At 37.7% G+C, this 71,135-nt stretch overlaps 5 protein-coding genes, 3 long non-coding RNA genes and 1 pseudogene across 10 annotated transcripts; 7 read left to right on the forward strand and 2 right to left on the reverse strand.

Moving 5' to 3' along the window:
- The first annotated feature begins 5,877 nt into the window (after positions 1–5,877).
- LOC131323518 (uncharacterized) lies at positions 5,878–10,083 on the forward strand. 2 transcript variants are annotated; one of them, XR_009199195.1, is made up of 6 exons: positions 5,878–6,448; positions 6,912–6,979; positions 7,343–7,430; positions 8,576–8,700; positions 9,194–9,455; positions 9,596–10,083. It is a non-coding gene; the product is annotated as an uncharacterized LOC131323518 (long non-coding RNA). The 2 variants fall into 2 exon arrangements; XR_009199194.1 differs by having other exon boundaries at positions 8,576–9,455.
- Positions 10,084–10,206: 123 nt separating this feature from the next.
- On the forward strand, positions 10,207–11,119 carry LOC131323788 (WD40 repeat-containing protein HOS15-like; annotated as a pseudogene).
- A 510-nt stretch (positions 11,120–11,629) lies between these two features.
- On the forward strand, positions 11,630–18,515 carry LOC131323521 (uncharacterized). The gene is made up of 5 exons (XR_009199196.1): positions 11,630–13,116; positions 13,322–13,373; positions 13,522–13,584; positions 16,347–16,643; positions 16,744–18,515. It is a non-coding gene; the product is annotated as an uncharacterized LOC131323521 (long non-coding RNA).
- A 1,376-nt stretch (positions 18,516–19,891) lies between these two features.
- LOC131323520 (uncharacterized) lies at positions 19,892–21,245 on the forward strand. The gene is made up of 2 exons (XM_058355360.1): positions 19,892–20,145; positions 20,444–21,245. The coding sequence occupies exons 1-2, from the start codon at positions 19,901–19,903 to the stop codon at positions 20,505–20,507; spliced, it is 309 nt and encodes a 102-aa protein (XP_058211343.1). The 5' UTR covers positions 19,892–19,900; the 3' UTR covers positions 20,508–21,245.
- LOC131323790 (uncharacterized) lies at positions 20,999–23,056 on the forward strand. The gene is made up of 7 exons (XM_058355630.1): positions 20,999–21,010; positions 21,053–21,112; positions 21,393–21,530; positions 21,795–21,853; positions 21,962–22,057; positions 22,956–22,980; positions 23,030–23,056. Exons 1-7 carry the CDS (start codon positions 20,999–21,001, stop codon positions 23,054–23,056), a joined length of 417 nt encoding a protein of 138 aa, XP_058211613.1.
- Positions 23,057–24,853: 1,797 nt separating this feature from the next.
- LOC131322648 (uncharacterized) lies at positions 24,854–25,856 on the reverse strand. 2 transcript variants are annotated; one of them, XM_058354044.1, is made up of 2 exons: positions 25,128–25,856; positions 24,854–25,018 (listed from the first exon to the last, which is right to left on the reverse strand). In XM_058354044.1, exons 1-2 carry the CDS (start codon positions 25,567–25,569, stop codon positions 24,990–24,992), a joined length of 471 nt encoding a protein of 156 aa, XP_058210027.1. In that variant the 5' UTR covers positions 25,570–25,856; the 3' UTR covers positions 24,854–24,989. The 2 variants fall into 2 exon arrangements, with proteins under 2 accessions (XP_058210027.1, XP_058210028.1); XM_058354045.1 differs by having other exon boundaries at positions 24,941–25,009.
- A 25,568-nt stretch (positions 25,857–51,424) lies between these two features.
- Positions 51,425–52,083, forward strand: LOC131322833 (uncharacterized). Its single transcript, XR_009198972.1, has 2 exons — positions 51,425–51,565; positions 51,860–52,083. It is a non-coding gene; the product is annotated as an uncharacterized LOC131322833 (long non-coding RNA).
- Positions 52,084–53,721: 1,638 nt separating this feature from the next.
- On the forward strand, positions 53,722–57,192 carry LOC131323257 (uncharacterized). Its single transcript, XM_058354957.1, has 2 exons — positions 53,722–53,910; positions 55,193–57,192. The coding sequence occupies exon 2, from the start codon at positions 55,299–55,301 to the stop codon at positions 57,063–57,065; it is 1,767 nt and encodes a 588-aa protein (XP_058210940.1). The 5' UTR covers positions 53,722–53,910; positions 55,193–55,298; the 3' UTR covers positions 57,066–57,192.
- A 9,945-nt stretch (positions 57,193–67,137) lies between these two features.
- LOC131322489 (short-chain dehydrogenase reductase 2a) lies at positions 67,138–68,653 on the reverse strand. The gene is made up of 2 exons (XM_058353822.1): positions 68,492–68,653; positions 67,138–68,071 (listed from the first exon to the last, which is right to left on the reverse strand). The coding sequence occupies exons 1-2, from the start codon at positions 68,572–68,574 to the stop codon at positions 67,237–67,239; spliced, it is 918 nt and encodes a 305-aa protein (XP_058209805.1). The 5' UTR covers positions 68,575–68,653; the 3' UTR covers positions 67,138–67,236.
- Positions 68,654–71,135: the final 2,482 nt, after the last annotated feature.

The raw sequence follows: 71,135 nt of genomic DNA on the forward strand, positions 1-71,135 counted from the left end.
GGAGCGTTTTGTGCAGTTCACTATTGCAGTGGCTAAAGTTTCGAAAAAATCCAAATATTCTGGTTAGTTGACTGCATGTTGGGAATCCTTTGAGTCGGATTTATTTTTGCTTTCCATCTATCATGCTTAAAGTCGATTACGTTATGCGATCTTTGTATGTTTCAAGTCATGGGAAGATTACTTGAACTCTAGAATTTTTTTTTTTGTATTCTTAACCAAGGTTTGACCATTGTCGATTTCAATAAATCTTGTCATATTTAGTAGTTCAAACTTCCATTTTGATATTCTTATCGATAACTTTGATGTTTGCAGAAGGCTAGTGTTGATTGAAGCCAAACAAAGATTGTTTTCCTCTACTTAAAAAAGGTTTTTCTATGTCAACTGCCACAGCCATTCGTAATAAACTACTAAAAAAAAGTTTTTGGTGAACTACTCAAATTTTTCGGTAAAGCTCAACCATTTGGAATGTTCTATAAATCGCTAGGTGTTACTTGGGCGGAAGAGGGGCACCTAGCGCCTAGGGCTGACTAGTTGGCGCTTAGAGTTTAGTTGGTTTTTTTATTTTTCTTTGTGTCATTTATAAATTTTGTTAGCTGAATAAGGGCTTTGACATGCGTTTTGTGTGTGTGTGTGTGTCTATATATATATATATATATATTGTTTGAAGAACACGTAATATTGTTACACATTTTACCCTAGATACTTTTATAAAAATCGCCGCCTACACGATTAATTGGTGATACGGATTACCGTAATAATACCTAATTACCTCCTAGACCCTAAAATCTAGGTATTGGGGCTCCACTTAAGTCAACTTGTTGAACACTAACCTTTAGTGGAGTTTAGGTGGATTTAAATGTAACAATACCTAATTACCTCCAAGACCAAAAAATCCTTGCGTTGGGGGTCCCCCTAAAATCTAGAAGTTTGGGCTCCACTTAGGTCAACTTGTAGAAAACTGACCTTTAGTGGAGTTTAAGTGGATTTAAATGGGTAATATAGTCTTCGTAACGATCCTTTATGCATCTCACTTTTTCTAAAAGTTTTGTTTCTGAATATGGGGTAATGGTATCATTTTGTTATCTATCTTTTACTTACTTGGAAAAGGTATTAATTATACTAGTGGGTAGAGTTATTTTTATTTAGACTACTCTATCTAGTTTCCTATGGTCTCGTTGTTTTCTCCATCTGTGGTGAGAGAGGTTATTCAAGAATGGTTGGGGCTATAGTGGGCAAACCACGACGGTAGCGCTAGATTTGGTCCCCCTTTGCTTGATGTGGCTAATTAGAAGTGACTGGAATAGTAGATATTTAGATGGGGTGGAGGGGACTATGTTTAGCGTTAAGAGTCTTTTTCTTAGTTTGCATGGTTGGGAGTTAAGGGTGTGTAATCCGATCGTCGACCTATTCCTTGATATGGGTTTTTTTTTTTTTGCCTTTTATGATTTGTTTTTAGGCTATTGATGTAGTGGGCCTTTTTGTCCTTGGCCTTTTTTTATGAAAATGCTAGGCATCCCCTTGTTGCATTTTCTACAAATTTATTGGTTATCAAATAGGCAAAAAATGTCTCTAGTATGAGGCTGGAAAAATTTACTTGTATTTTGCTTCAGGAGGCATCGAAGAGGTGTTAGCTGACACTAATTTGATTGGGACTTAAGGCTCAATTTTATTTGGTTAGGCACAGGAGAGGTATCGGTGAATTGTGATCATGTGCGAACTGATGCACTTTGTCTATTCTTTTGTAAGCTTCTTGCAGATATATTCTAATTTATCCTCATAGATGTGTTGTCCGCAATCATCTCTTTTTGTTTCTTTGTGTGGTTAATCACAACAAACTTCTTCCATGTATGGTTGTATGTTGTTTTTATTGAACTGCAATGGTCGTTGATGATCTATTTACTTGGTTTTTAGGTGATCTCATTTTCTTTTCTCTTGGGTTGATACAGGATGGAGCATTTTGCACAGTTCACAATTGCTGTGGCTAAAGATCCGAAAAAATCCAAATATTCTGGTTAGTTGGCTACATGCTGGGAATCCTTTTAGTCAGGTTTATTTTCGGTTTTCTTCTATCATGCTTTAAGACGATTACGTTATGCGATCTTTGTATGTTTTCAAATCATGGCAAGATTACTTGAACTCTAGAAATTTTTGTTTGTATTGTTAACCAAGGTTTGACCATCGTTGATTTCAACAAATCTTGTCATATTTAGCAGTTCAAACTTCCCTTTTGATATTCTTACTGATAACTTTGATGTTTGCAGAAGGCTGGTGCTGATGGAAGCCGAACAAAGATTGTTTTCATCTACTTAAAAAAGGTGTTTCTATATCAACCGCCACAGCCATTCATAATCAACTACTAAAAAAAAGTTGATGGTGAACTACTCAAATTTTCTGGTAAAGCTCAACCAATTTAAATGTTCTATAAATTGCTGGGTGCAACTTGGGCGGAAGAGGGGCACCTAGCGCCAAGGGCCTTTTAGTTGGCGCTTGGAGTTTAGCTCGTTTTTCTATTTTTTGTTATGTGTCATTTATATATTTTGTTAGCTGACTAAGGGCTTTGACATGTGTTATGTATATATATTTTGTTTGAAGAACACATAATATTATTACACATTTTACCCTAGATACTTGTAGAAAATTGCCGCCTGGACTAATGTAAGAATACCTAATTACCTCCTAGACCATAAAATATAAGAATTAGGGCTCCACTTAGGTCAACTTTAGAACACTTGCCTTTAGTGGAGTTTAGGTGGATTTAAATGTAAGAATACCTAATTACCTCCTAGAGCAAAAAATCCTTGCATTGGGGGTCCCCTAAAAATCTGGGAGTTGGGGCTCAACTTAGATCAACTTGCAGAACACTGACCTTTAATGGAGTTTAGGTGGATTTAAATGGGTAATATAGTCTTCGTAATGATCTTATGTGCACCTCACTTTTTCTAATAGCTTTGTTTTTGAATTTAGGGTAATGGTGTCAATTTTTTATTTACCTTTTACTTGCTTGGAAAAGGCATTAATTGTACAAATGGGTAGAGTTATTTTTTATTTAGACTACTCTATTTAGTTCCCTATGGTCTCGTTGTTTTCTCCATCTGTGGTGAGAGAGCTTATTCAAGAGTGGTTTGGGGCTACAGTGGGCAGATCACGACGGCAGTGCTAGATTTTGTCCCTATTTGCTTTGATGTGCCTAATTAGAAGAGAGTGGAATACAAGATATTTAGATGGGGTGGAGAGAACTATGTTTAGCCTTAATAGTGTTTTTCTTAGTTTGCATGGTTGGGAGTTAAGGGTATATAATCCTATCCTCGATCTATTCCTTGACTTGATCAGGTTTTTTTTTTTTGCATTCGGAATGAAGTATATAGAGTACAATTTTTTTTCCCTATAGTGATTTGTTTTTAGGCTATTGATGTAGTGGGCCTTTTTTTGAAAATGGTGGGCATCCCCTTCATGCATTTTCTACAAATTCATTAGTTATTAAAAAGGCAAAAAATGTATATAGTTAGTTGCTGGAAAAATTTACTTGTGTTTTTCTTCAGGAGGCATCGGAGAGGTGTTAGTGGACTGCAATTTAATTGGGACTTAAGGCTCGATTTCATTTGGTTAGGTACAGGAGAGGTGTCGGTTAATTGTTATCTTGTGCGAACTGTTGCACTTTGTCTGTTCTAGTGTAAGCTTCTTGCTGTGGCAGGTATATTCTAATTTATCCTCAAGGATGTGACGTCTCCAATCATCTCTCTTTATTTCTTTGTGTGGTTAATCACTAAAAACTTCTTCCAAGTACGGTTGTAAGTTATTTTTATTGAATTGCAATGTTCGTTGATGATCCATTTTCTTGCTTTCTTGGTTATATCTTTTTCTTTTCTTTTGGATTCAAACAAGATGGAGCGTTCTGCACAGTTCACAATTATAGTGGTTAAAGATCCGAAAAAAAATCCAAATATCCTGGTTAGTAGGCAACATGCTGGGAGTCCTTTTAGTCGGATTTATTTTTGCTTTTCTTTTATCATGCTTAAAGTCAATTACGTTATGCGATCTTTGTATGTTTTCAAATCATGGCAAGATTACTCGAACTCTAGAAATTTTTGTTTGTAATCTTAGCCTAGGTTTGACCATCGTCGATTTCGATAAATTTTGTCATATTTAGTAGTTCAAACTTCCCTTTTGATATTCTTACTGATAACTTTGATGTTTGCAAAAGGCTAATGCTGATGGAAGCCAAACAAAGATGCATTTCCTCTACTTAAAAAAGGTGTTTCTATATCAACCGGCATAGCCATTCGTAATCAACTACTAAACAAACGTTGTTCGTGAACTACTCAAAATTTTCGGTAAAGCTCAACCAATTGAAATGTTCTATAAATCGCTAGGTGCTACTTGGGCGAAAGAGGGGCACCTAGCGCCATGGGCCGACTAGTTGGCGCTTAAACTTTAGTTGGTTTTTCTATTTTTTTTATGTGTCATTTATATATTTTGTTAGCTGAATAAGGGCTTTGACATGTGTTATGAATATATATATATTTTGAAGAACACGTAATATTGTTACACATTTGACCCTCGATACTTTTAGAAAATCGCCGCCTACATGATTAATTGGTGATGCAGACTAATGTAAGAATACCTAATTACCTCATAGACCCTAAAATCTAGGCATTGGGGCTCCACTTAGGTCAACTTCTAGAACACTGACCTATAGTGGAGTTTAGGTGGATTTAAATGTAAGAATACTTAATTACCTCATAGACCGTAAAATCCTTGCGTTGGGGGTCCCCCTAAAATTTAGGAGTTGGGGCTCCACTTAGGTCAACTTGTAGAACACTGACCTTTAGTGGAGTTTAGGTAGATTTAAATGGGTAATATAGTCTTCGTAACGATCCTATTTGCACCTCACTTTGTTCTGCCTATAATCTCTTGGTATATGTAGTCATACTTTCCTACATATATTATCCTTACCAGATAATGACTAGGGCTACCTTAAGGTAGCAACCTCTAGGAAGAGAGAGTAAATTCATCAATGGTCCACCCTTGAGATTCGGACCATAGAACTCTATGAGGTGTTCCATGTCCTTGTCATTTGAGCGAGCCCCAAGTGGTTATGTATCTAATTATGTAAGCTAATAAGAGTTTCCACTTTTTATACTGCTATCACAGGACAAGGGAATGGTAAAATGTAAAATCACAGGATGTTAGCTTGAGTCCAATCTTTTGGTACACTTCCAAAGGTTTAGGTTCATAATTCGAGTCCTCAAGTTTTTTCCTACACCAAAAGCTATATGAATTGAAATAAGTCTGGTTTCATATTTTGATCAAGATTAAACTTCTAAAGCTGGATAAATTCACTCTCACCAGTTTTGAAAATTGCAACTACAGCCTCGCTCTCACCAGTTTCGAAAATTGGAACTCTAGCCTTGTGGGTTCTTGTAGTTAGTGTTTGTCACCTCAAATCTAGTTTTTGTTGATATTGTTTCTTTACTTATCTTATTTTTTGAACTGTGTTTGTTAATATAGAGACATTATTTTCTAAATTTGTGGTTTGAGAAATTTAGGTTGCAATGATGATAATAAAAGGCCCGTCCTTCGCCTCCAATGTGGAGGAGAGGACTTTGGAGGCACAACTAAATCTATGACATCATATGCCACCACTAAATTGATTATAGGGCTAAAGTTTAATTAGGTGATCCTAAAGTTGTGCTTCTAAATCATTTATTCTAAATTCTTGACCAAGATTTCATTCTTCTAATAGAATCGAAGATATGCATCTTAACAATAATAGTAAACAATAATAATTTTGTTCATTCTCAATTTAGATTTTGTAGTGTGCTTAAGAACTTTGTTTAAGAGCTTAGTCATGATGACTTTGAAATAACAATTTTGTGGTTAGAGTATTTCCAGTCCTTATAGTTTTACTCCAATTTGAGTACAAACTTCATTTGCTATGAAGCACTCCGATGGACAAACTCAAATCTTGGCACAAACATGAGCCAAAAGATACATTAATGACATGGTTGGTCTCTGTTCTATAGCCGTGGGTTCGATATGGTCTTGGTTTTAGTATTCAACAACAATAGTTCTAGTCAAGATTTGGTTGTATACATAAGAATATACTTTGAGAGCTTAGTCACGATGAACTTGAAATATCAATTCAGTTCGAGTGACTTCATGAACTGATGAAACGATTGTAGTTATACACAATTAATAACTAGACTTCTATGTCTTTGTTGGATTTGAACATCGGGTCCATATGTTTGAAATCTACATCTATCTAGATGGAGCCTTTGGGTTTTTTTTCTAGATTTTCAGTTTATTGTTTTTTTTTTATGTAGGTGCTTGGATTGGAGAGGTGAAAAGGGTTACAAAAGAGACCAATGTAGCAATGAGAATAAACTTGGATGGTTCGGGCATAGCTGATAGCAGCACTGGGATCCCTTTTCTTGACCACATGTTTGATGTTAGTATCTCTCTCATGAATGACTATTTTCAATTTCTATGGTTATGTCTATTTGGATGATATATTTTTTCCTGAGAGTTTTTAACTTTTGACTCTATTTTAGCAGCATGATGCATTCTTTAGGCAATTTAAGTTAGTTGCAGACATAGTTGGCAAAGGCGCGCGCCTAGGCCCAAGGTGAGGTGACTTGAAAATTGCAAGCAAAAAGTGCAAAAAAGTGAGATTTTTCCCAAAAAAAATGCACATAACACAATTATTTTTAGAAATAATTACTTTTTCGCATAGGGGGCCTTGCGCCTGTTGCCTCAAGCCAAACAGAACTTTGTGCTTTGGTGCCTTTCGCCATTGACAACTATGGTTGCAGATATTAATTTCCAAAGAATAAGTGAAGGATATTGGTCTATTTGGTTGCTTAGAAAGTTTAGGAGGGAGCTAACAGAAGATACATTTCCATTCAATGAAGCTGTATTCAAAGGTTTGGTCTAAAATGTCTCCAACCCAGTCGTGTCCCAGTTGCCGAGGATTTAGATTGTGAGAATTTTAAAACTACTGAGGATTTACTTGGTGTAACACTTGTCTATTGTGAGTTTTATGTTATTTTCTCTGTTTTCTTTAGGTATATTAGCAACTTGCTTCGTATGGGTTATTTGACGTTCATGTAAAGGCTACTGGTGACATTCATATTATGAGTAGGGGATACAGTTTTGCCCTTGTTCGAATTACTTTGTTATCTTGTATGTGTGCACCATTTGAACAGCCTGATTACCCTTTAGAGCTCTTGTGTAGTCCTGTTTTAAACTTAATTTGCTGCTGGAACTTTAGTTTCAAACTATGGTATTCTTGTATTATGATGAGTTTTCTCACTTTTTTAATTGTACTGGACTATCCATTTAGGTGATTAATATGGGAACTTCAATTGGAAAAGTTGGCTTTCTTGGAGGGGCAAGCCAAAAGCTCGTTTGACACACATTGAAACCTTAAGGTATTATTGTGAAGTTCTCTGCATAGTAGCTATTTCAATGCTTGATGAAGATAAGAGGATGCTTTCTCATTGTCACTAGCCTTTTTAGGTCTTAAAAATAAGCATAACACATTGTTTTGCATTACTGAAACACAACATATGAGTTCAGAATTTTGTGTGCTGGAATCACTTGCTACAGCTGTTCCGGCTATACAAGAACTCTTTTTGCGGTTCTTATGAAATATCCTCTTCGTATAACTGCTCTCATTCAGTTACTTACTCTGAGGACTTGTTTTTATCAGTTTGTACCTTATTCATTAATATTTTCTGGGCAAAGGTTAGTTTTCCTCTAGCTTCTATTTTCATGACTTCACAAGTTAGTTTTGCTTACCCACATTTGAATTTGTTCCATACATAATGTATGCTAAAACACCTAATCAATCTTCAGTTAGAGGGGTAGTTTTAATCGATTGGGAGTTAAGGCTCGGTTTGGTTTGGTTATTGGATTTCATGGAAAGGTAAGTTTTTTTGTTGCATATTAATGACATTATGTCAAAGCTCATTTGTATGCATTTTATATCCTATGTTGCATTTTGTTTATGGGAGAAAACAATTGATTGGTAGAATTAGAAACAAACACCTTCTTGGAATAATAGGTGCAGTACCAATAGAAGATAAGATGTGGAAAAATGTATTACGGCAATTTGGACATGTTATTATGGATAGGCTGACAATATAGTTTGGAAGAGTGATATGGTTAAGGTAGTGGGTAACACTTAGAGAGATATACCGGTATTGACTTTAGATGTGTAGTTTTAATTGATTGGAAGTAGAGGCTTGGTTTGCTTTGGTTATTCGATATCAAGGAAATGAAAGTTTATGTTACATATTACCAACGTTATGTGAAAGCTCATTTGTATGCATTTTATGTCCTATGTTGCATTTTGTTTTTGGGAGAAAATAATTGATTGATTTGTTATATTCATGGTGATAGATTCCTGTTAACTGATTCTTAATTCACATAGAAACTTTGAGCTTATTTGGTTTTGCAATAGCTTTGGGGCCTATTGTGTTTCAAAGAAGCCTTTAATGTGCAATGTCCACCTTATTTGTGTTGTGGAAAGATGACATTTAACTGAATTGGTTTTTGCCCTTGAAATTATCAGGAGATGGTATCTGATATTGCTATGAAATGGTAAAAACTGTCAAGAACTGGCGCTATCGAGACGAAGTATATGGGTTTTGAAGCACAATTATGTTCACTATGGAGAAAGACCAAGACTCTCTGGAGGTATGTTTTATGTCACCAAATCTGAATTCTTCTATCTTTTTTAAGCTAATAAGCAAATCCGAGTTCTTATCCTTGACTCGAAGATATATGAATGTCCCACTGAGAAGTTGCACCTATTTTTCAATTTTAGAGGACGATGAATTGGCGTGCGAAATTGGATACTCACAGGTTGCAGTATGGTTCTTATGCCAATTCCATTATTTTTATTAAGCGACGGATATTACCGATCATTATCAGCCATATATGCTTTTCATCCGTTTGTCTTCTATTTAAGCTAGAAATGCTTTTTAGAAATGTCATGAACAAATATTTCTCCTGAATTTTCATAAGCTCAAAAGACCGTGTTTTAATTCCTAGGCAAGAATCATCGGGCATATAACTACAAATATAGTAGCCAATTCCATGGTTTAGTAGTCGATTTGTTTGCTTAATTATAGGTGTGAATCTGTGTATCTAAGTATTGTTGGCTTGGGTGTGTTCTGGTTGGAGTAAGATTACAAGCCTCCTTCAAGTTTGAGCAGTCATCGTTGCCGATGGAGGAGGGAACGGAGCTACTGCTGTGACTGTACCAAAAGTGGCTCAGAAAAAAGTGACTGTGAAACTAGATCCCAAAATTGTGATTGAGATAAGCCCTGATACATTAGAAGAGATCAAGATCAAGATCAAGATCAAGAATGATAAAAAAAGCTAGTGATGGGTCGTCGAGAAAGAAGTCACATACAACCCTCACTTCAATCCTCACTACCAGAAGCAAGGTAGCATTTTTTATATCCATTTGTTTGATAATTCCTTTTCTATAAAGTTTGGGATTGAATCCACAAAATGCAGGCTGTTGTTTGTGACCTTTCATATGCATTTTGTTTGGGGTATTGGTATGTAAGGATGTTCAATCCAGGTGGCCTATGTTTTCTTCTGTATGAAAACATCATTGAAGTGACTGAGGACTTTAGTGCCAAACGCTGTGTTAGTGAAGGAGGATATGGTTCTGTTTATAGAGCTTCTTTGCCCAATGGTCAAGTAGTTATTGTGAAGAAACTTCATACATCATTCGATGGTGAATTGGTTGATCCCAAAAGCTTCACGAGTGAGATCAATGCATTAACCAAAATACGACATCGCAACATCGTAAAGCTTTATGGGTATTGCTCACATCTGAGGCACTCGTTTTTGGTTTATGAATTTTTGCAAGAGGAAGCTTGGAAAATATACTGTGCTCAGAGGAACAAGCATTAGAGTTTGATTGGATTAAGCGAGTGAATGTTGTTAAAGTGGTGGCAGATGCTTTCTCTTATATGCACCATGGTTGTTCGCCTCCAATCATCCATCGGGACATATCAAACAAGAATGTCTTGTTTGATTCAGAGACGTGGCTCATGTCTCTGATTTTGGCACAAGCCTCATGCATAGTTGTGGTTGTAACTATTTGCTGATGTAATTTTGTTTATGGGTTTTCCCATTTTAGCTCTTGCTTAATTAAATTAGGCAGGAATCAATCTTTGTTTTCAGATGCTTGACCTTCTGCCTTTTATACTGTGTCATATATTGGTCAGAGATTGGTATATGCTAATGGTGCTTCTTTCAAGGTTTTAATTTGAGTGTGGGTTGGAAGCCAGATTTATGGACTTTATGTAGGTCTGTGTCTCCGTGCATCATGTTCTAAAAGACTCCTTTGTCATTGATCTGATGGTTCTCAATTTCTTGCAGGGTTTTACTCATGCAGCTTTTGCATTAGGATACAAGGCAGGGATTAACAAAAGCATAGTTGATGGAAACTTAGTTCCACCTGGTGCTCTTGTTACATTTGTGCAAAAATGAATCTTGTATCTTGAGCTGGAAGCATACTTGAGCTGTGTAAGTAGATTACCACTTCTAATTTTTCTCTTAAAATTGCAATTTGAGAATTGTCAATTGATTAAGGTTTGTTAAGGTTTTCTGATACAGAAACGGAAGACGATTTCTTATTCCTCCAACCTTAGGATCTTTTATAACAAAGGATGTTTATGAACTGAGGAAGATAACAAAAGAGAAAAAGGAAAACCTTCAGATAGAGAGACATTGCCAAAGATACTAATGAACCTGACCGTGAACATGAAAAAGAATATGCACACACAAATGAGAAGGAAAAACCACAAAGGGAGAAAGAAAGAGAACAAGATAGAGGATGGGTGGAGAAACATAAAGAGCAAAAGGGAAAAGGAAAGGAAAAGGCGCATGAGAATCATATTGATTCCAAACAAGGAGATAAGGTCATCATTCGACATGAAGGAAGTGGACACAATGAAAGTTAACTTATGCATATTATTAACTTTCTGTGTGTTATTGGGGCGAGATATTTTCAAATTCCAACCGAAAGTATCTAACTATGGTCATTTAGTACTTACGTTTCAACGTATTTATTATATCCCCAAATTTGGCATTATATTTGAAACTTAGTTACACGAAACGGGAGCGGGGACGGGAGAGGGGACGGGAGCGGAAGCGGGGGTGGGGACGGGGGAGCGGATGATCATAGAAGTGTGGTTTGCACGACCAAGAAGATCAACCAGACAGTCTTTGATACGTTAGTTACTTTACAACCCCAAACTGCAAGCTGTATGTTCACTTCCATTTGATGAAGCTAAACTGTGGCAAGGCCAAAGCGGACCTGAGCTAAAGCAGCAGATTCAAAAGCAATTTTAAAATATTAGGGTTCTCTCTGATAAAATACACTTTCGTCTCGTTGCTTTGGACAAGATGCTCAGGGTAGTAAATTCTGATGATTATGTGTTTCTTCAATGCTGTAGTTATGTTATCTGCTGCTTATATCTATTAACTAAGGAATTATTGATATTTCTGTTACTTGGCCTGCTATACTATTCAAGATTATGTTATATTCTTTCCATCTACCAATTAATTATTAGGAGTATATTTTTTGTTGCTTTTCTCGTGAGTATGTCTTCATTTTGCACCGCCCTAATGGATTGTGTGGGATGTGAAACGTGTTGCCTCTGGGAAAAGCTTCAGGTTCTTGGTCTCGGCACTGCACAAAGATTCTCTTCTCTGTCAATGGTCAAAACCAACCTCATCAGAATTCAAGCTTCTGTATCCCTATAATGGTTTCTTTTTTTATTTGGAATAATAAGTTCATGTCTCTTTGTTCTCAAACTTTTGGCGGTCTTTACACCTGCATTTGCAAAAAAATGAGGTGATTACCTTGATAAACCTGCTTAATCGATTTTCTGAATCTGTCAAACTCGTAAAAGATATGGGGCCTAAAGCTGATAATATAAATGGAGGGATGGTCTTTGAGCCAACTGCAGAAGTAATTAGTACTTGGCAAAGAATCTGGGAGTCAGTGATTGAGATTCAGTATTACCTACTTACTATCTGCGGCCTATGTTACATCATTAAACTGTATAATTATTTTGTTTTTGTTTTTCTTGGTCAAACAGTGAAAGTTTTGGTCTCCTAGAATCTAAATGGCTTCTGAAATGATTTTTTTTTCCAGGCTAAGGAAGCCGCCATTGTGACACATCTTGTGATGTTCTAACGAATCAATTCTGAAGGCGATGTTAGGACAAAGTGACCTTAGAGAGTATAGGGTTAAGAAGAGGAAGTTGGAGGTCGTATAGACACAAATATATATACAGGACAAAGCTGAGTAAATATAGAATTTAAAATCAATACTTAATGGATCAGATCATTTTGAATTTCACGTTAGCATGTGATAAAAGGTTTTGCTTTGTGCATATGAATGATTGTATGAATAAATCAATGGTTAGTTTAATCTGTCCAACTATTGAATAATGGATATGTGCTATTGCTTCCCTAGCATTTAGCTCTTCCTGTCTATTAAAAACCATTTTTGACCATTCCATGTTGAAATTGTTACTATGTGGGTTTTTTTGACGGCACGATTTGGAGTTTTGTTCATTTGTTAGGGTGGCAACGGTTATCTGAGATAATTTTTGATCAGTTAAGGTTTATTGCTCCACTTTCATGATTTGTGCTTGGTTTTGTTAATGATATGACTATCTGTGCACTTCTTTCAGGAATAATAATGTCCATGGCATGTTTGGGAGAGGATCTTCTAGATTTTGTTGAGAACATGAACCCTTAAAAAATCATATTTATAAGTACACAATTGAAAGACATTTGCAACAAGAAAAATTTCACGTCTTTTTCAAGATAAAGGTGTTCTTAGTCTTACTGATCGATAACCGATACCGTGATTTCTGGAATTGAGGGCTCACCAGTACCTAGCTTGCCGGTGATTTTGTTCTCTTGTCCAGAGCTCACCGGCGTTTGGCTTATGGGACAGTCCATGGGATCTATTTTCTTTGCTTGTGGTTGCTTCTTGTCTTGATTTCCATCAAGTTTGTTGTGATTGAAGAGCTCTTGAAGCCGTTCTCTGGTAACATTGGTTTGGACTCCAAGGTGATGTGATTATTGCCTATATAGAAGTATGTGTGTAGTTGTGAATTTGGTGTTTGACGAAATAACTTTGAAGGTTACTTTAATTTAAAGAAGAGGGTTTTGTAGTTGATTTTGATACGTGATTTTTATTTGATTGGACTTTCTTTGCTGTTGATATTTTGATGCAATTTATATGTACTTGTGATGGGTTCTTTAAATGTTTTAGGTTGCAGCAGCCAAGGCGACAACAGAGGAAACATATGACATCGTCAAAAGAGGTTAGAAATTTCTATAAATCTCTTTCGTGTTTGTTTTTCGTGAGCTAAGATCTGATTTAGTTAGTTAATTTTTGGATGAGTAATATGGGTACATGGGTTTTTGTTGATTATTGTTTAATTTATGAAATTGATAATCTTGATTTTGAAGTGAATATTGCGATTGTGAAGAGAGTTTCGGGCTAAATCTAGGTTTGCGTCTGTGACATTCTAGGTAACTTCTCTCCCTCTTTATAGGGTGCCTATTCACTAGAGCCATTTTGGTTTATACTTAGTGTTACTTATGTATTTTTCAAGCATTCCAACTGTTCGATGAAAGTTATCAACCATTAATTCCGGACTCCAAAGCTACCACGGCATATGACTTCCTTGAATTTGTTTGTAGTTGTTTTGATTTCTTTATGTGAATAGAGTTATGCCTGGCGCATCAGTACTGTTCTGCCCTATCCCGTTCCCCAGGAGTTAGGTTTTCCTAAAAATGGCAGATCTGTTTCTTATTTGTGACTGATTTTCTTGAAGTATGGACTTTTATACTTTGACTTTTCTTTTGGTCGATTTCTTTATCTTTAACTTGCTTGATTGCGCAATAATACAAACATATGCATGCTCATTTTGGAGGCATTAAAAAGGTGTCCAAAAATTTTCAATTACAAGACAAATGGAGTGTAGAAAAATAGAACAAAAATGAGCCAATATACTGGTATTAGATTGTACGTTGCTTTAAGATTCAACAATTTATAAATAATTCTCTATTTCTTCCAAAGGTTTCCTACCAGTTTATTGGTAGCCAAATCCATTCTCCATATTGCAAAGGAACACAAAAGGAAAGGGAATGAAAAACGTAATAAAATGAAAACCAAAACATGGTAACGAGAAGTAATTAAAACTTGATCATAAGCATTTAGGATCCACACCAGATTCTCCTATCACCGATTAAAAGTATTAAGAAGGCTAAATGAGTAGAAAAGCTGGAATTTTGACCCATTGAACTACTTACATTGCATCAGGCAATCTATTTATCAACTCAATTTGACACGGGGCGCATTTGTTGATTCTGTTGAACATGGATTTTGGTCCTTGCTGAAGATCAACTCAAAAGTGCAAAAGAGTAGAAGTGTTTTTAAAAAGTGCAAGAGTTAGACAACTGCTCTGTGATGAGGAAAAAAATATTATGTTTTGAAGCTTCATAAGATGATTGATCAAAAATAGCCATCTTCTATTAGAGGACATGTTGGGCTGTTAAATTACATGTCTACAATCAAGTGACCCAAAAGAGAACGTTGAGAAGGATGAGAAACAACTTGGACTTCAATAACGTAAGACTCAAATAAAACCGTGATCAAGGGAGAACAACCCAACTCTTGATTGATTTCATGGCATGGTAGATAGTTTTGTTATTTAGAGTGGTGTATAGGTCCATTTCCTTGACATGCTTCTTTCAACATTTAGTGATTTTTAGGGCTATTGTTCTTGGCATCCCCTTTATGCCTTTGCTATAGATTTTAATACTTACCGAATAAAAAAAAACTTGAGAATCATGAAGAACAAGAAATTTAGGACACCAAGAATAATAACATGAAGGATGATCCGAATGACCTATACAGACCAATGACTATTCTAGCAAGGTAGTATTACCTCGGTCCATGTACTGAGCTAGAACAAAAAGTCCATTCCGATGTGGAACCGTGTCCTGAACAATCAACAATGTATTGAAGTAAAATAAAATCACCAACTAAGTTACTTGATGCCCCATAATAGATGTCCATTTTGAAAATTCAAAGAGAAAAAGTTGATAAATTTCCCTTTTTGTCTTCTCTTTTGAAGTGTTGGCATGACTCCTAATTTTAAAATAAAGGGCAATGTTGGAAAGCTGTCCTTTTCTTGAGTGTAATGTTGGTGTCTCCTAAAAGCAACTAAAATTATAGAATGGAGGGAGTATATCTTTTCAGACCTAGATATGGTCATTTGCATAAGTCTTTTGATGCTAGTAGAGGAATGGGGGCTTTCCAATTGTTAGCTTGTTAATAGGATATTTGATGCTGCAGATCTGTTTACTAAGGTCATTGGGGTCAATTTTGACTGTATGTCGGCATAATCCTCTTGAAAAGGTTGTGTAAGCACCTTTGGGTGTCTATGTCTTCGGGCGATTGATGGCAACCTTCAAGTGTTTCTTAATAATCATGTTATTGGTCACTGGTTAATATTAGTAAGTCTTACATTTGAACACAATTTTGCTCTTGATGATATCCATTTTGCATATTTAGATGAGAATGCAAATTGTTTTTTTGTGCCTAAAAATAATCACTGTGCTGGCGGAGAAAACAGGGGAAAGAGAAGATAAAATGTTCTCTTTGATAATTGATATGCCTTTGTTCTCTTAGATTGAGAGTATAATAAAGTTGAGAGAGAGAGAGAGAGAGACAGAGAGAGAGAGAGAGAGAGAGAGAGAGAGAGAGAGAGAGAGAGAGAGAAGTCCAGCTTCGGCGCTGGCGATTCAAATCATAGAGTCAATCACCTTTTTGAAGGAGGTATGCTTTTGTTGTCCGTTGCCTAATTCATTGATGTCCTCTATTCTGGGGTTTCATATACAGTCGATTTTAAACTTGGAAATCTGTGAAGTCCTATATTTCCTCTGTTTTTTCTCACTTTGATTATTAACTTGCAAATCTGTAAAACTCTTTTTTGTTTTCATCTTCAATTCTCATTTATTGGTAATGTTTGCATCTTCCTTTATATTGTTAATGTTTGCACAAACTCTAGATGTTGTGAGTGCAATGGCATTAACAAGAACTCCAATAACTTCGAACTAAAACAACTGTCAAAGCTAGGAATTAAAGCTGATCGCATGCGACGGGCCTGGATATTTACAGGCGCTTGGATGTGGAGTTGTTATTAGAGGCTGCATGTGTATTGTTTGATTTAAAATTAAAGCGGATCGCATTAATTGAAACTCCTAATATTCATGCTTTTTGTAAGATCACATAGATTGGGAAACTACAGTTATTCATCATTTGAGCTGATGATAATGGTGAAGGGGGGAACCTTTTCTTTGTATTCTTTGCTATGCCGCCATGCCCGGGTTAGTACTTTACCGAATTGCCAGCTAGCTGATGAGCAGCTACCAGAGTACAAGAAAATGGAGATAAAAGCCCCGTTCGAGCCTAAAATCAAAATTAGAGGAACATAGAGTGTTGCAAAGGGTATTGCTTGTTTTGGCTTTGATAGGAACTTGTATGGTCTTTGGAGATGGAGTATTTACACCTGCAATATCTGGTTATGGGAGATTATAGTATTATTGGTTTTCTTTTTCTTCAATAGATTGAATGCTGGGATGTTGATAACTGAGAATTATTTGGTTTTGGGTGTATTGCAGTGTTTCCTAATTCCCGGCAATGTCACCTATTTCCTAGCTTTTTGCCATGTCAAAAGAGCAGTACCAATGTAAGACTCTTAGCTATTTGTCAAATCATTCACCGTCTGGTTTAACCGTATGAGATTCAGACATAATGTTTGAAAGATGGTTGTTTTCATTTGCACAACAGGTTCAATCATACTGTGCTTTCTAGGGTAGGTGAATATTATTCACTTGTGTAGGTCAGCTTGCTCAGGTGTGTTTTTATGTCTGCAATTTTATGTTGTGTTCATATATCCATCAATGATGTCCGATTAAACGAAGTTTTGGCATGGATAACCTTCTCGAGTAGGGTCACAAGATGAATGATTCAGATTGTTACTGTGGGTCTTTGGTGGGCCCACAACGAACTTAATCTAGACTGATCAAAACTTTATGGGAGTCGAGTCCTTTATCAAGCTTCATTGTAATGTCTATTGTTCTTGAAAGTAATCTAGCCGCTTATTATCCAAGAGAATATAAATCGCAAAGGTTTTTCCGATCGCTCATGGATATTCTAGATGAGGGGATTGAAATTGTCTTACCAACCCTGCCAAATTTAGGTGTGGAATACTCTTCTCTACGTATCAGTAATTGATTTTTTCAAAATCTCAATAACTTCACCTTCAAGGATTGAAATCTGGGTATATGGGCTAAAGCTGGGCATAGGTAATGTTGGAAAATTGAATGCCTGGATATTTTATGGTCGGTTTATCTTGGTTGCTTGAAATGTCTTCAGATGACTTCTTTGGCATTTGCTATAAAGATCGCGTGCTGTGATTTAGGTCACGTAATCCTTCGAATACGACTCTTTGGCCATATCTCTCTCTCTCTCTCTCTCTCTCTCTCTCGATCGAATTTTAATAGTTTAGGATGTTCTCGAAAGGCGCTTTCACACTTTTGCTCACGATCACTCACACGTCCAATATGTGACTTAGGGGGTGATGCAAATCATAGATGGGTATCAAAATCTTGAGTTAACTATTATGTATTCTGGAGTTGGACTTGTTTGAGCCAATAAGGAAAAAAAGTTGGACTTGTTTGATCTTTACGATGTTTTTTATGTGGATGTGCATTTGGTGGACAAAGAGATAGTACCAAATTGTCAGAAATATGCTTTATTGTTGGTCCTTGTAGATATAACCAAGGCAAAATTCTTAACTTTAATCACAGTTAAATCACTCTCCAGCAAAATAATTAACGCTCACTTGGTGGCGCTAAATCAACAATGGTTTTAGAAAAGAACGCTTTTTGGGTATGTACATATTTAGAAAAGGTTTTTCTATCTTACACTACATGTTCTTAGTGGAAAACTTTGGTTTATGGAAAGAATGCTTAAATAGAAAAGACAGTGAGCGTTCTTTGGCTATATCACAAGACCATTCCTGACCATTGCATGTTTCCTTGGCAATAAAGATGGCTCCACTGAAGCCTGCTATGGTCTTTTGGTTTTCCATGGACTAAGAACTAGTCTATGGTCTGGCAGTTGACAATTAGCAGCGCTATAGAATTACATAATCATCATGTTAATTTGGAAGATCAAATTTTTTTTTTTTTGGGGTCAGTTAGAGACTTTGTTTTGGATCTTCAGATTCTTACACTTCATTTTACTGCTTTGAGGCAACGTCTTGATCACATTTCATATTTATTGGCTGGAAAGACAAACTAAGTTATTTGAATAAATTGAGCTTAGGACCTTGGGTATACTAGATCCTCGGTTTGTTTACTTTCTAATCTGCAGTTGACCAGGCAATATGTTTCGAAACTGCAGAATTTTTTTTTCCCTCGGTAAAATCATTTCACTAGCAAGTTGAAAATTATTGGTTGAAGGATTCAGGAAAGTGCTTGTTGGACTCTTCGTGATTTACTCTATTTATAGATAATAGATTGCAAATTTGATGTTCTGTTTCCATTTGTTCCTTTATTCTGCAGATGTTGAAGTCCCAGTTGCTTGTATCATATTGGTATTCTTGTTTGCGCTCCAATATTATGGGACCCATCAATTAGGATTCTTTGTTGCTCCTATTGTGATAGCATGGCTTGTATGCATCAGCCCTATCGGTGTATACAATATCATGTATTGGAATCCTCATGTTTACAAAGAACTCTCTCCTTACTACACGTACAAGTTTTTGAAGAAGATCCAAAGGGGAGGTTGGATGTCATTGGGTGGCATTTTGTTGTGTATAACAGAAAAAGAGCAAAGTAAAACTGTGTCCTCTTGCCCTTTGCCCAATAGACAAAGTGTTCTTATTTTTTTGTGTTTAATTTTAATTATGGTTCAGAAGCAATGTTTGCTGATCTTGGACACTTTTCACAGTTGTCTATCAAGGTTAGTAAACTTGGTTATGTTTCCTGTCAAGTACTGCAGTTCATGTGCCTCTGTTGTGGGTTGAAATTGTGGATCAAACATAAAGTAGGCGCCCAATAGATTTTCAATCAAAGTGATTTTTGTGTTTTCTAAATACAATCCTTATACTTTTCGGATAAAAGTATGCTTATTTTTTCTGTAGTTTTTGTTTTTAGTCAATGCAATCACTGAGACTAAATTGAGAATCTCACGTCCTCATAAAATTTACCAATAAAAAATATTTGCATTAGTTTCTTTATTGTTGTCATCTATGTTTGAAGGCCACTTATTTGGGTGTAAAATTTATCCCCTGCGTCGAATCCAACAGTTCACAAGGGATCTCGCATACTTTGGGTGGCCAATCTAGCAAGAATTTAGAATATCTAATACTGAGGTGGTGTAGGAATGTTCTTCGATCACTTCAAGGACGCACGCATCAAATTTGAAACAAGTAGTGCTAATTCGGGAGAGAGTTGTTAATACACCGAAGACTACATTATTGCAGATTGCTTACTTAACTGCAGATTGCTTTCACAGTTTCACCTTTGTAGTTTACCCAGCCTTGATCCTTGCGTATTTGGGGCAAGCAACTTATCTTTTCCAGCACCATATTATTGAAAATGACTAGATTCTATGTATCAGTACCTGGTAGGTACTATGTTTTTTCTCTTTATACTTGCCATTTCCAGATTTTTCAAATAGAACTTTTGTGTTGGTATTTGTTGGCGATAACTAATCCAAGAGTCCTTAAGTTTTTCATTACATACTTGCTTTGTCAGAGCTAATACGATGGCCCGTTCTTGCATTAGCTGCACTCGCAGCAGTTGTGGGAAGCCAAGCCATCATCACCGGGACATCCTCCATTATCAAACAGTGTTCTGCTTTGGGTTGCTTCCGATGGGTCAAAATAGTACACACCTCGCCCAGTATTCATGGCCAAATCTACATTCCGGAGATCAACTGGACTTCGATGGTGTTATGTTTGGCTGTTACTATTGGTTTCAGAAACATGAAACACATAAGCAATGCAGCAGGTACTTTCTCTGAAATGGTTTCCTTTTTCTTGCAAAGAAGAAGGCATTTCTCAGTTTGTTCTTCCCTTCCCTCTCTTGTGTTCTCTTTTTCGAATTCTTTAGTTTGGAAGGAATCCATATTTCTTGACTGAGGGACTACAACATACTAGTTCAATTCTGCACAATAAGTCCCTATAAAGGACTAAATTTTATGCTTCTTATTGATGAAATGAAACTCTTCAGTCCCCTATAATTTAATGACAAGCACCTCAAAATGGTGGAATACCAGCTATGCCTTCCAGTGATATTGCATTTGCAGGAAAAACAATCTCACAATGTCTAGAACAATCCAATGGGCAATCATTCGGATCAAATCCTATTAATATGGCAACAATATGGCTTAAAATTGAAAGGCAACCAGTCACAAAACCATGTGAAGATGACCAGTTACGCATTTGGTCTAACAGCAAGTTCAACTTATATATATTCAAGTTACACCCTCTCTAACACAACAACTTAAGCTTTTGAATTTGCATGTGGCACTTAACATATCACATCAGGTAAAAGATCTTGTGTACAACCCTCTCCACCTCGTCATTCATTATGCTACTTGCACTTGTTTGGCTTGTCTATGATGGTGACCCCACCACATGCTATTACCTTTTCTAGGTATTAATTGTCAAAATCTTGCCCAATTGTATCCTAGGACAAGTAGACGCCATAAGGGAATTGTACCCTTCTCCTATGATTCTGTTATTCCGTATAAGGAAAAAACTATTTGTTAAAATTGGTGAGACGAATCCTAGGAGTTTTATAAGTTGAGATCATTGTCATTTTCCATCAAACATTTGTTAATAGCTCCAACTTTTGCATTATGCTAAAAAAGGTACTGTTGCAACAACATATTGAAAACTATACTTGAGTTCAGCATACTGCAAAGTTAGAAACTCGTAGAGTGATACCACTGACTACTTACAACTTGCAAGACGTAAATGGATAAAAATTCCTTTTTGTTTCCTTGGAGATCCAACTTAAACCAAAGCCCCCAAACCAGGATTTTTCTCCGAACAACACTTAATCTTTCCGAGGCACAGAAGCAAACTAGGATTATGTTTACTACTTATGCCTTATTCTTGGATATCAGTGCTCTTTTATTTTAAACTCCTCTGGTAGCTCTTTTTCATATTCCTTTCCTATGTAATTTTTGATAGGAACGAATAAAAGAAACATGGAGTAAATTCTTTGCATCATCTTTCACCATGTTATAGAAAAAGATGTTGAGCTTTAGGTTTCAATTGGTGATCATAAATGCTCTAACAATGCCTACGGATTTGCAGGAGGTCAATGCAGTAGAGTTTCATGGGGAAGGATGCAACCTCATGGCTGTTGGAAGTAGTGTGGGAAAGGTATGGTTAAAACATCATTTGTGATTGTTTCATATTCCCTGTGTTATACTATATCTGTCCTAGATTTTTAAACTCATTAATCATGAAAAAACTTATTAATCTTCACTGAACAACAAATCCTGTCTTTAAACATCCACTTGTAGTGGTTTTTGACTTTTCGTAATTATTACGGATAAATGTTGAGTGTCCTTTTGTTGAGTTATTCATCCACTAAACATTTCTACGAATAAACTCTTAAGTTTATGCTTGCTATTTTAAATGTAGGTATTGATTTATGACTTGCGTTCTTCACAATCACAACCAATGCAAGTGAAGGATCACATGTGAGCTACATCTACAGGCTGGCTATTTTGTCTTTTTATCCAATGATAGTTATGTTTTTCTTTGTTTCTAATGTGTAGCTCCTTGTATTTGTCAACTTTCTTCGGTAGGTATGGCAGCCCAATTTCAAATATTAAGTGGCATCAAACTCTTAACTCCGAGCGAGCAAAGTTAATTACTATGGATAATAAAATTGTCCAGAGATGGTAAGTAATACTCCCATTTTCTTTTTAATGTGAGTAGAATTTAATATATTGGTTTTTGTTTTAGATAATGGACCTTGGATTTATTTGTTCTCCGTTCTAGTTTTTTCATGTGATTATATCATATAAGATTGTCTCAAGCTTTTGTAGTTCAAGTTATGACTGGGCATGTCTGACTATTGAATTCATATTCATTCATCATCTTCATTTCATTTGTTGCGACTCTAGGGTTTATATTATAGTTTCTTTGTACGACTTTTTTCTGCCATTCTCTTGTTTACCTCATGAAAATATGACATAATATAGTGACTTTGAACAAGCTATTAGACTGTCTCAAAACTTATAAGATGAAGCGTGCTTAATTATTAGAACATGTAAGAATGGCTAGACGGTGTGCACAATTTTTTGGCTTATCAATACACGTACTGGTGTTGGAGGAATGGACATGGTACTATATGTTTAGTTGGTGTGTCTTTATGTTTGGTCCAAATTGTGGACTGAATACATGATGAGATTTTTCCATTTTGTAGTTGGTTTTTATCCTTTTGAGTTTTACAGACAAAAATAGGTAATTAATGGATTTTCGTAGGTAATGGTGGATGCAGTATGGGAAGTCAGAGAAGACATCAGCTCAAATTCTCCTTCATTTTAGGTGGTTGGCGGGTTTAGGAGTTTTCTTCTTTCCATTTGTTGGTGTAGTGGGTTATGCCAAGACCCAAGAGTGATCCTTTAGCTTTTTGAAGCTTAGTGGGTGGGTGCCATGTGAAGAGAGTGAAACATACTTAAGACTTTGGAGGACGTAGAGATGTTGGTTCAAAGATTAAACTTATTTATTGCATAGCTTAATTTTAGCTTGGACGGACACTCTAGGAGTCTCTCTTCTCTTTTTTTGATTATGTAGGAGACCCTATGGGCCTATAGTCTTGGTTAGATCTTGGTTGTGCCCCTCTAGTGCTTTTTGTTCTTTATGTTTAGGTATCAAAGATTGTGGCTGCAGTATAGCTAACATAAGATTGTATAAGAGCACAAGTTGAACCGTTGAAGATCTTTTTCTTAGGGTGTTCTTTTCTACTTATTTCTTTATATTTTTCCTTGTGCGCACAAATAATGAATTTACTTGAATACAGGTTCACCATTCATTTGAATAGGAAAGGCAAGAAGCGGATAACTTGAATGAATACTAGTTGGTTACCGACCTAAGATTTGATGTTTTCTTTGTGTTCAATTTTAGGGTAATCGTAATAGGGAGAAAACCCATTAGGGTTAATTTCATTCAACATAATATATATATATATATATATATATATATATATATATACACACATACATATACAAGCTATATAATAATTGCACTATGGTCCTAGATACTTAAACTAATTACATGATAAGACACATAATTACACTGATACAAATAGATCCATCATCTAACACTCCCCCTCAAGTTGGTGTGAAGATATCAATCAAGCCCAACTTGAACACAATAGGATGAAAACTCTTGCTACCCAGCCTTTTTGTGAATACATCAGTTAACTGATCTCTAGATCTCACAAACGGCATACATATCAAACCCTCGTTCAACTTTTCCTTGATGAAGTGTCAATCAATCTCTATGTGCTTTATTCTGTCATGCTGAACGGGATTATGAGCAATGTTAATGGCAGCTTTATTGTCGCACTAGAGTTTCACCAGAATACTGTCAGCAAATCCCAAATCAAGTAACAAAGTTTGGAACCACAAGAGCTCACAAACACCATTAGCCATAACTCTATATTCAGCTTTTGCGCTAGACCTGGCGACTACCGATTGCTTCTTACTTTGCCAGGTAATCAGATTACCCCCAAGGAAAGTGCAATATCCAGAAGTAGAGCGCCTATCATTCACAGAACCAACACAGTTAGCATAAGTGAATGCCTCCAATGGCAAATGGCCATGATTAGAGAACAAAATTCCTTTTCCTGGAGTTGATTTCAAATACCTCAAAATACGATAAACTGCATCTAAATTTGAAGTACGAGGATCATGCATAAACTAACTAACAACACCTACTGCATAAGTAATATCTGGTCAAGTGTGGGCCAAGTATATTAGTCGACCCATAAGTCACTGATACCTCTCCTTATCAGTACGCTCCTCCACATCTCCACTAAGATGATGATTCGCTTCAATAGGAGAATCTGCAGGTCTACAGCCCAATATATCTGTTTCTTCCAAAAAATCAAGTATATACTTGCATTGGGAAATAAAGATACCTCTATCAGACCTCGCTACTTCCATTCCAAGGAAGTATCTCAATGATCCCAAGTCCTTAATCTTGAACTCTTGAGCTAGACGAGACTTAAGGTTATGAATCCCACTCACATCATTGCCTGTCATTATTATGTCATCAACATAAATAATAAGGACAATAATCTTACCATTACTTCGCCGGATAAACATCGTATGATCTGCACGGCTCTGCTTGTAACCAAAACTCAACATAGCCTAAGAAAACCTGCCAAACCAGGCTCTAGGTGTCTGCTTCAGCCCATAAAGTGCCTTCTTCAATCTACACACATTTCCTTCACTTGCAAGAGAAGAGAAACCTGGTGGAATATCCATATAAACTTCCTCCTCTAAATCACCATGGAGGAATGCATTTTTCACATTAAATTGTTGAAGAGGCCAATTCAAGTGGGCAGCACACGAGAGGAGAGCTCGCACAGAATTCATCTTCGCTACTGGAGCAAACGTCTCCTCATAGTCAATACCATAAATTTGAGTAAAACCTCTAGCAATAAGCCTTGCCTTGTATCTCTCAACTGTACCATCAGCCTTTTGCTTAATAGTGAACACTAACTTGCAGCCCACTGGTTTCTTCCCTCCTGGAAGTGACACTAGATCCTAGGTGCCATTCTTTTTCAAAGCTGTCATTTCTTCTACCATAGCTCCTTTCCACTTAGGTATCTTGAATGCATCCTGCCAATTCTGTGGAATAGATATAGAGGAAAGAGAAGAGACAAAGGCATGGTACGAACGAGACAAACGGTCATAAAAACAAACTGTGAGATAGGATGCTGAGTACAAGATCTAACACCTTTTCGAATAGCAATAGGAAGATTGTCAGGATCCATAGGAGGAGGTTCAATAAGAGAAGAATCATTACCAGAAGAGTCAGCTGAGGAATCTGGAACTGGAGTGGGTGATTGTGATTGACATGGTGGTAACGTACATGAAGACTTTCCATTTTTCCGTCTAGCATACCTCTGTAAGCTAGCTCCCTGCAGTCGTCGTTGTGCAGGTAGTTGTTCCTCAATCTCACCACCAATATCATGTGTTTCCCTTTCAACAGATACTGGTTCCTCTCCAGTGTTTTCCTTCTCCCCTTCACTATGATCATAGAAAAATTTCTCCCCCTCACTATGATTATAAAAGGTAAACATCTCTTCCTCCTGCTGATGCTCCCCCTGAAGAGATGGTTTGGAGGGAGAATAAAAAACCTCTGTTTCCCAAAAGGTAACATCCATAGAGACAAACATCTTCCTCTAATAAGGATCGTAACACTTATAGCCTTTCTGGGTAGGAGAGTACCCAACAAAAATACACTTATGGGCTTTATGTCCTAGCTTGCCCCCAGAAGGTTTTGGGGCATGAACAAAACACACACAACCAAACACCTTAGGTGGAAGAGTCATAACTCGACAACTGCTTGGCAGGCACTCAATGGGTGTTTTAAAATTAAGGACACTGGATGGCATACGGTTGATAAGATATGTAGCAGTTAAAATAGCTTCTCCCCATAAGTATTTGGGAACATTCATAGTGAACAAAAGAGACCAAGCGACCTCAGCAAGATGACGATTTTTACGCTCAGCGACTCCATTTTGTTTTTTAGTGTCAACGCAAGTCGTTTGAAAAATAATACCATTATCATATGGACATGTCCGAAAAATCTTATCAATTTACTCAGTCCCATTATCACTTCGAAGAATTTTAATATGTGTATCAAATTGAGTGCAAACCATCTTATGAAAAGATTTGGAACAAGAAAATACTTCATTTTTTGACTGGAGTAAGTACACCCATGTGACACAAGAATAACAATCAATAAAAGTAACAAACCATAGCCCTTAAAGAAGTAACAGGAGAAGGACCCCAAACATCAGAATGGATAACCATAAATGGAGAATCACTTCGTTAATTAATAGGTGCATAAAAAGAGCATTTATGTTTTCCAAACTCACAGGCTTCACAAAAAAACTGATTCCTAGGACAATGTTTAACTAAAGTAGGAAAGAGTTTCTCTAATATCCCAAAAGAAGGATGACCCAATCTACGGTGCCACCGATGTAACAAAGAAAGAGTGGAACTTATATCTACCCGTAGAGCTTGTCCACATGATAAAGATGGCTGAGATGGATGAGGTGCATGCTCCAGATAATAGATACCACTGTGTGCTTTACCACTGCCAATCACCTTCCCCGTTTCCAGTTCCTAAAAGATACAGTGAGTAGGAAAAAATGTCACAGAACAGTTTGCAGAATGGGTAAAACTACTAACTGAAAGAAGGTTAGTGGCAAAGTTTGGAATATGGAGGACTGAAGAGAGAGAGATAGAGGGAGAATAGCGAACGAAACCTTTCCCTGAAATAGCAGAGAACGATCCATCGGCAATTTGAACCTTATCCTTACCAGAACAAGTGGAATAGGAATAAAAAATAGAGGAACAATCTGTCATATGATCTGAAGCACCTTGATAATCCAAGGAATACCGGAGGAGGCAGTAAATGCACTAGCTGGAATACCTAAATGAGCAAAATAGGATGTATTAGGAGCTGTTGTGGAAGTAGGAGCTATAGTAGAGGAAGAATCAGCCTGAGCTATAAAACGCCTGAGAGCTTGCATCTCCCCCTGAGAGAAACCGCCAACAGAATCAGAAGGTGACTGAACTGCTATACTGAACCCATAATCAGACAAGGTAGCAAACTCTGAAACATGTGCCTGAGCCTGAGAATGCCCGGGACCACGACCTCGACCTCCACGTCCACTGCCTCGCCCACGAGAAGGACGACCATGTAACTTCCAACAGAAATCCTTGGTATGTCCAGTGTTGTGGCAATAATCACACCGGAGTGACATACGGTCTATGGCCCCACTGGTAGTACCAGACTGAGACTTTCCACTGCCAGACCCAAACTACCCCTGCAGAATAGCAACCAATGCAGAACGATCAGAAGTAGGAGCTTGTAACATAGCACCCCTTCTGCTCTCCTCTTATTGAACAATGGCATAGGCCTCTCCCAAAGATGGAAACGGAACACGACCCAACACCTGCATTCTAATTGGATCATACTCCACATCAAGACTAGCAAGAAAGTCATACACATGCTCTTTTTCTATTCTTTTAACCAAGTACCAGCATCAACGGAACAGACTGCTTGAAACTCTTGATAATAATCAAATTCTTGCCAGGCCCTATTGAGATCAGCAAAGTAAACAGCAACAGATCGATTGTGTTGATCCATAGTACAAAGTCGCTTTCACAACTCAAAACACTGAGCATCATTGCCCTGCAGAGAATAAGTCTGTTTGGCAATAGTCCAAATCTGATATGGAGTGTTAAGAAGCAAGAAAGGACTACGAATATCAGCCTTCATAGAATTAAACAACCAAGTCATGGCTAAAGATCGACGAGACTTAAGCGTCTTGAGTTCAACATCAATAGTAGGCTCAGTAATAGGGCCTTCAATGAACTCAGACATCCCTTTAGCTTCAATAGCTAATGTAAAAGTATGAGACCAAAGTAAATAATTTGTGGCACCCAGTTTGATGGGACAAATATCTAGTGGAGAGTTATCCAGAGTCCCTACACGACTCAACTCATCCTTGCCACTAGCAGAAGCCTGTTTTTTCTCTTCTAACATCTTGAAAGTAGAACAATAATGCCAAATAAACAATAAACAATGTTCCCAGCAACTTTAGAACTCCAAAAATAATAAATAAATGTTCCAAAAACCCTAGAACCTCAAAAAAATCAATTGAATACCTTCAGATCTAACTGAAACAGTGTTGAAACTTCGTGAGAGAAGAAAAAAATAGATTTGATCGGCGAGAACAGATCTGATCGACGGCGACGGCAAGCCCTAACTACTCGAAGCACTATTCACAAAAGTACTGTTCACTCGAGTACTGTTCACGAAGTACTGTTCACGTGAAGTACTGTTCACCTGACGTACTATTCACGCAGCAACGAGAAGAACATCGTAGGTCGCCAGGTTCTATTGCTCTGATAACATGTTCAGTTTTAGGGTAATCGTAATAGGGAGAAAACCCATTAGGGTTAATTTCATTCAACGTAAAATATATATATACAAGCTGTATAATAATTGCAATACAGTCCTAGATGCTTAAACTAATTACATTATAAGACACATAATTACACTAGATACAAATAGATCCATCATCTAACACTTTGATTTGTCATCTTAGCATATGAGATTGGAAAGTGATTGTAACTTGTAAGGATCTTGATTCTTGAACTTGTTGCAAATGTGATCACCATAATGCCACATAGGCAAAAATGTTGAATATTTTTTTTTTTGAAAGGCAAAAATTTATTAAAAGGAACAAGGACATGAACATCATCATATTCCTAAACTAAGAACAATCCTGTGCCCAAGAATTCGAGACCCAAATCCGAGATTGGCAAAAAGCCAACCAAGGAAACACCCATTGGGCCAAGCCCAAAACCAAAAAGAAAAACCCAAACCCTACAGATAGTAACCAAACTGCTAATCCTTCTGATCACCCGCAGCCACTGCTTCGTTCGTCGATATATCAAATAAGATCACCCCAAGCGTAGGGCTTAATACGTCATTTGAAGTATAATAATCCGGAAGACCGAGATCGTACCCACGGGAATAATTAATATGGCTTTGCTGGATTTGTAGAAGTAAGCAAGGTTTTCGGCTTTTAGATAGCCAACTTTGTTTTACGTTTGCGGTGGAAAGTAAAAGGGCTAAATTAAAAAGCGAATGAACTAGGATAAAAAGCAGGTTAGGTCTAGGAATTACTAACACCCATGACTTGAGTTAAATCACATTTTCACCCAATTACGCGGTTTAAGATACTCAATTAAGGTTCCTAAACTGGAAGATAAGATGGTTCAATTACCAAGCTAGCTCTAGAATTTATTTAGTAAACACCTCAAGCAACAGAGCTCCAAGCATCATGTGTGGTAAGTAGGCAATGCTCTTACCTACACATGATCAAGGAGGTTAACACCTTAGCAATTTGACAAATAAATCCAAACTACACTTCGATTTTCGAACCAAAGATTTAAACTTTATTGGTAAAAAATGCAATTTTTACTCAAGCCATGAGATGCTAATCACCCCATGACCTAACCCTAGAAAACTACTCACTCATATCTATGAAGATAAGAGTAAGCAAAAATCTACTAAGCATAGTGAAATAACAACACTAGAAGAAAATTAGATTAAACGATAGATCGGAGTAGCAGCTACAGCTTTAATGAAGAGAACAATAACAAAAACTAATTAACTAAAGCAGAAAATTAAATTTAAAGTGTTAGAAAATGAAGAACAATTCAAAAAGCAAATTGAATCTAGGCTAGATCTAAATTATGCAATACAAAAGTTGTTTGTACAATGTGACATCATTCCTATTTATATCTCCAAGATTCGCGCACGAAATATCCCAAAAGATGCTTTAGAGATCTCCTCCTAAAGTCCTTGGCATCGATGGAGAAGGGCTTAGGCTGCTGTAAGGCCCTTAGCATCGATGGGAAACATTTCATTCAATTGATGCCTAGCCCATTAATTGCCTTCTTGGATAACCACTTCGGCACCGATGTAATATTTCACCTTCCATCGATGCCGAATCATTAACTCAAGCCGTTTGGTCTTGCTCTGCTTTGCCTTGCCTTGGCGAGCCGTCGGGTCGCCTACGGGCCTTGAATGCCTTTGGTAAGCCTTGAGTTTAAAAACTCCTTTATTTGGTGATTTTCCTACAAAACAGAACTAGCATACTCTACGAGCAAAAGAAATCAAAACAACTAAGTTAAGCGATAAAATAGACTAAGACTAAACAACTAGCGCACCCTACATTGCATTATCGGGTGCTTATCACACCCCCCAACTTAAGGTTTGCTAGTCCCTAGCAAATAAAGTACGAAAAATTTGAAAACTAACATCCTTGCAATCCATTCCGCTATCATAACTTAGAACATGCTCAATATTGTAAACTAACAAGAGTTCAATCAATCCGACTTTTTATTTCATTTCTACAATTCACAATTTCAGCATCAAACCAAACAGGCTCAGCATCAAGCAAGTCTAAGAGCCAAGCTAAAAAGGTTTGTGTCCTCGAACAAGGGGAGGATACGGGACACAGAACCTGCGAATTCAGATCAAGCCATATCCATCGAAGAAGTGCTTTATAAATAGGTAACAGCGAACAAGAAATACTATGCCTCAAACAATGAAAGCACTTTATTCAACTGAAATGAAAACTAGTAGATGAAATTTGGATAACGAAAGGAAACCATGCCATGCAACTAATTATGCAAATGTCAAACAGTCAATCACAAAGGAATCCATGCGCGCTAAGGATCAACTAAGGTCTTTTTAAGCTTGTAATGACCTTAGTTACAAAGAACAGGTTAGCAAAAATGGGCGACGGTCTATTTCTAGCTTGGTTATCTACCCGAATGACCGCCGCCAACACAAAATGAACCAAGTCAAAGGCCAAACCGGCCAAACCAACTACTAACTAATAATGTGCAAAACAAAACTACGAACTAATAATGCAACAAACAAAAGGATAGAGTGGTTGGCATGTCAACCAACCTAGACCAAGTAAGGGGATTTTCTAAAGCCACTGACTCACTACCTCCTCACATCATCATACCACCACCTCAATCAGCCAATTCTTCACTTTCGTACGCTGCAAAATCATCACTAACTTCCCCCTCATCAACCGGTTCGGGGACATACTTCACCCCGTGTTGCTGCTCCAGAATCGATTTTTGCCAGGCTATCTCTCTCCTCTGTCTCTCCTATTCCGTCATAATCTGTCTCCTCTCAGCCTTCTCCTTTCTTCGCGAATTAATTAGTGCAACCCCTTGACAAAATAGCTTCTTAATCCAAGATGTTTGTTTCTTCTTCTTGGATGGCATCGTGGTCAAATGAGTCCCCCTTGTCCACCTGTTTGTCTTTCGCAGCATGAGTCCGAGACAAGCTCTTCTCATCAAATGTATCATCAAATGGGCCTGGCGAGAGTTCCTCCAACTTTTCATAAGCCCACCCCTTAACTCCATGTTCTTTGCACAAACTAGTAATCATACAGGGAAAAGGCATGCTGGCAGTAATCAACGTGTTAGCTCTGAAATCTCTCAACTGAGTGAAAATGAACATCGCCCAATCTACTACCAAATCATTTGCAGTGAATGCATACATAATTTCTCCACTGTTCCTAGTCGGTCTGTGATCTGAGCTTCAGGGGTATAAATTGCAATGAATTACTTTATTTAAAAATCTGAAGCTAGCCTTGAAATTTTCGGGCACATGGGGTACTGTAGCTTTCGATGGGTCACTACAAAGAACCCTATTCACCACCTGTTCATCCAGCCTCTCATCTTTTCTAGGGTAATTCACCGAATCAGGAGGGGGCCGCTAAATTTTCAGATATCTCGCAATATTGTCGGGGGTAATCACAATGTCAATGCCCCCTACTTGAGAAATAATTCTAACAGACGGATCATTCTCCCAATCACTCTCAGGAATTTGAATATACTTATAAAACTCAATAATAGCATTCTTATTATATCAAACTAATGGTTCAGTCCAAAAGTGCAAACCTTTGCGCATGATGTAACAGAGGCCCATGTGATAAGGTTTGAATTTTTCGGCATCCACTTGACGCTCATTTTTGAACTTCCGGCTATCAAAACTGCCCTCCCAAGTCTTTCTTTTGTCCACCGCAATTTCAGCTGGAGCACGCCTCATTTTTCTGCTCCAAGAGCCCGAAGCTTCTTCCGGCTGACTTTCCTCCTCATCCGCCACAAAATCGTCGTCATCCTCAATCTCTGGTTGAGAAGGTGCTACTCGGTGAGCGGTTTGTTTTATTCTCGGCATTGAAGGTTGAAAGGGTTTGAGGTTTTATTTTTTATTTTTGGTATTTTCGGATTTATGAGGGAATTTTCTAGGGTTTTGGTTTTTGAGTGGAAAAATGAGAATGTAGGGTAGAATATGGTGGAGGGTGGTTATATAAGTGGAAAATAGGAAGAAATTTCAGGATTTATGAGAAAAATGAAAGGAATTTTGAATTTAAAGAGGGGGTAAAGGGTTTACCTTGTTTCGGGCTTGAAAATTTGGAATTGGTGGAGAGAGCTTGAGTATTGTTGAAGGGGATGAAGGATTTTCTGTGGAAAATATGGAAGATTGAGTGGGTTATTGGAGGTTTAGGGTTAGGGTTTAGGAGTTGAATGGAGGAATAGGGAGAGAGGGATTCGGCTATTAGAAGATGATGATGGGTTTTGGTTTGAATTGCACTCGATTGCCTAACTAATCTGAACCGTAGACCCATCGGCATTGATAGAACCCAATATATTCCATCGATGGCGATCTGCTTGAGCTGTTGCTGTAGGGACCTCGGTACCGATGGACAAAAATCCCTCCTATTGATGCCGAACCAGTTACTCAACCCCTGTTTGAAAGCCACTCACTACCGATAGAACCAATTCCTCTCTACCAATGCCGAAATGATTAACTCAGAACTTTGGCTTTCTTCATTTTGAAACACCCAGAATTTTCAACACTCCAAATCACACCCCTAAAACACCTTTTCATCAATGAACACTCATCCCCAACAACCCTTTAAACAATCGGTCGCCTAGGTTAAAGCAAAGAATGGAAGATAACAGGATGCAAAATAGGACGAGGTGACACATATGTGGTATGATCATGCAAAGAATGCCTTGTATCATTTTCCTAAGTGCGCCTTAGATTCCAAAATGATTGAAAATCAACATTAAACACAATTAGAGATGGACATGCGATTGTTCTCCTAACTACAAGCATTGTTTATTGAAAGATGGGGATATGGGCCAAAACTTGCTCAAAAACTTAACTCAACACCTAGACTATTCAATTTCAACTAAGCATGTGAATTGAGAAGCACAAAATTTCTTAGGATTGCTACGAACTCTTGCCAACTGACAATCATTGACCATGCAACAAATCATGAAAAAGAACTAAACATTATGACAAAAAGAAGAATTGCAAGTAAAAAAAAAAAAACTTTTTTAATTTTTTAAAAGTTTTGAATTTTCTCATTTTTTTTTGTTTTTTCAATTTTCATTGTTTCTGAAATTTTCAAATTTTCCCAAAAATGCAACAATTAGCACATAGCTAACCCCTGCCCCCAACTTAAAGCGATGTTATGCTCTCATAGCATTAAGAACAAGAGCAAAAAGAGGAAGGGTGCGCGAATGTACCGCCCAAGGGGAATGTCAACCCCTAAATACCTCGACCAAGTTGGAGGATTTCATGTCAATGTCTTGCTCCAGTCAGATTAGATGCTTCCAGGGTTTACTCCTTCGGTTCTGCCAACTCGAAACCACAGCTAGTCACACTGGGCCATATCCAAAGCTTTATCGGACTGACAACCGCGGCTTGTAGCCACACCCATGCTTAGGGCTCTTGAACGCCTCACTCACTCCGGCTTTAGGCCTAAACTTCCAAGGCTGGTGTGGTAGCACATAAACCCTGCAAGACTGAGAGAACAACTTTCCACAAAACAATTGACATTAGAACCACCGGCCTTGTTATCCGGCTTCAAACTAAACAAAAATGAAAAGACATAAAATAAAGGAACAAAGCATGAAGAAAACATAAGAAACATGCAAAACAAACAAATGACACCACCCGATCTTCACGTAATCACATGAGTCATACTTTTTCTTCCCATTTCTTACTGGTGGGGTAAGAAATGGGTGGCTATACTAGACCGTTGAAAGTTTGTTATGCTAGCGCCCGTAATAAAATTTATCGCTCGACCTCGCCAAACAACTAAGTTCAGCGTCTCCTAGGATCAAAACAAAGTAAGAAAAGATACAACTTAGCGTGCACTTCAGGAAATATCAAGCCTCACCCACAGACCTAAGCTGCCACCGATTAGGGGCAATCTCGGAGACCATGGATCATTAACGATAAACTATTACCAAGAAAGACTAATGAAAGTCCTTTTTACACTAGCACGTTGGTGAAATCTTTTGCATGTGAGGTGTCTCCAAGACTTTATTCAAAGCAAGAAAAACAGAACAGAACAAAACACAATAAAGCATGCAAAACAAGAAACAAGAACAAATATGTACAATATATACAAATTTGATATCAGAACTCGGAGCGCCCAAGTCACAACTAGACTCCGCCAAACAATGAAGTCCAGCATCCCCTAAGATCGTAACCAGGCAAGCAAACAAGATAGAGCCAAATGCGTAAGCACGGGATTATCAAGGCCTAACCTAAGGATCTATGCCGCCCCCGTTGGGGCTAATCTGGAAGACGCGAGTATTTAACTGTGAATTACTCCTATCAGAAAAGCTAATTAAAGCCCTATGTCACTGATATCAAAATTTTGCCCTTCGAACCAGAGTTGGGCACACAATCCTTCTTTTAGTAGTGGCGTGCAAAGCTACATATACCCAAGTCAATGGTGGGTACCCCCTACCCGGGAGCCGGGTCCGACAAACAGTTAAGTTCAGTGGTTACGCTTTCGCTCCCTGTGCAATTTAAGTTAAAACAAAACTATCCAACAGGGTCATCCGTGTAAACGGGATTGACCAAATCCTCATCTGGCTCTCCAATTTCGAAGCCTCCAAGGAAAGGCTTAAGCCTTTGACTGTTCACCTTAAAAGAGGAACCATTACTCATGTTCTCTACTTCTATTGCACTGTGAGGAAAAACAGTTTTAAAAACATAAGGACCGGCCCATCGTGACCGCAATTTACCGGGGTGAAGATGCAAACGAGAGTTATACAATAACACTTTTTGGCCAGATTCAAAGTTTTTAATCACAATTCTTTTATCATGTCTTTCTTTGATTTTGGACTTATAAGCACAAGAGTGGTCATAAGCATCATACCTCATCTCCTCGAGTTTTTTTCAATTGAAGCTTCCGATGGGCTCCGGCAAGAGGCATATTGAAGTTGAGCTTCTTGATCGCCCAATACGCCTTGTGTTCAAGTTCCACCGGCAAATGACAAGCTTTTCCATAGACGAGTCGATAGGGAGACATGCCCAAAATTGTCTTGTGCGCAGTACAGTAAGCCTATAGAGCATCACCAAATAAGTTGACCAATCCTTACGGGTAGAATTAACCATCTTTTCCAAGATGTTCTTGATTTCCCGATTCGCTAGTTCCGCTTGACCCTTTGTTTGAGGATGGTAGGCTTTTGAAACCTTATGAATAATGGAGTATTTCCTCATCAAAGCGGCAATGGACCGGTTGCAGAAGTGAGACCCTTGATCACTGATTATAGCCCTCGGCATCCCAAACCTTGATAAAATGTTGTCCCTCAGAAACTCGACCACCACTGAATGATCGTTAGTGCGCGTAGGAATTGCCTCTACCCATTTCAAGATGTAGTTAACTACCAATAAAATGTAGAGGTACCCAAAAGACGAAGGAAAAGGGCCCATAAAAGCGATACCCCAGCAATTGAACACTTCAATGATTATGATGGGGGTAAGAGGCATCTCATTCTGTTGAGTAACACACCCTAGGAGCTGACATAGAGCACAACCCCGGCAAAAGGCAAAAGTGTCCTTGTACAAATTCGGCCAATAAAACCCGCATTGCAAGATCTTAGCGGCAGTCTTCTTGAACGAGAAATGACCACCACAAGCCTTCGTGTGGCAAAATTTAATCACGCTTTGTTGCTTGGAATCAGGAACACAACGTCGAATAAGTTGGTCTGTGCAATACTTAAAAAGGTATGGATCATCAAAGGAGAACCTCTTCACCTCAGCTAGAAAACGACGCCTTTCTTGAGTATTCCAATGAGCTGGAGTCAAACCCATCACCAAATAGTTTACGATGTCCGTGTACCATGGGGTTGAGGAGATACCAAACAACTGTTCATCGGGAAAAGAATCGCCGATAGGGATGTAAGAGGTGTGGTCTTCGAACTCCAAGCGAGACAAATGATCAGCCACCACCATTTCTATGCCTTTCTTGTCCTTGATTGTAATGTCAAACTCTTGCAAGAGGAGAATCCATCTAATCAGCCGTGCCTTGGCATCTTGTTTCGTAAAAAGGAATTTGAGCGCAGAATGAACGGTATAAACTGTAATCGGAGCTCCCACTAAGTAAGACCGAAACTTGTCTAAAGCAAAGACAATAGCAAGCAACTCCTTCTCTGTAGTCGAATAGTTCATCTGGGCTTCATTCAACATTTTGCTCGCATAGTAGATCACATACGTCTCCTTCTCTTCCTTTGACCTAAAATAGCCCTGACCGCGTAGTCACTCGCGTCGCACATAAGCTCAACGCACATAAGCTCGAAAGGCAATTCCCAATCCAGAGATCGTGCGATAGGTGGTGAAGTAAGACTGGATTTAAGCTTAGAGAAGGCTGCCTCACATGCCAGAGTCCATTCAAAAGGTACATCCTTTGAAAGCAAATGGCATAATGGTCGAGCAATGGCACTGAAATTCTTTATGAACCATCGATAAAAACCAGCATGCCCCAAGAAAGAACGGATGTCCTTCACACATTTCGGGATAGGAAGGTTCCCAATTAAGTCAATCTTTGCCTTATTCACATCGATACCTTTGGAAGACACAATGTGATCAAGAACGATGCCTTCGGTTACAATAAAGTGACATTTCTCCCAATTCAATACCAAATTCTTTTCTTCACACCATGTTAACACTTTCTCTAAATTGGCCAAACATGACTTGAACGAGTCGCCAAATACAGAGAAGTCGTCCATGAAAACCTCTACGATCTTCTCGACCATATCACTAAAAATCCCCATCATGCATCTAGAAAAGGTTTCCGGAGCGTTGCACAAACCGAACGGCATACGATGATAAGCGAAAGTCCCGAAGGGGCAAGTGAATGTCGTCTTCTCTTGGTCCTCTAGAGCAACTTCAATTTGATTGTAACCGGAATAACCATCTAAGAAATAGTAGAATGTGTGGCCGGCTATCCTTTCCAAGATCTGATCGATAAACGGCAAGGGAAAATGATCTTTTCTGGTGCTTGCATTGAGTTTTTGATAATCGATGCATACCCTCCATCCTGTTTGAACACGTGTTGGAATGAGCTCATTCTCCTCATTGCGCATAACTGTAACCCCGAATTTCTTTGGTACGACTTGAATTGGGCTCACCCATTTACTATCGGCGATGGGGTAAATGATTCCCACATTTAGCAGCTTTAAGACCTCAGCACGAACTACATCCTTCATAATAGGGTTCAAGCGGCATTGGGGTTGCCGAGACGACTTGACATTGTCCTCCAAAGCGATGTGGTGTGAACAAAGTGTAGCGTCAATCCCTTTAATATCAGCAATGGTCCACCCTATAGCCTTCATGTGTCTCCTCAATAAATTGATCAACTCCATCTCTCGGAGATTCCCATGAGAGGAGGAAATAACTACAGGATGGTCTCATTGTCTCCAAGGAAAACATACTTCAAAGTGTTGGGCAGGGGCTTCAACTCCAATTTCGATGGCTCAACACTAGATGGAAAAATCTTCTTCTCTATTGGTGGTAGCTCTTCAAATTCTTCAAACTTTGGAGTCCAAGAATTCATAGTGCAAGCTTCATCCTTATCGAGCAACGCACACAAATAACTCACTTCAGAAGACTCGAGAAATTCGGCCTCTTCAGCTGTAAGAGCAACTTCCAAAGGATCACTATAGAGCAACTCGTCCACGTGTTCTTCTACAAGTGCATCAATAAGGCTTACTTTATGTATGTTCTCGTCATCCCCCATTTGACTGCCCACATTAAAAACATTGACCTCCATCTTCATGTTATCGAAGGTCATATTGAGAAGTCCATTCCAACAGTTGATAATTGCATCCGCCATGGCTAGAAAAGGTCTCCCAAGAATCACCGGAGTAGAGGCAGCAAAAGAATCGGTCGAATTTGTATCAAGAATCACGAAATCCACCGGATAGATAAACTGATCAACTTACACTAGAACATCTTCCACTACCCCTCTTGGTACACGAATGCTTCGATCGGCCAACTGAAGTGTAACACGAGTCGGTTTCATTTCCCCCAAACCAAGTTCTTGATAAACAGAGTATAGAAGTAGATTAATGCTAGCACCAATATCAAGTAAGGCTTGTTCGATACGCTTCCCTCCAATTGTGACAGCAATAGTAGGGCTCCCTGGATCTTTGTACTTAGGCGCGATATTCATCTGAATGATAGAACTCACTTATTCAGTAAGAAAGATCTTCTTTTGAACATTAAGCTTGCGCTTTCGGGTACACAAATTTTTAAGAAACTTAGCATATGAGGGAATTTGCTTGACCGCATCCATGAGAGGAATGTTGATCTTCACTTGATTGAATAATTCATGCAACTCCGCATTGTAATTTGGTTTCGCTAAGGCCTTCAAACGATGAGGAAATGGTGCCGGAGGAGGAATAACTCGAGGGTCTGGTACACTTTCTTTTTTCTTGCCTTTATCCTTTCCTTCTTCTTCAAGAGTCTCCTTGCTTGCTTCCTTGGGAGATTCCCCAAGGATTGGTGTTGGATTTTCGATAGGAGAGGGCAACAAAGTAGGTTCCGAAGGCATCACCACTTGATTATCCACCGCCTTGCCACTTCGAAGAGAAATAATAGCATTTGCTTGCTAGGGGAAAGTCACCGAAGAGCTAGCAAGGTGAAGACCTTGAGAAGTCAGATTAGAATTCGATTGCGGATTAGGTTGAGGTTGAGTGGGAAACTTTCCTTTCTCTTGTTGTAACAAACCCACCGTAGTTGTCAACTTCCCTAACTGGTTTATGATATCATTCATCATCTGAGTTTGTTGCTCGTTGATAGCAGTTTGACCTTGCAAGAGAGCACTGAATTGATCTTCCCAAGAGCACTTTGGTGGTTGTTGTTAAAACTGGTCGGGCTGCTGCTGAAATTGGTTTGCATGTGGGAATGGAGCAGAGGGAGCAAATCTTGGCAGACCTTGAGCTTGAGGGAAACGAAAAGCATTCTGAGGTTGTTTCCATGGTAATTAAGGAGTGGGAAGTGGAACTTGAGAAGAACTCCCTTCATTAGATTGATTCCAACGGAAAGTTGGATGTTGTCTTGTCCCCGGATTATAAGATTGAGAATAAGGGTCAAAACGTTGCACTGCATGTACCTCTTCTGGAGCAATCCCATTAATCACGTTCTTAAGAGCAGGAATGTTAGGGCACGTCTCAGTAGAATGGCCCACAATCTCACAAATAACACATACTTCCTCCACTTGGCGTACTGCTTTCACCTCTTGAGATTGAGCACTCTTCAATTCCAACTTGTCAAGCTTCCGAGCAATCTTCTCCAATCGAGTTTCAAAAGCTGTATGCTCCGCAATAGAGAATTTCCCTGAACCAGTAGGACCTTGATTGTACATTGCCCTATCTCCTGGATCTGTAAATTGCCAAGACTAGGTCTTCTCAGCTAGTGACTCATAGTAATCCCAAGCATCCTTCAGTGTCTTCCCCATAAAGTCACCTCCACCCATTGTATCTAGAAGCTATTTACTCTCTTGGGAACACCTTGTGTAGAAATAGTTAACTCTGAGATACAACGGAAAGTTATGATAAGGAACCGACATGAGCAGGTCCTTGTATCGCTCCCAATACTTGTGGTAAGTCTTTCCATCCCTTTGCTTGAAACTTTGAATCTGATCGATAAGTAACTTCATCCGGCTGGCTGGAAAAAATTTAGTGGTGAAAGCATCCTGGACATCTCCCCAGTTACGCAAAGATTGAGGCTTCAAAGAATTGAACCACTATTTCGCCTTGTTCTTGAGAGTGAATGGGAACAACTTCAGGCAAGCTTGATCAAGTTGCCCCGGAATTGTGACAAAAGAATGTAGAATATTCTCGAACTCACGGATATGCAAATAAGGATCCTCCAATTCTCGCCCCTAAAATTCTGAAATTATTCGAAGATACTCAGCTTTGAATTCGAACGCATTCCCAGCAGTCGAAGTCGGAATAACGATAGGTGATACTTGAGGAGCCCGTTCTGGATTTAGATAATCACGTAAAGTACGAACTGGAGCTTCTTCGGCCATTGGGCCTTTGCGATTGCGATTTAATTTGCGAGGCGGAGAGTGGGCAGGATACGCCCTGGCAATGCTACGGATTCTTGGCGGCGAAGAAGAACGATGAAGCCGATTGGAAATTGGGCTTTGATATATAGGCATAAACAAAGACAAATACTAACTAACTGCCAACAAATTACCAGACTGGAGGGGCTATGCCACCACCTCATCTCATCAACAGAATATACGAAGGGTTAGGCCACCACCTCGGCTAGGCAATGCAATCAAATTTAAACTAAGCTAACTAAATTAACTACACTAACTAAGAACAATCTCGATATTTAGCCTGGCTTCGTTACACCTCAGGTTTGGTATGAAACCAGGTTAGAGGTATCCACCAAACTAAATATGAACCACTAACACATAAACTACTAAGCTGCTGCTGCTGCTACTACTACTACTACTACTACTACTAGGCGAAAGCGGGATACTTATAGCGGTTTGTCGAACCTCCAAGAAAGCCATAATAAGAAATCCCTGGCAACGGCGCCAAAAATGCTTCGTTCGTCGATATATCAAATAAGATCACCCCAAGCGTAGGGCTTAATACGTTATTTGAAGCATAATAATCTGGAAGACCGGGATCGTACCCACGGGAATAATTAATACGGCTTTGTTGGATTTGTAGAAGTAAGCAAGGTTTTCGGCTTTTAGACAGCCAACTTTGTTTTACCTTTGCGGTGGAAAGTAAACGGGCTAAATTAAAAGCGAATAAACTAGGATAAAAAGCAGGTTAGGTCTAGGAATTACTAACACTCATGACTTGAGTTAAATCACATTTTCACCCAATTACGCGGTTTAAGATACTGAATTAAGGTTCCTAAATCGGAAGATAAGATGGTTCAATTACCAAGCTAACTCTAGAATTTATTTAGCAAACACCTCGAGCGACAGAGCTCCAAGCATCATGTGTGGTAAGTAGGCAATGCTCTTACCTACACATGATCAAGGAGATTAACACCTTAGCAATTTGACAAATAAATCCGAACTACACATCGATTTTTGAACCAAAGATTTAAACTTTATTGGTGAAAAATGCAATTTTTACTCAAGCCATGAGGTGCTAATCACCCCATGACCTAACCCTAGAAAACTACTCACTCATATCTATGAAGATAAGAGCAAGCAAAAATCTACTAAGCATAGTGAAATAACAACATTAGAAGAAAATTAGATTAAACGATAGATCGGAGTAGCGGCTACAGCTTTAATGAAGAGAACAATAGCAAAAACTAATTAACTAAAGCAGAAAATTAAATTTAAAGTGCTAGAAAATGAAGAACAATTCAAGAAGCATATTGAATTTAGGCTAGATCTAAATTATGCAATACAAAAGTTGTTTGTACAATGTGATATCACTCCTATTTATATCTCCAAGATTCACGCACGGAATATCCCAAAAGATGCTTTAGAGATCTCCGCCTAAAGTCCTCGACATCGATGGAGAAGGGCTTAGGCTGCTGTAAGGCCCTCGGCATCGATGGGAAACATTTCATTCAATCGATGCCTAGCCCATTAACTGCCTTCTTGGATAACCACTTCGGCACCGATGTAATATTCCACCTTCCATCGATGCCGAACCCATTAACTCAAGCCGTTTGGTCTTGCTCTGCTTTGCCTTGCCTTGGTGAGCCGTCGGGTTGCCTACGGGCCTTGAATGCCTTTGGTACGCCTTGAGTTTAAAAACTCCTTTATTTGGTGATTTTCCTACAAAACAGAACTAGCATACTCTACGAGCAAAAGTAATCAAAACAACTAAGTTAAGCGTAAAATAGACTAAGACTAAACAACTAGCGCACTCTACATTGCATTATCGGGTGCTTATCAGCCACCACACCACCGCTGCACCGGAAACTCCTCCAACAAGCATAATATCAACGAGCTATAATTGATTATTAGGCTCTTTTCTCTATTATTCTTATTCCATTGAACTGACTCTTCGCTCTTAGGATTTTAAGAGATGTGTTCTAGAAAATGTGTAATGAGCAATGTTGATGTGTTTTTAGATTCCTCGATTCCCAAACAGGGTGTGGGTTTTGAATAGGAAATGGAGAAGCTACGTTGGGTGAGGACCCCATGAGTATGCATTCCAGATTGTTCTCAAAATGTTGCCATATAGTTGCTGCCCTTGGATGCAAAATGATTATCATGGTACAATTAGATTGGGCTTCAATGGGCCGAGTCTTAAGCCCTGGCCAGATCTTGCCACTTTTTGTTTGGGCATTAGGTAGGTGCAGTGTGTCTAGGCCATCTAGTCTCTGCCTAGTCGCTAGGTGGCTGACTAGTTAGCATCTACGCGCCCTTTTCCACCCGATTAGTGCCCTGGGATTTTTAGAAAATTGGGTGGGAGTGGGGGAAGGAGTTCACATAATTGGATCAACAACATGGCTACACGATACTGCCTTTTCAGTAGATATTTGACTTGTTTAGGAAGAAGGAGAAAAAAAGGCCTAGAATAATATTAAATGCAGAATTTAGAACATCATGAATTTTTAGTATTAAATACATACTACAGAAATACATAAAATGATAAGGATAGCCAATTGTTTCTGGATCTATCCATATATACATTCAATCGACAAATACCACCACAAGACTTGCATGTGATATTTGCTACCTAATAACATGTGAGACATAACCACTTATTAATGGGTTTCTTATAGGTTAGCCCTCTTCCTCCTCAAATCCCCCCGTTCCGTATATGTGTATACGTACACGTACATTTACTCTATTTGTGTGTACAATTTAATAGTAGCTTTATGCCTTTATCAACTGACTTTGGGAACTCAACTAGAGGTTTATAGAGGAGTAGCAAGCATTGGTGTTAGCTCACATGGTCGGTTTGTGATGTGGTATATGGTTGATTGGTGGTGGTCGGGTGGTGTTGCAATTTGACTTACCTCACCATTTTTTTGTTATGCTTTTGAAAACTAAAAAAACAAAAAATCATTGTTCTTCGTCAGATTCCCATGCTGGCTATGGTCCAAATCACCTAATTAAAGGTTGCATAAATCATTAGAGTAAATTTTTTTGTTTAAAAACAAAGTGCCTAAACTCTTGTTTTGAATGCTCAAGGCACTGTGGTTCTTTTTCCTTTCCCCTCTCTCCACCTCTTTCAGCAGCTAAGGTAACCTTGGGGGCTGGCCCCCCATTGTAGCTTGTTTTTCCTTTTTTTATCCCAGTGGTCCTGTTAGTCTAGGGTTTTTTAGACTCTTGTTATTTGTCATTATAATAAGGGTAGTTTAGTCCTTACAAACACACATACACCCCCCCCCCCCCCTACAAAATAAGAAGGCGAGCGCAGAAGGTATCGTGAGTTTGCCAAGAAGAAAAAATGAAAACAAGCAGAAGTGTGAGTCTTGGTGAAAAAATCAGCCATCTGCAGTGAGGATGGAACAAAAGACAAGTCAATAGTGCCTGACTAAAGATGTTGGCCTACAAAATGACAGTTAATCTCGATATGCTTAGTACGTTCATGGAAGACCGAAATACCGAATTGTGGGCAATCTGGATGGCACTCTTATTGTCACAATAAAGAGGTGGTGAGACGCAAGAGATGCCCATATCAGACAAAAGCTATCGAAGCCAAACTATTTCAGCTGTAGCAGAAGCCATAGCACGATATTTAGCTTCAATAGTAGAGCGAGCAATAACCGATTGTTTCTTGCTTTTCCTGGAGATGAGGGAATCACCGAGAAAAACACACAAACCTGATGCAGACTTTCGATCAGAAACATAACCGGCCCAATCAGCATTAGCATAAGCCCAAAGAGTCAAATTGGAAGCTGAAGAGATCAACCCAATGGGTAGAACGAGGAGTAGAAACAAATTGGCTAACGATATGAACTGCATAAGCGATGTCCGGACGAGTCACTGTAAGATAAACTAAACAACCAACCAATTCGCGATACTATGTAGGATCATTCTGAGGAACACCATTAGAAGGATGGAACTTGGCATGCAATTCAAGAGGAGTATCCATAACCTTGTCATCAGTGAGATTAGCACGATGAAGAATATCAGTGATATATTTTGTTTGAGATAAAAAGTAACCTTTGGGGGAGGAAGCTACCTCAATACCGAGAAAATATCGAAGCGGACCCAAGTCTTTCATTTCAAACTCGCGAAACAGATGGGACTTAACCTCAATAATAGCTGCAGAATCAGAGCTTGAAATAATCATGTCATCCACATACAATAAAAGAAGAACTATTCCTGTAGAAGTTCGACGAATAAGAAGAGCTGTGTCATGCTGACTAGGTTGAAACCCAATCTGCAGTGCAACAGAATGATGAATTGTTCCATGAGTTGCTAAAAAATGTGTAAATTTTGTAAGAGAGTATTCCCCACCCAAGTCAGAACGAAGAATTTTAATTGTAGCAGAAAACTGAGTTTGAATCATCGTATGAAATGTGCTTTGTCATTAAAATAAGGGTAGTTTAGTCCTTTTGTAATATTAGGTTTGTTTAAGGTTATTAGGGTTAACCTATATAACCACTTTGTTATAATGACAAATAACAAGAGACTAAAAACCCTTGACTAACAGCTGAATGGTAACTCCTATAATTTAGGTTCAATCAATTGCTAAAATCCCCTTTTTTGGTTGTTGGATGGATTCCTTTAATTGTTTGCGATTTAGTCCGTATGTTTCGTGTTGTTGATGGACAATTTAAGGTTGTGAGCTGGCGTGATCCCCTTACTGATATCATGCTTAAATTTAAACCAGATGAAATTGTAGGGGTTGGTAGAAAGCTGTTTGATGAAAAAATACATGGAAGCACTAGGAGCTTTGAAGTAGCATCATCAAAAGAAACAAAAAAAAGGTTCCAAGATTGAATTCTATTATGTTTTAATTATATCATTGTTTTTTACGTTTTCCTTTTTGTTAGATTTCAATTTCATTCAATTCGTTTTCTCCTTCTTGTGTTAACTACTATGGGTGGTAACTTCTCCTCTCTTTTTTTTTTTTTTTATCTATTCTTAGCTTCATATCTGGTTTTTTTATTCGTCTATTTACAGTTGGTAATCGCCGATTGTTGTGGTCAGTGAATGGCTTCACTTGTGGGGCAATTGAATATGCATGCCTAAGATAGGTATGGTTTTAGTTTGGTCCTTTTTTAAAACCAACTTCAGAAAATTTTACATGATGTAGTTTGGTGCATTGTGGTAACTTTGAATTTTTTTCCTAGGTGTGACTTGATTATGTGATCTTGAGCTACTGTTTTTTTAAGTAGTTTGAATGTGTTCAGTTTATATACCAAAGTAGTGGTGTCAATCTTAAGCAAGAATAGAAAACGAACCTAAGACTAGAAGTGTGGTATTACATTTCACAGCTTTGATTTGATCTCATCTTTCGTGGTTTGTTGGGACTCTTAAGACTAGAAGTGTGCCGTTAGAAACAACAGGGTTGGATCTACCAAAACAAATGGATTTTTACTGGTTTCAAAGTTTTTGAGATGTTTTGTATCTAATAGTGGCTTAAGTGATTTAGATGTGCAAGATTTTTTTGGTTTTGCATTACTTATATACATTTATGGCTCATTATTTTGCAGGGGTTTTCAGGGAGGATCCCTGGAACTATCCCCATGTCAAAGGATTTACAAAATGCAATTGGTAACCGGTAAGGACACATTTGGAAAAAAATTGCTACTCATAAACATATTTGCTCCCCTCCCATATCACCATGAGCATTTGATAGTCTAATATAGCGAAACAGAGATAGACGAGTCTTTTTTTTTTCCAACTATGATTGGTTATTATATAAGTTAGGGGTTGGACTATAGTCGGCCTCTAATGTTGTGATTGTTTGACAAACAAAATTATGCCTGTTGATGGTAGGAATGCATTCTCTCTTTTTTTCATTTGTAGAGTTAAGACTTATGAGTAATGAATTGCTATAGTGATACTGATTAGTTTTCCTCTTTTGCTTATCCTTGTTGCTATGACAGGAAGAGAGTTTAGTTGGTGGTGATTCTCTCTCCCTTTCTTAGGTAACTCTCTACCTTCCCTTAGTCCAATTCCAATATGTATAGTACTGATTATTTTTCTCTTTTTCTTATGGGTAAAAGAACTATTGGTATGTTTATTGATCTTAGTCTGAACTAGGGCTTTACATTTGATTTTTCAAGATTCTTTTGATATAGTTATATGTATTTATATACTCAAACAAAAAACAATAGACACGAAAATACTATTCTTGAAGACTTGATGATGGGGAGATTTATTTTCTAAGTGTGCCTTAAATGGATTTGTTTGGTTTAATTGTTGCAGGTTAATTTTTTTTTGGTGCAAGTGTATCACATTGCTATCTTTATTTCCACCTTTAGCCACTTTGCTATGGCATATGCTATTTCTTCCAAGTATTGATTTCAAATCCTTTATGTGGTATGGTTCTATCTTTACCTTTTTTTATAAGTTATGTTTTACGTAGTTTTATAAGTTTCTTCGTTTCAGCGAATTCTGTTGGCGGGTCACGAAAAAATGGCTAAAGATGTGAAGTAGAGTTCTGGTTCTGCCTTAACTAGTTCTAATCCACGTATTTATTTCATGGTGCTCACTGATATCATCTAGTAGATGATTTTGGCATGTGATGAAAAATAAGTCCGAGTGTATCAAGTGTAACAAAGTATGGAAAAGTATTCCCTCCTTTAGATCAAAATGTTATCAAGTTATCAAGGAGTTGATTTTGAGTTGCCTTAACCTTTCCAAGCTTTTATGATGCCTTTTGTATTAGTACTATTAGAATAAATGAAGCATAGAGGGATTAGTCACACTCAAATCCTATTAATTAATGTGCTTAGGCTACTCCTTTAGTTCTAACTTTCATTTGTTGGTGATACCCTAAAAAGGGTGTGCATATGGCTGCAACTGTTATTTTACCTAGCTCAACTCAAAACTATTGGGTCAATGAAAGGGTGAGAATAGAATTGTGCATTTTGACTCTCCATTGTTGTCATCCATTTTGAAACTTCATTTCTTTTTAGGATCCAGCTCAGCTGATTGTCAAAGTAGGTCGGCTTTCATTGTATCCCCTATGTTGAAAGTAAAAGATAAGGGTTATTTTTTGAACGGCAAAAGAGAAGGTTATTATGGTTACCAATTTTGTCCAACCCTTCATTTCATTATACCAATGGCGCATGGTTGCTTCTGGAGCAAATGACATGGGCATTCGAACATGTAATTATTTGAACTTGAAATAATTTAGTTGAAGAGCAAACAAAAAGAATGAACCTCACTTATGAATTTTTGCATTTAAATTCACATTCTTGATTAGACAATTGGAACTTTGATTCTTAAGTGAATAATTGAGATCAATCGTTAGTTACTTTCTTAGAATTACTTTCTTTATGCTAACTACCAACCGATTATAGTGGTTAGATTTGTCATCAAAAAATCAATTGGACCTGAATTCACTTTGAATTGTTCATTGATGATTTTCAAGTTTTGGTTTAAGTTCTGTTCTGATTTGGGATGTTTTTCCTTTTTACAGATATGATCCTATGACTGAGTGGCCGACTGTTGATTATGAATCTCTTCAACTTAGTCTTCATCTGCTAAACTTTTATTTGGTTTAGTTTCTTGGTTAAATTGTTCGGTAACCACAAATTTATTCGATAGTCAGTTTCTTTGCTTGCTATTTGACAACTGCAAATATTGTTCAAATTCCTAATGCCCTCCTTTTTATGGGATTGGAATGTCCTTTTGTTTCTCTTATTTGTAGAAGTAAATTTTGGTAGTAATCGAGTTGGACTATGGAGATCAATAGCGTGGGAGAATGGTTGGTATAGTGCGTAAATATTAATCAATCACATTTTTATTCATAGTCATGGAATGTAAGGAATCCATTAGCCTTTGTGAATGGTTTATTTGACTATATCGGCAGTGATATTGAATGCTACTCCCTCCGTCCCTTTTTAAGTGTCATGCTTCGTAACTCCAACTTATTAAAAAGACATCATCATTACACCTTTCACTTCAACTTTTTCCTTCACTTTCCCTATTTACCCATCATCATTACACTTTTACCCACTAACTTTTCAAAATAAAATCTACTTTTAGGGACAAAATAGACAATACACCAACTTTTACCCCCCTAACTTTACAAAATGGACACTTATTAAGGGACAACCCAAAATGGAATACTGGACACAAAAAAAGGGACGGAGGGAGTATGTTGTTTTTAATAGCAGTTTCAAAATATTTTATCAAGTTTTATGCATTTGAATTTGTGTATGCAAAAGTTAGAAATTTAAAAATTATTTCTTCTTTATTTGCTGATTCAGATTAATCATGACAATGGATGTAGAGACCCGTATTTTCAGAAAAATATTTAAAGGTTATATAAATGCCGAAATTGGGGATAATGTGAAAAGTGTGAGGAATTATTTAATTTCGGGTTTAAAGTGATGGAGTTGTTGGTGGAGGGAGTGTTTGTATGATTTGCGATGGGTGTGGTGTGTAGGAGATTAAAATATCCTCCCATATCTCTCTCTCATCTTAAGCCTCTCCTTCTCCCTCTCTATCGTCTCTCTCTCTCTCTTGAAACTCCACCTAATCTCCCAAAAACCCACAAGATCCACCTCCATTCCACCTTGCTTGCTTGTTCTTGAGCTTGGTTTTCATTGGGTGAAGTTCGGAATGAAGCTTTCGGTTGATCTTGGAGTTCGTGGAGCTAAGGCTTGTTCGTATTGTGTGGATCTTGGCTTTTGTTGCAAGGTAGGGACTTCTTCTCCTTCTCTATATGTTAATATGTTGATTTGAGTGTAGAAATTGAGTTTGGATCGTCTTCCTTCGTGTCTTTGAAGTCTGTCAAAAATCTGCAGAAATCGCCCAAAATTGCCTGGGGATCAATCCTCATGCAAGGGGGATTGATCCCTCGAAAATATGGAATTTGCCCTTTGGGGATCAATCCCCATGTGAGGAGGGATCTATCCCTCCCCTCTCTGGACAATTTTGATGTTGTTTATGTGTATCCTCGACAGTATTGAGCCCCGATCACTCATAATCACTTTTGGACACCTCCTAACCTATTTTAAGCGTGCTTAATTGAATTCTTTTGGATAATCTAAGTTATCCTCGTTCCGTTGGTTGTCCGTTCTTAAAGAAAGATTAATAGGATCCTTGATTAAAACTATGTCGGAATGCGCCTTATGTGATTGATTGTATGTGGGAATGATTGTGGCATGTTTATAATGTATTTGGCATATCGTTTGACGACACGTACATGAACGTTCTACAAGAAAAAACACCATTCCCGACTAACTATTTAGTCAGCAAATGTGGCCTATTTAGTCGGCAAATGGTTTTCCCGACTAAAATTTTTAGTCGGCAACTTAGTCGGGGAATGAGAGTCGGGAAAGGTTTTTGCCGACTAAATAAGGTTTAGTCGGCTAATGTATGGTTTTAATGACTAAATGGGCGACTAAAAAACTTAGTCGTGGTTTCTATTTTAGTCGGTAAAGTTAACTTTTGCCGACTAAATATTTAGTCGGCAATAGTAATTGCATTGTGGTGTCAAATATAATTACGAAAAAATCAGGGGGTGTCACCAAAGTGGAAAACATAATTTCCATTTCTGAAGTGTATTTGCCTTATTCAAGGCTTTTGCTACAACATGGCACCTCCGAGTCTCGAACCGGAGACCTCCGGCCTTTAATTCATTCACAACCATCCACTCCACCACAGCTGTACTTCTGCTTAATTTTGGTAATAAAAATACTTATAGTATTCGGTTTCGTCTATTTTACCTTTAATTTTTAAATTTACTTTCTTTTTTTCTTTGATAAGCTTTTAAATTTACTTTTTTTTATCTTTCTTTAAATTTACTTTCTTAAAAAAAAACTCCTTACAGCAGTTCTTAATATTTTTTTAGGACTTACACACATTAAAAGAGAAATATTTCAATCACACGTTCACAGACAGAACCTATTTCTCCAATGCGCAAATTAGAACATTATTTGATCGAGTTGCAAATTTTTTAGGTCTTTTTTTCCCGGTTAGAACCATCTTATCTTTGTTTTTATTAATATGATTTAAAAGATCATTCTTACCAAGATTATAGTTGATTGTTTTTTATTAGACAATTGATTGCACAAAAATACTATTTATTCCAATGAGTTCATGTCTCAATAAAGGGTTTTTTTTTTCTACAAAGGGATTTTTCTAAATCTGATCGAGCTGCAAATTTACGAGAACGAATTATTCACCAAGTGTAGCAAAATGAACAGTCTCGATCGTAATAATTTTCTCTTGATCGTGTGGCTTCTGTAACATTATTTGGATAGACACTTGATCAGACAACAAAATTCTTTTAATTTAAGAATTTGCGTGCCGATAAATGGCTTTCCTTAACGCGATCGAGCCAAAAATTTACGAAAATCTTATGATTAAGAAGGAAAAAAAATTGAACTGTTTCGATCGGGAAGGTTTCATCATGTGATCAATGTCGTCGGAACAAATATTTCCTTTTCTGAAATTTTGTTTAAAAGAAAGGAAAAATTGATATTCGCCAACCAAATGTAAATTTAGTCGGCAAATATTTACTATTCCTTACTAAATTATTTTGTCGGGAAATGTTTTCCATTTATTAATTTGTTAAATTTGGAAAAAAATTGATATTTGCCGACTAAATGTAATATTAGTCGGCAAATATTAATATTCCCTACTAAATTATTTTGTCGGAAAATGTTTTTCATTTATTAAATTTTAAATTTGGGAAAAAATTGATATTCGGCGACTAAATACAATTTTAGTCGGCAAATATTAATATTCCCTACTAAATTATTTAGTCGGGAAATGTTTTTCATTTATTAACTTTTTAAATTTGGGAAAAAATTGATATTCGCCGACTAAATATAATTTTAGTCAGCAAAGATTACTATTCCGTACTAAATAATTTAGTCGGGAAATGTTTTTCATTTATTCGTTTTTAAATTAGGTGTAAAATTGATATTCACCGTCCAAATTTATTTATTAGTCGGCAAACATTATTATTTCCCGACCAAATTTTGTTTTAGTCGGCAAACATTATTTAGTAGTCGAGTTGATGCAACATATTGTTAATGCATTTGTCAAGCCTTTCAAGTATTTCTATACTAAAATGTTTGGCTTGTGGATAGGTGACGAGTCGGTGAATCAAGGAGCACCGAAACCATAGTTGTACTTTCTTTTGGAGTACGAGGTGAGTGTTTGATTTATAGATGTTGTTCTATATTGAATTGAACTTGAATGTTGGCTAAGTGCCCGGTGATTGGCTTTATGCCAAAAGGCTTTAATGCCTTAAGTTATTGGTTGTGTGCCCAGTGATTGGCTTATGCCAAAAGGCTTTTATGCCTTAAGTTATTGGCTATGTGCCCGGTGTTGCTTTTAATTTCTCGATAACTGTTGACAAGTTGAGATTATCTTTAGTTGTACCTTTAATATGGAATTGCATCTATGTCTCATAAACACTCACGGATTCCATTCTGGAATCCAGTTTTGCAGGCGTTATAGATATCCACTGCTGATCGTCGTGTGGTTGTACCCTCGCTTAGGGTAGCATGTCGGGAAGGCTGGACTAGTTTTGGTGAAATATTGTAGATAGGGATGTAGTTGCAGCCTATGTTTATATCTAGTTCATTGTATAGTTTAATGCTTTCTTGAGACTTCCGTTGTATTTGTAAGAACGATATATTTTGCGTTATCAATAAAGTGACTGTTAGTTAACCTAATTGCTAGAACTTGAATGGTAGGATTGGATTGGTGGTTGATGTTGCACCCTCACGTCGGTTTGGGCTCATTTGAGTGTTGGTCGGGGTGGGGTGTGACAGGTTTACTGTAACGTGAGGGGTGGAAATATAGTAACCCCTGAGAGTGGTTATACTATAACGCTAGGGGAGGGAATACAGTTGAAGGAGGCTTGTGATAGAGTGTCGCATTGTGGGTGTTGGAGTTGGTTGTGGCCTCATGATTCATATGATTATTTGAGACTGTGTAATATCATGAAATGAAACGTACTGAATGTTGACATACTTGTTGTGTATCAAACAACTTGTTCACTTGACGTTTTGGGCATTACTTGACTACGTAGAATGTACCATCCGTGCTATCGTTAAAAGAGTCTTGAGTTGATTGTTTCTCTATCAATTGAACTACATTCTCCATACCTTTCATCCCATTGCACTTGTCTTCATGTTTGCATATAGAATTGGTGGAAGATTTTTCTACTGGGCTAGTATAGCTCAATCTATCATTACTTTCAGGTTCGAACATTGGGAAATAGCTTGCATGTGATGTGTGCTGGATTTAAAGGGTCGTATCTTGGAAGCTAACCTGGATAGTAACTTAGCAAACTTGTAATGAATTCTTTTGACAAAGATGTATTTATAACTTAAATTTCTTAATCTCCTGTGATAGAAATGTTTGTAAATTCGATATTTATCGTACTTTGTATTTGTGTAACAGTGGGTCGGAGTGCCATCGTTGTAATTTCTTTAAACTTTAAAGTCGGATTTGTAAATAAGTATTTATTCGAATTTGGGACTCTCTTGTTTTAAGTATTACTTATGTAAAGTGAAAACTTTATTTCTGAAATGATTTATTTATTTAAGTTAAAAATCGAAGGTGTGACAATAGATATGATGGGCTATTGTTTTTCGCATAGTTGAATTTGTTGGACATGGGGTGAATATATTGCACACAAGTTCAGTATTTATTTGAGTGTACTGTTTGTTCGAGTCGTTTATTGCATGCGAGTTCAGTATTTATTTGCATGTGCTGATTCTTCAAGCCATGCCTTCAGGAATGGGCATGCGCTAGTTCTCAAATATCTTTAAACCACAAAAGGGTAAATTCGTTCATTTTCAGTGATAATCTTGTTGCAAAGCTGAGCAATCCTTTGGCCAATTTCAGATTGGGCCATTTATCGATGATTGGAGAAGTAACCCATTTCTTGATGAGGACGAAAAGTTACATTTAGAAAAAAAAAATTAAAAAGTTAAGGAAGGTAAGGCCACGTTCCAGAAAGTAAATTAAGTACTTATTTTTTAAGAATGTAATTTCAAACTCAAAAATTATGTGTTTGCGCAAATAATTTACTTATCAATATGGATCTTGTTTGATAGATCTCATTGAGATCTTTTAATCGGTGCAAAAAAAAAATCAAAAAATCAATTTTCATTTTATTTATATTATTTTTGAGTTTCAAAATGTGAAATAAGCTGTTTATTTTTTAAAAAAGTTTCTGAAATGGAGCCTAACTGCATTTGTTGAAAACCTCAGGGAGGTCACTGAAATTACCCGGAAAACCAGTAAAAAGCAAAGCAAAAGTAGAAAGAAACAAGAGTCTCGAGTGACGCGCCGTTCGGAACTTCGGATAAATAGCAGAAAGTTAAAGTCAAAAAGTAAAAAATCGTTTCTTCCACAAATTCAAAATTCCCTTCTTGTGTTTTGTGCCCGGTAATGAACAGAACAACGGCGATGGATCCAAAACCCTTCTTCAAACCTCGCTAGAAACGCTCTGTTTCTTGCTTCCTGGAAATGCTTGAGGTACTTAAAAGCTTTTACTATGTTTTGGCCTTTTTATTCAGTACTGTGTAAAAAGTGTTGTACTGGTATTTAGTTGCTCCGTGTTTTGTTGTCGAGGATCACGTAAAGAAAACTGGGAACTCACACTATGGAACTTGGATCACCGGCAATTGCCTTCTATGAGTTTTTCATGCCTTCTTTCGTAGTATCTTTCAAAATGCGCCGTTATGACATCACTGTCTAAGATTTGATCTATATTTGGGTATAATCTGGGCGAGAATTTTGGGTTTTGTTTTTCCCCACTTGTCAAGCTCCATTTATTTTTTCCCTGCTTTTATATGCCTTTTTGTTAGCTTGATCTGTTGGAAAGTCAATCCAACTTGCATCTATTGCTTAGGTACATAATTATGTGGCTAATCCAAAGGGGTTGGCCAAGCGGTGTCGGCTTTGGAACTTAGGGTTTCCTCTCTCCTGAGACCCTCATAAGTTCGCACGTTCAATTCTCCTTGCCAACTCCTTTGGGCCATAACATAGAATTTCCTAGTGGAAGGTCTAAGGTTCGAATCTCAAGTGGTGGACCTATGGTCAAATTCCATAACTAGCTCCCCTTAAGGTTACCGGCTTAGGTCCGGTAATTACCCGGTACATGTGGGACAGGGTTGACTTCATGTACCCGAGGGATTAGTCAAGGCAAAATGCTTTGGACACCCTTGATAAGCAAAAGAAAGAAGAAAAAAAAAATGCTTATGCGGCTATGTTGTGGGCTGCGTCGAAAATTGGAAAGTGGCAGACGTTTGTTCATGAATTTGGTATCAGACATAAGAAATATATTTGGACTTTGTTCCCCGTTTGAATTTTATTCTTCTTCTCCGTGAGTGTGTCTCATTTACCGGCCTAAATGACGATCAAACACTCGAACGAAGGATAACCCAGAGGCAACTTGTTACATAGCTAGCTGTCTGTGTTAATAGCTCCCCTTCCATATTTGTAGTAGCAGCATTCCGTGAATCGGTAGCTTAGTTAAGGTTTAGTTTCTTTATTACGAAGTTAGGCATGGTTATCGTCATTTGTCCCAATATTCAGCCAATGGGTACAAACTTGCTTTGTTGGAAATAGTTAATGAGCAACAATAACTAGCAACGCTATCACTGCAAACCTTTCTCCTGCTCCTGTAGCTTGTGAGAAATTTTAGCTCTAAACTTATTATAGGTGGCTCTATTTCTTTGTGAGGTTTGGGTCTTCTGTTATTACTTTCACGTGCGATCAGCTTCTTCTCTCAGTATACTATTTAATGTGTTGACAGGTTTCCAGGGAATGTTGGATGTGCACGGTTTTGTAGGCTTGACTTTTCTGTCGTGGCTGCTGGGGAAATTCTAGGAAATGCACTGAACTATTTGAGGCCATGATTTATGGGTATTAGATTTTTGGATTGCTTGTATCTCGGGATTTTAGGAAATCATACCTTTACTGGTAAGATGGTTTCAACTGGTAAGATGGTTTCAACTGGTAATGTGGAGAGTGGTCCTAAAGCAAATATTCAAATCCCTCTTTCTGCGTCAACATCTAGGAAGGGGCTATTAGGAGACAGTGATCCTCCTATTGGAACTATCAAAAAAAAACTTCCCAGTAGATTTAGCACCCTGAATTTTAGTTCTGGTGGTGGGTTGCTTTCCCCCTTGCGTAAATTTCAGCATAAAGGAGTAGAAAGAGACAAAATCTTCCAATCTGTACCTGATTCTATCGGTAAAGGTCGTCACAAACGTCTCAATGGGGTTTTTTCCCGGAAAATCAATTGGGCTTCTGTATGGAATAGGAGTAAAGAATGGATAAGGAAGCCTTTGAGCATGGCACTTCTTTTATGGATAACTTGTGTTGTTGTCTCAGGGGCAATCCTCTTTCTGGTAATGACAGGAATGTTAAATGGTGTTTTGCCAAACAAAGCACAGAGAAATGAATGGTTTGAGGTCAATAATCAAATCATCAACGCTCTCTTCACTCTTATGTGTTTGTATCAACACCCAAAGCGTTTCCACCACCTTTTCCTCTTGTGCAGATGGAGCCCCAAGGATATCACCCAACTCAGAGCAATATACTGCAAGAATGGCACTTACAAACCCCATGAGTGGACTCACATGATGGTTGTCATTCTTCTTCTCCATGTGAATTGCTTTGCTCAATATGCCTTGTGTGGACTAAATTTGGGTTATAAACGATCAAAACGACCTGCCATTGGAGTTGGTGTATGCCTTTCTGTTGCGATTGCAGCTCCAGCTGTTGCTGGTTTGTACTCCATACTTAGCCCCCTTGGGAGAGAGTATGATTTGGAAGTGGATGAGGAAGCACAGGATCAAATCCTCACAATTGGCAGTACTTGTTCAAGTCAAGTAAAGGTGAAGTCCTTGGAGAGGAGATTTTCATTTGCATCAAGCAAGGACAAAAGAACTATTGAGAACAATCCCGTTTGGAGAGGTGGGGTACTCAAGTTATGGGAAGATATTAAACTAGCATATCTCTCTCTCTTCTGTTGTTTTTGCGTTTTTGGTTGGAATACGGAAAGACTTGGATTTGGGAACACATATGTTCACTTGGCAACTTTCCTCCTCTTTTGCACTGCTCCTTTCTGGATATTTACCTTGGCTGCTGTAAACATTGACAATGAGACTGTCAGAGAAGCTTTGGGAATAACTGGAGTTGTGCTTTGTGTCTTTGGTTTACTTTATGGAGGCTTTTGGAGGATCCAAATGAGGAAAAGATACAATTTGCCTGCATATAACTCGTGTTGCGGAAAACCAGCAATTGCAGATTGTGCACTGTGGCTGTTTTGTTGTTGGTGTTCTCTTGCTCAAGAAGTCAGGACCGCGGATTTCTATGACATTGTGGAAGATAAGTTCTGCAGAAAGCAGATGGATGAGAACAAGCCGTCACTAACCCCTTTGCCTCGTGAAAATGGGTTGTTTGTGTTATCATCTGGCCCTACGTCTCCATCTTGGAACAGTACAGTTCTACTGTCCGAGCATGCAACAGAGGATTCCCTTGGTGGAAGCAGATTTTCCAGAAACGGTAACGAAATGGATGCAGAGGTTCCTGAGGTGGTGGAAGATCTGTTTAGTAAAATGTCTAAATGTTTGAAGCCACCTATTCCTCCATTGATTCAGGGAGAATATCTTACCAATTAGAGCATTTTATTTTGAGGGGAAAAAATCTTTTTTGCAGAACAATATTTTTGCATGTAACCGCTGAAAGCCTGAAACTTTTATATGTAGAGAGAGTGGATGTATCTTGCAGTAATTACTCAGCATTCTTCTTGCTTTGTTTGCTTTTATCTTTCTCCTTTGTTGGTTAGTCTTCTCCATAAGGTGTACTCAAATTTGAGCGTTTTTCCAAAAGGGGGTTTTGAGGACTACTGGGGTGGGGAGGCTCCTTTATTGTGGTGAGGTCTTTTGGGTTACCATTTGTGGAGAGTTCCTTAATTTGTTCTTGCGGGTTCTACTAGGGTTAAGTTCCCTTTGAGTTCGACAAGAGTATTTATGGTTGATATTGGGTATTCTTTACGGGAGTGACTGTCTTGACTGTATGGCTAGCTCTTTGGAAACTTTTCTTGATCAAAGTAAATCATCTCGCCTCGTAAATTGTAACCTCGTAAATTATTGTGTTATTGGTGGTTGCTTGTTAGTTTGTTTTCTCCTCATCGTCATAATATGTCACTTTAATGTTCCCCTCTCTGCTCCCACGTGCACAAGGCTTTTGTAATGCTGTGCATTAATTGGACAAAAAAGTGGGTACAAACACAAAGTAAGTTAGGATCGAGAGAGAGAGTGAGTAAAGGCAAACACAAGACACAAGTAATATTATTAGAACACTGGCTTAAACTGGCTTGATTCTTAAAATGGGGTGAACTCTCCTTTTATAAGCCTAAAGAGAGGTTGGTTACATCATCGCTTACATCACTTACATAATTACATATGACTATTACTAGTCCATAGATTAGACATAAGTCACACCTGACTACATACTATTATTTCAAGTTTTCAACACCTATGTCTACTAGGTACAACTTTCACAACCTACAACGTAATAACAGTACACATCAATAGTAAACATCAATTATACTCCTTATAACATTACACAACAGTAAACACCAATAATTTCACCACCTCTTGAAAATGAAACGAGGAACAGCTGTCATGAGCACATGGTCTTCATTCTGAATCATCTGAATTACTTTTCTTAGAATAGTCTTCAGTTCTGTCGGTCAAGTAATACTGTTCCAAAAGATAGCAGATATTTTGGCGCCATTCTTCCGGATAAGTATCATTGAATTTCCAGTTTATAGATTCATAATGGAGGAGAGATGAGGGAACTTTTGCATGTGTTAATCCATTGAGTGAACACAGTGTTTGAGTCATGACAAGATAATTTCCACTGTCAATTTGGATTCTCTGAGACTCTGGATATGCAGAGAGGAATATAGTGTGATACTCCTTCTGCCAAGTGATAGAACCATCCGGGTTAGAAAGGCATCTGTTGTTGCGACTTGTCCAAAAAGCAAATTGGAGATTCCCGCCTGCACTGTTGGGGATTTATCTGATCTTCTATTGCTAGTAAGATATGCTTCCGAAGAGCAAGAGTAATTTCAAAAAGAAATCTTTTGGAGAATGGACCTGATTGAACGCCGCATGTGCCAGATAAACCAATATTGCTGATTTATCAAAACAGACATTTATGGTATAAACATCTACCAAATACCATAAGAGGATGTAGACTTCTTTTTTGAAATAAAAGACATTGCGGTCATATATTTCAAATTGGGTAAGAAAGGGGTAGACAGGATGAAAAGGTAAACCTCCTATGGGACTTTCATCAAGACCATACTTGAAAATGCAGAAATGTTGAAGGTTTTGACACATTTGAATACATTTGGAAAGAAAGGGTTAACTCTAAAATGTGACACTGAAGGTGGACAGGAAGATTAACTGGGTGGAAACAGGAAATCATTGGGAAACAACTAGGAACAAAGGAATGTGGTTTTGTTTTTGAAAATTGGTTGATTTATTTTTTAAGCCTTGACAGAAAATCAGGGAGGACATTTGTTTTTCTTTTTATGTGAACAACATCAAAACTCCAATTGAAAAGTCAATTTGCCCATCTGAGCAACTGTGCCTTCGGAAGGTGTTTCTGTTTAAACTTGAGCATGCTGGAGAAACTCATCATATCAGTCTCAAATATAAAATGATGACCGATCAGATGAAATTCAAACTTCTCAATGCTATTTTTAATTGCCAGAATTTCTTTGTAAGTGGAGTGGTAATGAAGTTCTGCTCAAGAGAATACACCACTCTTGTATCCACAAATTCTGCGCATTTGTTATGAATTTTCTTCCAAAAGAACTGCTCCCCAATATAGATCAGAGGCATTTGCCTGAAGGACTCTCTTCCTATCTTAAGGTATGGTTAATGGAGGAAGAGTTTTGGCTATGGCTTTGAGATCTTTTACAGCTTTGGTACAATGGACTGACCAAGGAAGATGAGTTTTCTTTAGTAGAGCTGAGAGGGGAGTACGGTATTGGGCAAGGATGGGAATGAAATTAGCCATATAATTAACAATCCCAAGGAATTGTTGAACTTGTTTGACTGTAAGATTTTCATCTGGAAAATGGTCAAGTTGAGAGGCTATATGAGGTTGGAAGACATATTGACCTTTAGAGATATGCATCCCTAAAAAATCAATTTTTGGTTGAGCAATAAACATTTTTTTCTCTGAGAGCATGATACCATGGGTTTAGACTAGGGAATGGAAAGTTTGTAGTAGAACAATATGAGACTCTATATCTGGGAAAAAGAATAGGATATCATCAATGTAGACAAGTGCTGAGGATAAGATGAGAGCAAATATTCGAATCATGGCCTTTTGAAATAAAGATGGAGCTATTTTCAATCCAAAAGACATGATTGACCACTGAAAGTGGTGATCTGGAATGCAAAAACCAGTTTTGAGACAATCATCTAGATGGATGCCCAACTGCCAGAAACCTACTTTCAAGTCAAAATTTGAGAAAATTTGAGCATTAGGCAAGTTTGCAAAAAGAACACTTTGCCGCGGAAGAGGAAACTTGTTATCTTGCAGAAAATGATTCAGAGGCTGGTAATTGATAACCAGACGAAGTTTTCCTCTTATCTGCTCTGTCCTTTTATTTACATAAAATGCTTCATATGCCCACTGAGAGGTTGTAGGCTCGATCAAACCTTCTGATTGAAGTTGTTGGAGCTCTTGGAGAGCAAGCTGGTAGTGTTCTAGATTTATTCCATAATGGGTAGCTTTGGTGGGGTTGATATCTTCATTTTTCTTAAAGAGAAGAGAAATGAAGAAATCTGGGTTTTTTCAGAGTGAATTGGAGCATTTGGTGAGGAACTGAGAATGAGATTCAGCACAAGAAGTTAGAATTATGGCTTTTTTGATGGAGGAGAAATTTTCTACGGAAAAGAGATTGGGTTGGGTGATCCAGGGTAATAGGTAGTTTTTTGTATTTCAAGCCTTTTTTGAGCCAGAAGATTTTGCTGAGATTTTGGAGAATATCAAAGCCTAACAATAAATCTTTTCCTAGAAGATCAGAACCATAGACTTAGTGTTTTATAGTGTATACTGGGAAAAGTTGGATAATAATAGGCTTACTGATCAGAGTGATGACAAAAGTTTCTCCATTGGCTACTGTAAAGGGTCTGAAACACGATTGCCAATAGGACCTGAGAAGGATTGCTGGGTTGAGAATGGAGGTTGCTGCACCAGTATTAAAGAAAGCAATAACTGGTATAGGTTTCTTATATTTTCTAAGTAAGATTTTGACCTTGGCTAAGGGTTGAGCCACCATGATGTTTGATAATTCAAATGTTTGGATTTTATGGGGGAATGAGTCAGAATCATCCGAAGAATCATCTGATTCTGATGAAGAGTCATCAACGGTAAATGCAAGGACTGCTTCAGCTGTTGTTTCATCATCAATGGAAAACAAAGATTCAATATCAGCATCTTCAAAATCATTATCAATGAGAGCCAAAGAACTCACCATCTTGTCTCTTGCTGCTTTATTTGGATATTGTTTAGCATAGTGCCCCTTCTTTCTGCATATGTAGCAGCAATCAGACTTTCGCTGCCATCTGAACTTTTTCTTCTTGAAAATTTTCATTTTTTCTGACGTGAGAACTTGCCAGATTTTGAAAACTTTGAAAACTTGCCCAGAGATTGAAACTTCTATTTCTAAAAGTGTTTGGACTTCCGATAGGAAGGACGTCAAGTGCACTTCTTGTCTTTGCACTTTATAGATAGGTCTAGTTGGTCACACGCTTTGCCAAGAAGTTTTTCCTGTTCTTCAAGAGTTTTGAGTAGTTTCTGGTGATTGCACAGTTTCTCCAAGGCAATCAAAGAGTGCTGGTAAATACCGTCAAGAGATGTTGCATTCAGTGTCAATCATTTTGTTTAAAGTAATCTTGTTGTCTCATTTCCCAATGGTTCAGGAAGGGAATTGAGAAAAACTTGCTTGAAGTTAACATCATCCATGCCGTTGAGAAGATAAAATCGTTGAGACATACGATCATAATGAATCTCCAGAGCTTTTCTTTTGAATGAACAACACTTCATGTTGAGATATTCCTCTTGAACAAACTCTTTTGTGTTGTTATGGTCTCCAAGAAACTTAGTATGCATGACTGAGATGAATTGATCAAGGGTTGGCAATTGTTTAAGCTGCAGCTGTCGGTATTCACCAAAAGCCAAGTACCATTGACGAAGACGGCCAAGGAATTTTGCTGTACACTTTGTAATGACAATACTCAGTGTAGCGTTCGAGGAAAGCATAACAGCAGTGCACCAAATATGAATCTCATAAAACTTATCCAGCCATTTTGAGGGGGGAATGTTATCAAAGGAGAAACTTTGGGTATGAATATTGGAATGTGAGAAGGAATCAAAGGTTGGGATTTCTGGAGGTGTATCAAACTCAGGACTTTCTTCAATAATAGGATCTTCAATATGTTCCTCTGGAGAATTTTCTGAGTTCATCATGAAAACATGAGGAATTGGTACAGAATCAATGGATTCAGTATCTGAATTAAACTCAATCGTTGGTTCAAGATATGGGGTTTCTGGTATAGTGGCTAAGGTATGTAGGAGAGTGGAGATTAGATTTTTGGAAGGGCTAGAAGTTGACTGAATCATTAATTGGGGTGACTTTGAATTTGGATCAGCTGGTTTAGAAGGAGTGGACGTAGATGTAGATGGTGGAGACGAAATTGTAGGAGGTTGGATATGCTTTATCTGGGGCTTTGGGAAAGAAAGTTTTGGTGGAGATGGTCTTTTTGGTAGAGAAAGAAAAGTTGATGAGCTCCCAAAAATGGAGCTTGACTCACCAAATTCTGAGGTAGGATTTATAGGTAAAGGTTGAGACATTTGAGGATACCCAAACAAACTTTGTTGAGAGGAAGATGTGAATATGTCAAAAGAGCTTTTCTGCTGAGAGTACTGCTGAGCTTGGAGAGATTGAAGTTGATTATTTAGATGCTTCATTTCAGCATCCTTTTGGTAAAATGCTTGGTTGGCATATGCTAACTGGAGAAGTTCCTGGTGAACATTTTGAATTTTTTGCTGTAAATCTCTGATAAGAAGTTCCAAAGAAGATAACTTCTTATGAACAACATTCTCTAAATTTTGTTGAGAGTTAGTAATTCTCTGGAGAATTTTATTTTGAGCTAGAGAATTTGCTGGCTACCAATTTATTGCTGCTGACACTGCTTTGGTGCTACCATCAAGGAGAATGGTAGTGGAGCCTAGAATTTTATGACGATGGATCATTCTTTCTTGAGAATTATATAACTCCAAAGGAGGAAAATCTGCTTCAGTCCAGAAAGGAGATGAGGTGAATATAAAACATCCACTTGGTTGACTCGAAGAACTATCATCAGATGGAGGTTGAGGAGGAGGTGGAGATTTACAATGAGTGAAAGATGATGAAGGACATATGGGACATGGATTTTCAAAATCTTCTTCATCTTCTAGAACACTGTCTTCGAGACACTCATCACAGTCACAAGTATCAAAATAACAATGACCTGTTTCTGAATTTTTGAAATAGAAGACTGGAAGGCCACTGGGTTGGAAATATTTAATTGGAGGGCCAGGTCTAGAACCATCTACAAACATGTCAATTCTCGAGGGAAAAATGATAGAATGGGTGGAGGATGAGGCATAGACTTCTTTTGGGAATGAAATCTCCTCTGTACCATCAGGTTTTGGGATAAAAGTTGGATTTGAGAATTGAACTGGTATAGGCTTTTGTTGGTTTTTCTCATAAGCTGTAATCTAAGACTCTAAGAGAAGCTTGAGAAGCTCAGGACGGAAAATCAGACGTGGAACATGGACACGGGAAGTTTGGTGAGGTGCGTTGACAGTTAGAAAATGGGCTTCATCTGTGGAGGAAAGTAATGACATGTCTAGGACATGGTTTTGAAGGTGATAGGCCATTTGGTAGTGAAGGGTTGCTGCATATGTGGTAGAAATTTGGGATGCACCATCAATTTGAACTTGCACCTTCAAAGCAGTTAGCAAATGAGGATCTGCTAGTGGCATGTTGAAGTTGGGGTAAAAGGTAAAGACCACAGTTCCAGCATTTAACGTGGTTTGAACTGTAGCAATACATGTGTGATGGTACTGTATAAACCTGGTATCTACCAGAGCAAGTTTGGAAGTAACAGATAAACTTTTTCTGCCATGGAAAGTGACAACCAGTCTGATTGCTCCAAAGTGAAGATGAATAAATTCTTATTGTTGCAAAAGGTGAGGCAAATCAATTGGAATTTTCAAGGGTAAAAGTTGTTCAACTTCTGTAGCTGCTATGAAACATTGATAAAACTTGAAGGCTTGGACATACTCTTTTACCGAGGTTGGACGCTTTTTTGGAAAAGAGTTGGGTAACAGTCTTTTTTACTGAAGTTTATGGTCTGATAAAGGCATTATATGGGTTTAGGAAAGGAAGATTTGTAAGGGGAACCTTACTATTATCAAGTAGATATTCAAACTCATACAAGTACTCAAGATTAGAAGAAGAAGCTGAGAAATTTCTACTGGTGGATGATCGTGAAGGAACTAAAGAGGAGGTAGCAAAGGAATAAGTGGAAAACAAATGATTCATTTTTTATGGATAAAAGTCTGGGTTCTTCGTTTCCTCATACAACAAATCTTTTAACCAATTTTGATTAATAAAATTCCGTATACCAGGGTAGATAAACCGAGACACACCGCTCAAAAGCCAAAGTCTCAAGGTACTTTTAACCAACTGATACAAAATTCTTTAATCAAAATAATTAATGAAATTTCTGATGTGGAGGATCCTTTAAAAGACAACCACAGAGCATACGCTTCAATTTTTCTTTTAGAATCGATTCAAAGTAGTGTTGGAAAAGAAGTTCCCAGAGTAAAGGTTTACGTTAGAATAAACATGGCTCTAATACTAAATTGGACAAATACGAAGTGGGTACAAACACAAAGTAGGTTAGGATCGAAAGAGAGAGTGAGTAAAGACAAACACAAGACACAAGTAATTAATATTATTAGAACACCGGCTTAAACTGGCTTGATTCTTACAATGGGGTGAACCCTCCTTTTTTAGGTGCAAGGAGAGGTTGGTTACATCATTGCTTACATCACTTACATAATTACATATGACTATTACTAGTCTATGGATTAGACATAAGTCACACCTGACTACATACTATTATTTCAACACTATGCCTACTAGGTACAGCTTTCATAACCTACAACGTAATAACAGTACACATCAACAGTAAATACTAATTATTCTCTTTACAATAGTACACAACAATAAACATCAATAATTTATGATTATTGGTCATCAAAGAAAATGGATTCATAAAGTAAGAATCAATGAATCCAGAAAGTGGCCGTCCAAATATGTTAGGTGAGCCGCAGACCAGAAGTAAAATACTCCTACATAGATTAGTCCAAAAGTAGAAACAGTTCCACAACTTGAAGACAGACCCTTTGTTTTTTTTGCTGTTAACCTGAAGACAGAGACTACGACTATTCATATGGCGGTAAGTTTGAGTTTTGACAGCAGATCGTGATTGAGCTGTCCCTAACTCGAGCTGTGGATTTTACCTTGGAGCTTGGAGCCAATGTGGATCGCAAGGCCGAATCAGTCAAGATAAATGGATTCTAAATTCGTATCGATTGAACCACATGATTTTAGGCACAATTGACACTCTAAACAAGATCTGGAATATATACGATTTCGATGAAATTTTTTTTTTTGGACTAAAGAATTCACAAAGAATCTCAACTCCTGGGAGGGAATGCAGACAACCATCTCCAAAGCTTTCTTATACAATGGGGCAGATTGTCCTACAAATATTCTTTGTTAGTATTAAAAAAATGGATTTGGCTGTTGGGTTCCTTAGGTCAGCTTTCCTACCAAAAGATTTGGACGATTTTTTTTATCATCTAAATAAAGATTGGGACTATGAAACCCTGATTCACGTTTTCCACCTCCTAAACGAAAAATTATTCCATGTATGGTCTGGTCACCGACACCCTCTTTCACCACACATTTTTGTGAGGTTCAATACTACGTGTATAGACCTCATCACTTCACGTGGTGGTACCCCAAAACTATAAAGGAGTAACTACTCTTCACAAATACTCTTAATCAAAGGAATGCTTTCATATTTGAATCAGGAAAGGTTTGTTTAAGTGCCAGTTCTCAGGTTGTAACATTTGCCAATTAGCTGGGAAATTAAGGAATAACTAATTACTGTCAATTAATTTAGTGCTCTGCGTATCGAAATATGGTATTTCCAGTCCACTGCTCCCACCAGTGGAGCCAATGGACTAGCTATGCCAGTTGATGATTATATTCGATCGATGTTGTAATTACAAAAATATTAATTGAATCAAATATTAAAAATCATTAATCTGTTTAAGATCATTTGATGATAAGAAAATAATGAGTACGTACGGCCATGTTTGACGGACGTTATAAGGATTGCATTTGGACTGTTATGGCTGCGGACCTCATAGTGGTCTTTTGGTTGCAATTTTCATATGACCTGACGACTAGTCCCAGCGGACTATGAAATGAGGTGGGATTGCAAGTGAGAAATGCACCGGTACGACAAAAACAAGCGTGGTTAAAAGTCTCTGCCTAGCTCCAATTAGAAGTAGATCAAATGTGGGATCACGTGGCCTAAGCGTATGGGGTGATCACATCATCATCTCAATGTAGTGACCCACCACTCAATGTTTTACAGAATAGTAGCGGGAGTATCGAATGATACGTAACAGATAAATACTTCTTATGGTTACGGTTAAAGGGGCCCAAGACATAAATTTTAACTTTGTTATACTATCCCCTATACTATAGGATGAACAACTTATTTTTAACCTTTGCAAACGCTTCTTATGAACAACTTGTTTTATTTCTTTTGGGTAATTAATAAATGAACAACTTGTTGCACCACTAATCTTGATTCTTGTATTTGTATATTAAGGCATGGGGGATCTTGGGACTCCAAATGACAAGCTAGCTAGAAATGTGATTTGACTCTGCCAAACATGCACATTAATTAATTAGCAAGTGAAAAAAGGCCAGTTGGATATTGGAAACCAGTACTTGAAGAAAATCAACCTTATCAACTCTCTTTGACCTTTAAATATTCCATGAAATCAAGTAAAAAGATTTTGTCGTCCACATGGGATCTTGTCGACAGACTGAAATTGAGACTTCAGTTAAGGTTGTCAAATTTTGAACAGTACTAGAAGAAAATTTCCATGCTTTAAAATCCACCTTATAATTTCACAAGTTTCAGTACGCAAGAGTTCAATGATTTTTTCACTCCATTTTCTATAATTACAATTCAAAAGTTTAGTTTTTGGTATTTAAACTGAAACTGAAAATGAATCTAAGAACTGAAAAAGACAAAAATTTGGAGTGCATTTATGATAAAATGGAGTGAAGAAAAAACACTTTTCTACATTGAAATGCATATGGGCAACCATTACATATGTTTTAATATTCTAGATCAAGGCGAAATTGATACTGAACGCCATTGTTAATGCAAACATGCTAGTGGTCGCGCACACGCACATACATATACGCGCACCACCACAGCATTGCGGACAACATCAACTTTGCAAAATTTTTTTTTTTTTTGGGAAGTAATTTCCATTTAAGAAGCTCAAAATGCGTACAACCTCAATGGACTTTGCAATGTTGATTTCACACAAAAACAAAAACAAAAACAAATACAAATGAAGGTAGAGTACAAATTAATATTGAAAGTTAAGTTACAAGCCAACACAATTTCTTGAGGTGGTAACCCCACCATCCACAACAAGGTTATGACCACTTACATACTTGGATTCATCACTAGCAAGGTAAAGGGCAGCCTCAGCTATATCTCTAGCCCTAAGAATTTCACCTTTCAAGTTAGCCAACCCTCTCACAAACTCCTCCATTTTCTCCACCTCGTTCTCACAAGGTCTCCCAAAACTCATGCACTCATCTTCTTGTTCTTCTTCTTCATCCCCTCTTCTCCATGCCCTAACCAGCATTTCCGTCGCCACCCCAAAAGGCGAAATGCAATTAACCCTGATTCCATACCTCCCTAACTCGCAGGCCGAGTTCTTGGTTAACCCCACAATCGCATGCTTTGAAGCAGTGTAAGCATGTGGACCCATCCCTCCCATGACTCCGGCCACACTCGACGTGGAAATGATATTTCCACTCCCTCTTGGAATCATCACACGCGCTGCGTGCTTCATTCCCAGGGCAACCCCTCTCACGTTTACTCTCATCACACGGTCGAATTCGTCCGCGTCAAAGTCTACTATGCTTTTGTGCTTGGACTGGTTTCCGAGCACTCCTGCATTGTTGAAGAGGATATCAAGGCGCCCATAGCGAGAAACGGTCGAGTTAATCAAGTTTCTGACGTCTTCTTCTGAGCTAACATCACAATGTGTGTAGGTTACTGAGGGAGATAGTGAGGTGGCAAGAGAAATTCCAAGAGTGTCCTCAACATCGGCAATGACCACCTTAGCACCATGCCTTGCAAAGAGTCTCACTGTTGCTTCACCAATCCCTCTAGCACCACCGGTCACAATTGCTATCTTTCCCTCCAATCTACATTCATAATAGCAAAAGAGAAATTAGAAAGAAAATAAATAAATAAATAAACATATTCTCTATGTTTTTTTTTTCTATGCCTTTTCAAACTGCCATTACAAAGATCTTTAACATCCGAGAATTTCTGATATCAATATTTATGACCATATGAGATTTTTTCTTCTCTGTCGATGTTGACTATCAATTCATATATGACTATATCTCTAATACTGATACTGATACATATCTTGACACCATATTTAAAACAATGACCAGTACCAATATTTCTGGATAATTAACGAGGTCTCTCAATGGTGCTGTGGAGTTGTAGTTCATAACACTAACCAGAATGGTAAGCTCAATTGCCCCACCTGGAACGAGAGAGAGAGAGAGAGAGAGAGAGAGAGAGAGAGAGAGAGAGAGAGAGAGAGAGAGTACCTCTTGAAGGAGGGAGAAATATTTTCGTTGCCGGAACCATGAATTCCTTCGAAACTTTTCTCAGCCATCACTTGAGCAGGCATTGTTAACACTTGAATAAATATATGAAGAAGAATTTGTGCGTCAGAGAGAGAGAGAGAGAGAGAGAGAGAGAGAGAAGCGAGGACTGGTCTTGGCTGTTGGTCCTATGATATTTATAGGCAACGGACAAGTGGTAAAGAGTTCTTCTCTCATTTGCGGTTAGAGCGGTAATAATAGTAGTAAGTAGTTTCTCTTGGATTGCTTAAAATAATTCAGTTCACTAATTAAGATGGGTTTACCTAAAAAGTTTGTCTAATAGTATAAGAACTTTAGATAATTTATTTTTCCTGAATGAACTTTTAGTTTATGTATGTAAAGAGAATTACATATTTTGGAATTTATTCATTTTTGGACTTTAGTCCGTTTAATCCATTTAGATAATAATAATGAAAATCCAGGCCATAATGAGACAACCTAATTATAATTGTTTTATTTAATTAGAAAAGAAATCCAATTCAAACACTCACAAGTCACAAGTGGATGAATAAATATATTAGTACTCGTAGTATTTGTTTACCCATATTCTGATGAACTGTTTCCCAATATTTCTAAGGCGACTTCCTGGAAAAACGTCTCCTTCTATGCAAGGGCGGAGACACGTGGGTGCAAGGGAGGGCGGCCGGCCGACCCCATTAGCTACCAAATTTTCTTTTGGAAAGGTATAATTTCTACCCCATTTTTACTAATATGACCTAAATTTTCATAGGAATATATATAATTTAGCTATTTTGACCCCACAAAAAATCTCTAAATTGTCCCAACTTATTTTAAGTGTATAGAAATTCCAAGTGTTCTCTTCTTTTCAAGAGTTGATAGTGCTAGAAATGAGACTATCATGTATTATTTTTCAAATATAATAAGTCTTTTGGGGCCAATTATGAGGCAAAAATGAATTATTAGTGCATATCGATCTTATAATTAACCTTTTAATTTAGTTATTTTTGGACTTATGTGTATTCTTTATGGTCCATATTAATGGGAGATTTTGTTCGAAATGACAAGATTCAAGTCTCTCACATCATTGTTTTATTGGTGTTTTCTATTTTATTTTATATACCAAATGGAGACATCTAATAATTAGCTAGAATTCTATGTCGTTCAGTAGGTGGAAAAAGTGTGATTTGAACAGTCTATTGAAGCTAGGCTAAGAAATCTAGTCACCATAAGGAGGCCAAATAATTGGTCAGATACATGGATAGTTTAACTTGACTTTAAAACCTTTGAAAGTGCTAGGATGCTAGATGTTCAAAGATTGTGTCAAAAGGCAGAAGCCTCTAGTATATCATGAACAGTTTACCATTTTCCAAAGAACTTTCAGATTCAATACTTCCTATATTCAACTCTTTAATTCACTTGTTAAATTTTGAATAGTGCATGCTAATTCACTGAAACTCCAACCACAATTTTCTAGTTATATCTTCATTTTTCAAATAACACACTCAAAACTCAATCATCTCCCCTTTCCCTCCGAAATTTTGAATATTAATTTTTCACCATTACCCAAACGTATTCTGCATTGGTCTTATTTTAAAGATATTAGTAATATCTTTTTATTGATACTAATTTTATCACTATTGGATCACAATGTTAAAAGTTAAATATTTATGGTGCAAATATACATGAAGACCGTTCTTTGTAATTTGGAGTCTTTATATATGAATAATCAAATGAAATTCATCATTTTGAAGAAACAAAATAAAGCATGGTTGGGGAGATGCAAGTCTTCATTTTGAAGATTTCAATTATGGTTGGAGATGCTCTCAGATTCCTTCGATATGTAGCACTTAAGTAAATAAATTCTACGACAAGTATAACAATAAAAAAAATTTGTCTAATTGAGAAATAATAAGTTTAAGTAGTACAAAACAGACTTCTAGAGTCGAGGAAAACGAAAGCAAATTGATTTGTCCATGAAAATGACTAAAAATTAATCTGAATGGTGTAGTCTCAGGTAAAATTAATTAAGCAGAGTATAGAGATGTTATGAAATTTTTAATCCAATTCAGTGTTTACAATGTCCGCACCTTTTGTTTTCTATTATTACTGTCACAACTGGAACACGTCCTTAATTATTTAAACTAATACAACCTTGTCAAGTACATATATATTTGGTCTTAACTCTTACTAACTTTGTGTATATATATCCTTTAGTTTTAAACTTTTAATTAATTAATTGTGTCCACATCCTAAAGATGGCATCCGTATCCCATTAACAATAGTCTAATCTAATGACGGGATTTTGGTCAATAATGAAGATTTGTGTCACATAAAAAATGTCAAGGAAGAATATCACTCGCAAGCTGTTGTACAATCAATACTAGTGTCAGGATTTGGGGTCCTTATAATTTAATATGGGGATCATCCAAAGGGACTTACGGATCGATTGTCCATGGCAAGTCAATCACATCGAAAATCAAGTTTATGGGATCAGTTAATATGTACATATATGGTAAAAAAAGAGAAGAATAATATATTGTGCATATGGACCACCGTACGTGTCATTTAAGCGTAAAGGACGGACTTTATAATTAAGTGCAGACTGCATAACTTAACCTTCCCAATC

Source organism: Rhododendron vialii, chromosome 4a, assembly GCF_030253575.1.
Source record: "Rhododendron vialii isolate Sample 1 chromosome 4a, ASM3025357v1".
NCBI classification, from domain to species: domain Eukaryota; kingdom Viridiplantae; phylum Streptophyta; class Magnoliopsida; order Ericales; family Ericaceae; genus Rhododendron; species Rhododendron vialii.

Bases quoted from the DNA above. Each gene is read 5' to 3' on its own strand.
- LOC131323520 (XM_058355360.1), top strand. From the start codon at position 19,901: ATGGCCCGTTCTTGCATTAGCTGCACTCGCAGCAGTTGTGGGAAGCCA. The intron at 20,146-20,443 runs GTACTTTCTCTG...TTGCATTTGCAG, and splicing joins ACACATAAGCAATGCAGCAG to GAAAAACAATCTCACAATGT.
- LOC131323790 (XM_058355630.1), top strand. The intron at 21,113-21,392 runs GTAAATGGATAA...ACCATGTTATAG, and splicing joins CTACTTACAACTTGCAAGAC to AAAAAGATGTTGAGCTTTAG. The intron at 22,058-22,955 runs GTAAGTAATACT...TTGATTATGTAG, and splicing joins AATAAAATTGTCCAGAGATG to GAGACCCTATGGGCCTATAG.
- LOC131322648 (XM_058354044.1), bottom strand. From the start codon at position 25,569: ATGTTTGTCTCTATGGATGTTACCTTTTGGGAAACAGAGGTTTTTTAT. The intron at 25,019-25,127 runs GTGTTAGATCTT...TCTATTCCACAG, and splicing joins TCCTATTGCTATTCGAAAAG to AATTGGCAGGATGCATTCAA.
- LOC131323257 (XM_058354957.1), top strand. From the start codon at position 55,299: ATGGGTATTAGATTTTTGGATTGCTTGTATCTCGGGATTTTAGGAAAT.
- LOC131322489 (XM_058353822.1), bottom strand. From the start codon at position 68,574: ATGCCTGCTCAAGTGATGGCTGAGAAAAGTTTCGAAGGAATTCATGGT. The intron at 68,072-68,491 runs GTACTCTCTCTC...TTATGAATGTAG, and splicing joins ATTTCTCCCTCCTTCAAGAG to ATTGGAGGGAAAGATAGCAA.